Source organism: Cyprinodon tularosa, unplaced genomic scaffold (genome assembly GCF_016077235.1).
Source record: "Cyprinodon tularosa strain WSP-4 unplaced genomic scaffold, ASM1607723v1 ctg471, whole genome shotgun sequence".
In the NCBI taxonomy this organism is placed as follows: domain Eukaryota; kingdom Metazoa; phylum Chordata; class Actinopteri; order Cyprinodontiformes; family Cyprinodontidae; genus Cyprinodon; species Cyprinodon tularosa.
The window spans coordinates 196,502-268,590 of record NW_024039198.1 but is presented as its reverse complement, the minus strand read 5'-3'; the positions used below and the strand labels follow the sequence as shown (position 1 = coordinate 268,590).

The 72,089-nt window shown below is 37.8% G+C and overlaps 3 protein-coding genes across 5 annotated transcripts; all 3 read right to left on the bottom strand.

Annotated features, from left to right (window-relative positions):
• Nucleotides 1-36,345: 36,345 nt before the first annotated feature.
• ptger3 (prostaglandin E receptor 3 (subtype EP3)) lies at nt 36,346-41,575 on the bottom strand. The gene is made up of 2 exons (XM_038301695.1): nt 40,463-41,575; nt 36,346-37,837 (listed from the first exon to the last, which is right to left on the bottom strand). The coding sequence occupies exons 1-2, from the start codon at nt 41,270-41,272 to the stop codon at nt 37,505-37,507; spliced, it is 1,143 nt and encodes a 380-aa protein (XP_038157623.1). The 5' UTR covers nt 41,273-41,575; the 3' UTR covers nt 36,346-37,504.
• A 3,357-nt stretch (nt 41,576-44,932) lies between these two features.
• LOC119794222 (zinc finger Ran-binding domain-containing protein 2-like) lies at nt 44,933-52,511 on the bottom strand. Of its 2 annotated transcripts, XM_038301678.1 has the most exons (10): nt 52,348-52,438; nt 51,778-51,830; nt 51,596-51,704; nt 51,422-51,504; nt 49,694-49,770; nt 49,392-49,553; nt 49,165-49,316; nt 48,621-48,674; nt 45,491-45,640; nt 44,933-45,278 (listed from the first exon to the last, which is right to left on the bottom strand). In XM_038301678.1, exons 1-10 carry the CDS (start codon nt 52,401-52,403, stop codon nt 45,221-45,223), a joined length of 954 nt encoding a protein of 317 aa, XP_038157606.1. In that variant the 5' UTR covers nt 52,404-52,438; the 3' UTR covers nt 44,933-45,220. The 2 variants fall into 2 exon arrangements, with proteins under 2 accessions (XP_038157606.1, XP_038157605.1); XM_038301677.1 differs by lacking the exon at nt 44,933-45,278 and having other exon boundaries at nt 45,350-45,640; nt 52,348-52,511.
• Nucleotides 52,512-56,767: 4,256 nt separating this feature from the next.
• Nucleotides 56,768-67,971, bottom strand: zranb2 (zinc finger, RAN-binding domain containing 2). Of its 2 annotated transcripts, XM_038301676.1 has the most exons (10): nt 67,815-67,971; nt 67,246-67,298; nt 67,067-67,175; nt 66,893-66,975; nt 64,580-64,656; nt 64,277-64,435; nt 64,050-64,201; nt 63,498-63,557; nt 57,762-57,911; nt 56,768-57,551 (listed from the first exon to the last, which is right to left on the bottom strand). In XM_038301676.1, exons 1-10 carry the CDS (start codon nt 67,868-67,870, stop codon nt 57,494-57,496), a joined length of 957 nt encoding a protein of 318 aa, XP_038157604.1. In that variant the 5' UTR covers nt 67,871-67,971; the 3' UTR covers nt 56,768-57,493. The 2 variants fall into 2 exon arrangements, with proteins under 2 accessions (XP_038157604.1, XP_038157603.1); XM_038301675.1 differs by having other exon boundaries at nt 64,050-64,435.
• Between the last annotated feature and the right edge of the window lie 4,118 nt (nt 67,972-72,089).

Below are 72,089 nucleotides of genomic sequence, written 5' to 3'. Positions count from 1 at the left end.
AAAGGGGTAAAAAGTCTTATGTAAAGTACTTTGAGGAAACTGGTGTTGTTAATAAGCGCTATATAACTAAAATGTTTGACCTGTATTTTATTTGTTTTGTGTGCAGTTTCTTAAATAAAAGTTCTTCTGTAATAATTAACTTTTAAAGCACCTATATCTCATCTTTTCTTTTATAAAATGACCTTGAAAGATTTCTTAAACAAAACAATGAAAAGCAGTTGGGAGTCCAATGCTCCTCTTCTTGCTCTGCGCTCTGCTTGCAACTCACATACAATCAGATAACAGCCCTCCCCAACGCAAGTTGCTGGGCTTAATTTAAACCCCAGTGTGCCCCTGGGTGGAGCTAAAGGAAATTCACTACCCTGTGAAAACCGAGTTCATACCGAGCTTGGATCGGTTAACCGTGCAGAGCTTTGTTCCTTACGGCCGTTTACACATCATGCTAGCACAGTTCCTCATGTTAGAGACAATCAGTGTTAGAGACAATCTACAGTACTACTGCTCTCTAGAGGTAAACAAGCAAATCACCATGGCGGCACCAATAACATTCAGGAAGTTTGGTTATAATTGTGATATTTCACTGTTTGAAGAGAATCAGGCTAAAAAGGCAGCCTTTGATGAATTTACAGTACTTGTGAATACGACAAACGATAGTCTAATCAGGGCTTACAGATGCAGGAAACAACAACAGACGTTTAGGTTCATCACACTACTAAGCAGAATCAACACTGGAAATCATGTGGCAAGGTAGGGAAGCTAGTATTCAATAAAAAACAAATTGGTTTAAGCTATCCGTCTTAGAGCAATAGGTAAAAAATTTAATTCTGTTTTTATTAACTTGGTAGAGACACCCCCTTGTTTTCGGGGGCAGTGATCACATAAGCAGGTTTGGGGGGGTGGAAAAACAGCAAAACACTGATTCTATCCCTCCTGTTCCCTCTTACTCAAAATGACATACAGTGCTTTGCTGTTCTATATTATCAAATGTATAAAAAAACAACAAAACCAAAATAAAGTTTGTGTTTTGAATGTGGGAAAATATTTAAAATTTTTACTCATAACCAAGTGTTCCGTATTTAACTGCTTCGACAGCTTCTAAGGAACCTTGAATATGTAAGCATTAGCATTGATCCGTCCATTTTCAGGTGAACTCTTTATGTTTTGCTGAGTTATTTATAGCCGTGGGGCAATTTGTGTTAAATCAACCCCAGAACAATCTCCTGTGGGTTTATGGAAAAGAATTAACTTGAGTTGTTTTCATGGACAAAAATGGAGCTCTCTCTGAGCAGATAAACTTGCTAAAAAAAAAATCAACATGGTGGTACAATTTGTTTGTGGATTTGGCCACATTCATGCTGCAAATCTTACATAAGTGACACATTTGTCACTATAAACACACAACTCAGAGGGGGGAAATTAAAGCATGTGTCTTATAAGATTTAGACATATCCTTAAAAGTGAACTGTCAGCTAACCAGATCTGGCCAAGACAGTGGGGAGATATAAAATCTGAAAGATAGTATCTTCCAACCACAGAGATCATCATCATATCATCATCTTGGCACTTCAACTTGACAAAATATAACATGTATTTGTCCCTGCATTGAATGAAGTAATGTTCAACTAACTCATAATATTTAACATAACCCAATGGAGAATAAAGTGGTTTAATCAACTCAATTGTATTTAATTTAAGATCAGAAATGATTTTTGTCACACAGTCAACAAAGATAGAGCTGCCTGTGATCATGGATCTTGGCCTCAAGATAACTTATGGTTTCATCTGGACTTGGGCAACAGCTAAGTCAACTATTTTTTTTAGATGTAGAATTACCTACCATGCTGGCTCGTCCTCTGGCAAAAGTAGTCTGACAATTAAGGAAACTATCTTAGCAAGGACCAATTTTCATGAGCATCGCAAAGTAACCTAAAATACTTGAGTTGACTTGAAAGACCATCCTTGTAAGCTCAAGGCGGCCCTACAATGAACTCAAGAATTTTAGGTTACTTTGCAACTTACATAAAATATTTGTGTTACGTCAATTAAATATTACTAAATTATTCTGGAACCAATTACTTTAGGTACGTTGAATGGTAAGAGATTTTTTTCACCTCAAAGAGGGGATTGAATTTTTTTTTTGAGTGGTTCTACATTCTTCACCGTTTCAAAACATAATGATAGCTGATTTTAATCTGGGTTATCTGCTACAAAACATCAAAATACAGCTGCAGGAAAATAAACTGCATGTCCAATCTGCATGCATTGTTGGTTCTCATTTTTTTTAAATAAGGAGCCAAATTGTGACAGGCGTTAAGGATATCACTCCTACCTTTAGGCTTGTTCTTGATTTTGGGGGGTTTTAAGGGCTATTGCTTTAATTTCAGTGTCAAACTCCAGCAAAAAGAAACAATATGCATGCATTTCTAAGAAAACATCAGTTACCACTAAAATTCATTAACTTGCAAACCTGCTTTAAAAGAACATGCTACTGAGACTTGACAAGGATGGTTTTCTTCTGCTCAGACTGGATCAGAGTTGAAGGTAAACCTATTACATGTGAAAGAAGACTAAATTATGGGCCCAGGTAGATTGATTTATTATGCCGCATATAGAGCTAGCATTACAGAGAGACAACCTCCGGTTGATGCTGTGTTTTAAAGATGAGCAAAGCACAGAAGAGGAATTGGCTGCCTTATCAGGCCACTCATCTCTGGTGTAAGTGGAGTTCCTTATCACCCATCCCTTCATAATGCAACGCTTTTATAAACATCTAGCCACAACATGAAGTGGTTGGTGGTTATATATTATCTTTCAAAACAATATAATTTATACAGTATAAATCATGTTTTTCGACTCATTATTTTTTATTGTTGTCAGGCACTTTATCACCTGGTTCCAAAAAAGTTAAAAAACAATCCACTGGACTTTTCACTTCCACTCAAAGAAGCTTTTTCAAATAAAAAAATCAGTCAGAAATAGTGTTGAGTTCCAGGCTTTATACAGTTGCCAAACAAAGCCTTTGCTTGTTGGGCAACTGTAAAAAAAAACTAAAAAAAAAAAGACTAAAGACAAAAAAATCACTGTTATATTTCCCTTTTTTTGCTTCATCTATACATTGTCCTAATATTAGAAGCAGAAAAAGTTGTATGTAGGGTTGCCAACCAATCTTTATAATATGAAACAGAAGAAAAAGACAACAACAAAAAGTAAACAAATACAACAAAACAAAAATCAACAAGACAAAACAGTCAAAAGAGTGTCCGATTACTGGAGAACTGATAAAACAGGATAAATATATGAACACATCAAACCGTAGAGCATCATCCAATGCGAGACAAAGCGAACAACAGACATTTCTGGAGAAATTGTATCAAAAGATAATTGTATTTAGAATCTGTATCAACAAAGTCACCTGTAACCTACCTGTGATCTATGGAAGTCCTAAAAATGAGTACCCAATTTTTGGGTACTCTACCCACCTCTCAGGAGGGGCTTACTGATGCTGACTGCTCCAACTGCAGTTGCTCAGTGGACAGATTCTCCTCATCTCAACCAACTTTCCCCTGACCAGGCGACATAAATCAAACGTTATGCCACAGACGTTACGCTGTTGGCTGGGAAGGAGTACCGACATTTTAAAGGGGGACTGCCCACTAAAGTGGACCTGTTGTCCTCAGAATTGGCCCAACTGAAGGCCCTCCTCTAGTTCCTTCAGCTACCCCCCACTGAGCCACTGTATTTATTCAGAAACAGTGTGGGCTTTCTTATAATACTGAATGCTCTATAATTGTGTTTCTGTTATTTTTTGATTATTCACATCTGCTAGCTTTTTATTCTAAAAAATCTATAATATTACAGCAGCAAATTATCAAAGTTTTTCAAAAGCCTGTTTAAAAGCTCCAAATGAGGCTTCGGATCGTACAGCGACAATTGCGCTGTCATTGTTTTACAGGGCAGAATTTGCATTTGCTGAATCTTGTCTTTTAACTAGTGATGGATATACAGGAATACAGTCATACAAGTGTAAACTCCTCTCAGATAGAACAGGATGCAATATTTGGCAATTTCTATTTTTATTTTTTCATCTTTTTTTTTTTATTCAGTGTAACATGAACGCATAAATACGTCATTTTATTTGAGTGTTAAATTCTGTTTAAAGTAACAGATCATTAAAAATGTCTCCTGACATTTACTGGTTGATTTTCTTTATTCGGACCCCACTGATTTTTTATTAGTTACCCGTGGTTTAATGTTTCTAAATATATATTTCACGTCATGTGCTCCATCCAATGCAGATCATTGGTGCCATCCACAGCTAGTGAAAACTAGAGTAATTGGTTGTGTCGTATAACGCAAACACTCATTGGTTAGTTAAAGGAAATCATCAGAAGCAAGCAGGTGTTCTTCAAACTGTAAACGACAATTGTCTATGCCATGCTACAATGTTGCATTCAGAAAAACATTTCTAAATGTCTGAAAGGTTGGACAAGGTGAGAGCGTATCGGGAGATGGAGACAGAGACCAACAAGACCTCACTCATCCATGGCCCTATCTCAAATAATTTTTTTAAATAGTCGAAAAATTACTTTACTTTATACTTTTATACTTTAAGTAGATTTTGGAGCACATACTTTTTCACTCTTACTTGAGTAATAAGGTCAAGTTGATACTTCTACTTTTACCAGAGTGTTTTTAAGCTGCAGTATCTATACTTCTACTTAAGTAACAAATGTGTGTACTTTTGACACCACTGATAGTTACACAATGCTGAATAACATTTATTAAACTACCAACTAAAGATACTTTGCATTTCGTTTAGTTTTTTGTGATGCATCATGATGTTTGCTTTTATCATTATTAAACTGGAGTTGCTTGACAATTAGTCTGTACTAGCAGGAATAATGTTGCCATAGCAACAGATCAGAGCAATGCAACTGATACCAGGCCTTTTCCTGTTTTCTCTGAACAGCAGTATACGGTCACCGTAAACTGATTCCAGCAAAAATGCCTCTGACAAATAGAAGAGTACAAATTAAATCTTTCTTCCTAACCCAGGTGTAATCTAGTCATGTTGCCATGATGAGGTCTCTTGAGGTCTCTAGGGTTTCAAAGCTTTATTGATTAGCCACTAATGAAATAGTCACATGGAGCATTTCCACCCTTATCAGCTCTGGTGTTTTCTTATATAATCAGATGTGTGCACATTTACATTGCAAACAAACTATACATTTCGTCTTTAGAATTGCAGATTTGCATTGTTAGAACTGCAAAAAAGTTCTTAGTAAGTCTTGAGATTAAATATTAAATATTTGTGCTCATAGAATCAAGACTTTCTATAAAATAATCTTAAACAGGAAGGAAGGAAGGAAGGAAGGAAGGAAGGAAGGAAGGAAGGAAGGAAGGAAGGAAGGAAGGAAGGAAGGAAGGAAGGAAGGAAGGAAGGAAGGAAGGAAGGAAGGAAGGAAGGAAGGAAGGAAGGAAGGAAGGAAGAATGAATAGTGCTAGAATAAATACAATAGCTAGGTCAATGTGCTGTGATGTGAGCCCAAGCAATATTTATATTTATGACAAACATCCTCCTATTTAAATAAATAATATTTGTTTATTTTTTGCTCACAATTAATTCCGTCTAATTAGGACTTCTTCAAACTAACAGTGGTTTCAAATTTTGATAAACCTCTGATATTACCTCATGACAGCCGCTCCTCTCTTCATTTCGTAATGCAAGAAAATGCACCTAATTACAGCATTAAGCAATCAGAGTCATTCAATAATTACTTCTATACCATCTAATTAGCTTCCCTCATAAACAGGTTAACCTAACAATTGCCTTGGAAATCCTGCTGTTTTTTTATGACTGACTGTTGTCAGGGCTTGGACAAGAATATTAGTTGCTTGAGTAATTAGAAATTAAAAATGATGATAAAGTCAGATGTTGAAAAGCAAAGAAACAATCTTGCATCAGTAAAAATGTTAATAGGGTCTGATTTAGTAATTGCTTAGAGGAAAGTTGTGCATAGCTTTAAACATTAAATTTATGTTATTTTCTTTGTTGAAACTCTGTTGTTATGTGTGGTTGGATAATCAATAATATCCTCAGGGAAGAACCACAGATGATGAAACAAACCCAGTAGAGAGCAAACCCTCAGCTGCTAGTCATTGATATTCAGCGTACACAGACTTCTTAAAGCATTAAAGACATCTTCTCATTAAAAGTTATCCATTATGTTTAGCTCTGTCTTTTAAAAGTTAGCCTTTGTTGTCTTTCCTAAGTTAGTTTTCATCACCAGTTCCTTTTTGAAAGGGAATCCGTCTTCTTCATATTTACATTCTTAAGCACAAGCTTCATGTCCTGGTCTCTAAGTGTTATTAAATAATTAGAAACAGGGAGATCTGATGGGTTTGATTGCTGAAATGAAAAATAAAAAAAAAAGGATAATGAATTAGTGATTTTAATAGAGTGCAATTACATAGTGGGTGTTGGATGGATTTATGGCTTCATTAGTTTGTGTTAAGGCAACATATAAAATGGTATCTTATGGTAGTGACTCCCAACCAGGGGTGCAAATAGCCCTAGTGGTCTGCATTGCAAGGGTTGCATGAAAATATTGCATTTCTTGGGCAGTAAAATAAAATAGGGCTGGGATCTGTTTTGCTTTGTGAGGAACCAAATGAAAAATTAAGCAAGCTTTTATCAACCAAAAAGTTGACAAAATCTTCAGCTGTGTCACACATTAAAACCAAGCAGAGGAACAGACTGGATGTGGAGAACAGCCTGGTATCTACTGTTTTCCACACTGAGCTATTGGAGATCATCAAAGCATCTCAGGTGTCTTGATGAAAACAAAGTAAAAGTAATTAAGTCAAAATGACTATAATTTTTGTTCAGTATTTTTTCCCAGTTCATCAAATTTAAATCTGATTATATGGGATTTACTCGGAGGAGCTCCAGTTTTATAAATACAGGTTTATAATATGATTCTATTTTGTATTTATTTCTATTCCTTACTAATGTCCTGGCATATTTGAGATGAAAAGCATAAGGTGCCTAAGAATTACATGCTCAAATTGAAATATTAAGCAAGATAGTTTTTATTATATGATCAATTATTGTTTAGATAATCATCGATATATTTGACTGAGAGGGAAACTCATGGTAAGACAAAAGTGGTACACAAGTCCAAAAAGGTTGGGAAAGACAGTCTTATGGTACCAGCCACCAGAACAATATAACTGATCCTTTCAAACATATTTGATGTGGGGAGGGGCCTCTTTGGATTAATTCTGTTTTCCAGCATATCCATTAGGAAAGGATATACACAAAGAGAAATACATCAGTATTTGTGCTTTAGCTCCTTGTCTTCTACAGTGTTAGAAAGAAATAAAATGTGAGACGATTGTCCTAGCATCTTTGACACACCAAAAAATTAAAAGCATGTACCATTGCACCATATCCAATAGATCTAAGTTTTTTGTACATATTAAAATAAATGATTGAGGGGGAGCTGAAAGCTTCACTTCAGCATCTCATTCACAAAGCAAATAGCACTAATGAAAAGTAAATGCATTCATAAAGAAAAGCAATTGTGAGAAAGTTTTGGACATGCAGGATTTTGGGAGCCAATCGTTGATCATAAAATCAAATCCAAAAATTCTTCAACTTCTGTCTGATATACATTGACTTTGTATTATTAGTTATGAAATTATTTGTATTATTAGTTATGGAAATTATAGGAGATGGGAAAGTATTATGAATTTAGCACTGTTTTATTGTAGGAGTCAGCAGAGACAAGCTTTTTTTTAAATGAAAATGACCGGTGCTCGTGAACAATCAAACGAAATTCGTCCGATTTCTGAGCACTGGCGATTGACCAGTGCAAGTCTTGTAGTTTTTAACATTTTTGATTCAGATCATTCTCACCTCACAAACAAAACTCAAACTTTTGCCACAAATAAACAATGCACAACTCCTGAAATGCACCAATTTAATCAATGGCGGAAGAAAATATTTAAGATGTCATTTCTTAACCAGAATGGGTAAAAAACAAAAAATGGGTAAATTAACATATAAATGAAAGTTATTCATTAATTTGAGTGATACTCTGATAATGCATTGACTGAAAACTTCAGATTTTTATAGTCAACACTATGTTTTTATCAATAAATTATATTGACTAAAAGAAGACAAAAGGGTCACATAATCTGTCATGATTATTACTCCCCCTCCTGTGTACCAATAATGTAATGATTTAAAAAGAATCTTCATGACCTTTAAAAATTGCTTGGTTGTCAAATCTGTTCTCTAATTAAGTCTTTCTTGTGTATTCAGGCTAATTAAAAAAGTAATTTAAAAAATTTAAACATAGTTTTTAAAATCAGCTCCACAGAAGCTTTATTTAAGTTAATCCTCTTCCAGAGAAAATTATTGTGTTGTTTTTTTCCCTGTAAAGCGCCTTGATATGACACATGTTATAAGTTGGTGTTATATAAAAAAAAAATGTATTCAATTTAATTTTCATCTAAACAAACTACGAAATTACAATGCACTTAATGTCTACTGTCTCAATGTATTCTCATTATGAGTTCGTACGAAATTGTACGAAAAGTTATGCACCATAATTTCGTACGTTTTTGACGTTTTTTTCGTCGTATTTCGTCGTATTTTTACGTCTTGGCTCGAGACAAGATATCCTTGCGCATGCGCATCTTACACACCATTCAATAACTTAGAATTTAGCATACAATTAACCCTAACCCTGACCCTAACCCTAAGATACAAAACAGCAAACAACCTAGTGAGAGACATCAAGAAGTACTTATTGCACTGTTTTTCCCAGTTTTACGTCCGTCCACGTATCTGCTTTTTTCGTCTGTCTGGCTGCGCTTGCGCACTGATCTGTTTTTTCGAGGAAAAACGTCCAAAACGTACGAAATACTGTGCATAACTTTTCGTGGGATTTCATACGAACTGATAATGAGAATATGTTGACTGTCTCTACATTCTCATCCAGGAGGAGTGAATCCTGCAAACACAATGACTCAATGCAATCAGTTGGGTTTTCTTTAATAGAAAACTTTTAACAGGTCTGACTTGATTGAACTATGGCTGTAAAGTACCTTGGGAGGACTTGCGTCGTGAATTGGCACTATATAATTACACTGAATTGAATTTCAAACATTACAGAAAATGGCTCCTTGGTTTCTACTACATATTGCTTGCTGTGCAATCTCTCTGTAGGTGAAACAGCAGCTCCTCTCTGCCTCTAAATGACTTCAGATCCGGCCAAATCATACTGTGCAGTGATGGCAGGGTCTTTTGTTTTGTTTGACTGTTATTTACCATGTGGATTTTTTTTTTATGAAAACTAAATATGAGTGTACAGACACAATTAGTACTTAATTAGTATTTAGGCAAATCTACATACTTTCTGTGAAGCCAACAGAGCTGAAAACGTCTTACTGTGTTGCAAATACCAACATCTTACTATTGATGGTAACTAATGTTAGTGAGCAACAGTACTCGTCTTAGAAAATATAAAGCCATTTGTCCTGTTTGTAAACAAATTCTACAGAAAAAGGTGTGTTGATTTTTCCTAAATGTTCATGCAAGTATATTGATATATAATTCTCATTTTACCTAGTCTTTTGCATCAGACAAACAAACTCTGGTAAGTTCACGTTTTTGCGGATGCAAAAACTGGAAAAAAGAGGTTTTCTAAAAATGTATCACAGTATTTACCTGGTTCTTGTACCTCATGGCTTTTGCCATAACATTGGTTAACAGTCTTTGCACCAGATTTGGTAACAGCTACTGTAGTGTGAACCTAGAGCAACCAGAGAGATTTACAAGTTTGGAGATCATTTGGGGCAATTATCAGATAAGGAATCAGCTTTATTATTATTATTTTTTTATTCATCCATGTGTCATGCTTTCAACTTGTGTGAATTACTGCCTATTGTACTGTTAAGACAGCTTTGACAAAGGAAGTGGAAAAATTAAATAGGGATAAGTTAGGAACAATATAAATTCAGTATGAGTGAACTACTTTGGTCCTCTTAATTTTTCGTACTTTTGACAAGTTTTTGTAATGAACCTCACTGTCAACAGGTCCAAAAGAATTTACTACTAACGGTTACATTTGAGGTTTAACCCACTCATTGCCAGAGGAGTACAGCCAAGCAAATAAGTAACTGTTGACATTGGTGGATCCTGCATTATGTGGATAACCTTTTGACTCACCACGGTTGTTTACCTGACCTCAGGTCTTTCTATCCACACAATCTATCTCTCTTAGCATAATGGTCTGTGGAAGGAAACCATTGCCAAGCCATGATCAGCATGCTCCCGGAACATACCCACACAGTTGTAAAAGTGGAGGCGTTGACTTTTAATCAGGTACATTTCCATCATATTTACTTTTTTCTTGTAGCAGACACCTTTGTAGCTTTTTTTCTGGTGGCTTTCAACATATTTTTTTAAGAATGATGGTCATACATAGCGTGTTATTTGTTCATTTTCATATTTAAACTTTGTCTTTTAAAGTTAACTTTACTGCGGTAGGGATTACGTTATAGGAATTAACAATGCATCAAAATGAATGCATTCCCTAAAATAAATCTGTATGCTCAGAGTACTGATAAAACATAGAGATATTGGTGAATGAGATTTAAAGGTGATAGAATTACTGCACCCAAACTAAGCACATTTTCCTCTCTGCTGTCATCCCATAGTCCCTTTAATAGTGATGAGGACTATAGCATTTAAATCAGTACCCAAAGTAATATAAATATTAGAGAAAAAAATTTATTTAAGCATAGCTGTTTAAAAATAAAAATAAAATAAGAAACATCATTAAACATCTAAAAAGCATTCTAATCTCATCTAAGAAATGAATTTTGATATTGACATTATCTTGATACCATATTTATTATTTTCTGTTTTTCCTTTGAGGAAAAAATAAGAATTATTCTATTCTTTATTGAATTCTTAAAATATTATCAATCCTGTTGCCTTCTACATCAAGTGTATACAAACCTAAACTGTGATGAGTAAAGGAATGTTTAGACTTCTAATGGGCTCAGCAGAATTTATTGAATGCATGCCTTGCCTTACTCAGCGATAAAAGGGCAGCACAGTATAGGGAGTCAGGAGACAAGTGATTTCCATGATAAATGCCTTTAAGCTTCCAAGTTAGTCACAAGTGACACAGAGAGCGATGGATGGCATATTGAACTTCTTGCATCCCACCTCAGAGCTCCTCTTGAAAAAGTGTTTACACCTCGAGAGGTGTAAACACTCAACCTGGCAGCTGTACTATTGTTTCACAGAAATTTCCAGCAGAAATAAGTCTAATGCTTTTGAACGTTTTTACAAATGTTAATTTGATGCAAAAATGTTAGCTGTAATGATCCGTTTTGAAATGTTATTTTGATTGACAGCCAAATAGGTATTTCAGGCAGCTTTTCTAAAACATCCTGCTTTTTCCACGGGCTGCAGTGTGAGACAATGAGCAGCACTGTGAAGTTGCAGAGATTAGACTGTTGGATTAAATCTTTTTCTGCATGGGGTTTCTGTGTTTTGTCCACACCTGAGTGGCTTCTCTCTAGGTACTCTGAATGATCGGTCTGTGTCATGCTGAAAATGCTGGTTGGTGGTCTGCATGTCTGTTTTTATTTTTTGTGCCCCACAAAGCGCAGCCATCCACATGTGCTGCAGGTGGCCTAGTAACTCTAGACTGGATATGGAAGGGATTAATTCCATATTAAGGGAAGATACAAGTGGCTGCTTCCCATTTGAAAAAGAAAAGGAAGTAGCTGTGGGTTAAAAACAGGTCAAAAAGAAAGGTGAACACAACGAACGGAGCAGAACAACTAAGAGGGAAAATTAAATTTTTGTGTAGAATGCAGCCATACTTTATAAATTAATGGACATTTTCTATGATAGAGGACAAGTATTTTGCCACCACAATAGAAATACAAAGGGAAAAATGATTTTAGTGTGTATGTGCAGTGCCTCGGGTATATTTATTTTTATACTGGGATTGTGTTTTAACTCAGTTTATTATTAAAAAAAAATGCTCTAAGTTTGTCATTGTTACTTTTAATATTAGTATGCTTTGAGGCCATTGTCAGCTGTGGCCATGGAGGTAATGCAGAGGAAATGGACAATGCCAACATGGCATTGATGAGGAGAAGAAGGAGGGAGAGATGGGGAGGGACAAGAAGAGGAGGAGGGGAAGATTTTGAAAAGTGGAGCAGAAACCATTAAGAATCAGTGCCAAGTAAGAGTCAAATGTGCAGGACCAGGTTGGCAATATTGCCTTTGCAATGAGTTATATTTATCTCTAAAGATCTGAGGATTGAGGTGAAAAACCTGGACGTGCATTCACACAGTGGAAGTTTTGGATTGTAAAAATGGAAGTTTGGATTGTAAAAAACATTTCTCTCATACTGCATGGAAAGTATTGATTTCAAAGTTACAGTTCCATCTGTGCTTCTCATTTTATTAGAAAAAATACCTTTCAATTTTAAACGTTGAGACTGAACCTCCAACCCTTGTCTGCCTCTGGATGTGCATGCGTGTTCATGCATGGTTGTTTGTCTTGTATATCTCTGTGTTGCCCTGTAAAGGACCTTTCCACAAGGGTGTAACCCACTTTTGCCAAATGACTGCTGTAGATTGGCACCATCCTTTCTCCATCAATAATAGAGTAATATAGTTTAATGTAGAATTTAAAGTAGAAGTAAAATTAGGAATGGCTTTAAATGTTTCTTGGCAAAGTAAATATCCAAAAGGTTTTATCTTGCTTAAACTTCAATTGTTTTACTCTAAAACTCAGTGCAAACAATTGTCTTTAAAAGCCCTCTCTTTAGTAAGTGTTCATAAAATATGTGTAATCTAATCCCCTCATATGTAAATTCAGCGGTTCTGTGATAGCCTGAGAGGTAAGTGGATCATAGTAGTAAAAGAGTATGACACAGCTAAAACAAACTATGACAAGTCTATCATGTAAACCAATGTGAAGAGGTCAAAAAACAGAGAAGAAGGGTTAGGGTTGCAGCAACTGTAGACATCAATTACTCAGGTGAGAAAGCAAGTTATCTCTGCTTTTTGTTAATCCCTAAATCGGGGCGTTATGGATGAGTAAAGAGAGCATTTGTTGGAGCATGCTGTTGGTGTTCCTTTAATAAGAAGAGACAGGAAAGCTGGTCAGAAAATCGGTTTCCTGTTCAGCAGAGCAGTTTACAAGAAAACAGTTAGCGTCGTCTTTACTCAGCAGTAAACACACAATATGATTAGCATCATCAAAAGACACATTGCTTGCTCTGTCCCTAATCATGCCAGACCTGCAAACCTTTTTCCATGTCCATTTGGAAAGCTTGAGTTTCATCCAGTTTTGCAGCTCTGCAGTCAGGGGGTCTTTGTCTCAGTCTCACAGCAGGGGTCCCCTCAGTCTCACACCAGGGCATGCTCCTCATCCAGTTTGGCTCTGTAAGTTCTGAAACTCAAGAGAAATGTGTTGCAAAAGTTCTGTTTGCAGCAGTTTGGTTCTGAAGGGTTCGACTTATCCTCGATGGTTCTGGGGATCTGGTTCCCCTGGGGCCCGCATCTCCACTGTGAGCCACAGTGGGCCCCAGCTTTGAGCGCAGGAGCAGAAGGGACCAGGAGAGAGGTGCTGCAGCAGAAGAGCAAAAGAGTGAGGCAAAAGAGGCAGAATCCTGTGTGCTCTGTGGTTTTGTCTGTCCTTACAGAGGGGGTGGTTTTCACACCTCTGCTGGTTTCCATGTGACTGCTTGTGGCTGCTTTGGCTGAAAAAGGGGGCGCCGCTGAAGTCCCCCAGCTGTTATTCACCAAAGCTGCGTTTTCTTCTCTGGTCATCCTATCAGGATGAAATATGGACACTGCTTCCCAATGTCCAAAAAGTATGATCATTGCATATTGGCATAACATAAGCATATTTTCGTGGCAAGACAATTCAAAGTGTTGCACACGAGAAAAAAAAGGTAAAGAAACGTACGTTGCAGTGGCATAAACGCAGAACATAATGACCAAAAAGAATAAGAGAGAATCATTAACATAGCATGGTTTTATATATATATAAAAAAAGATAAGATGATTGAAAAGATGGAAGGAAATTTAGACTAGAACCTTAACTATTAATGTTGACAAGTGTCTGTATAAGAGTCTTGAATTTGATGTGTTTTCAGGCCACAGCCCAAGATTAAAGGCTTCTCCACATTCCGCTGCTGCAGGATTTTATTATCTTGAACTGTTTTCCATATGGAACCAGATATAGAATTTTAAGTAGTTGCATCTCCAGTATTGTACAGTTTGTCTTCTTTTCATTTTCTCTCTAGGCAACATGAAGATGTCCCAACTCATAGATGTAAAGACAATGTATTGCATATACCAGTACATATATATAAAAAATAACCAAATATTAAAGCTACAGTGTGTAATAATTACAGGGATATACAGTCAGAAATGTAATATATTATACATAACTATGTTATATCATCATCTACGAGCTCAGCCTCTTAACCTTAATATTTGCGTTGCCTTAAAATTCGTTATTTGTAATTACATAGGAGCGGGTCTCGCAGCCATGGAGGCAGACATCTTTGCGCTACGGCAGCACAGAGCCAACAAACTAGCGATTGTGAGATCGCCCATTACTAGGGTTGGGAATTGAAAAGATTTTCACGATTCCGATTCCCTTTTCGATTCTATGAAACGATTCGATTCTTTGTCGATTCTTTTTTCAATTCCAATTTGGGGGAAAAAGGAGAACAAACAGTTTGATTATCAGAATCAACTTTGTTTACTTAACTATTGCACAATCTTACAAACTCAACAAGATCAAGATGTCCACAGGAAATGTGAAACTGGAGTAACATCTGTGTTTAAATGAAAAATGAATACAAGAACAAACTTAATAACCAACAATGTCTAATAACAAATGATAAGATAATAACCTATTTTAAATAACAAAAAATACTAATTATAAAACAGTAGTAGGCAAAATTAACAGTTCTTTTGCAGAAAGATGAGCATATCTGCTTTTTCTGGAAGGATACAGGATCTTTCAGGGCTTATGGTGTCTCCAGCCGTGGAGAACACCCTCTCAGATGGGGTGGAGGAAGCCTGCACACAGAGGTAGTTTTCAGCCAGTCAGATAGCAAGGGCAGCGTATCTTGCTTGTTCCACCACCACAGTGTGGCACTATCCCTGCAGGGGATGGAGGGCAAGCTTTTATAGAGCTGGATTTCCTGATCTACCATCTGGGCTAAGGAAAGACGCGGCTTTGATTCACAAAGTGACCGCAGCTCGTTGTCTTCCTCCTCGAATAGTTCTTCCAACTTGCGTAACTTGCGTAAGTTGCGTAACTTACGTAAAAAACGTGACGTAAGTCGTGCTCCCCAGAGCCGGCGCTCTAGGCTCTGGTGCTGCGGGAATCGAAAAAAGAATCATTCAGTGAGCTGCCAAACGATACCATGGAATCGGAAAATACGGAACCGGTTCTTAACAGGAACCGGTTTTCGATTCCCATCCCTACCCATTACGCTCGAAAGTAACTACGGCAAGTTGAGAGAGATGAACTGAGACGGTACTGAACAATAGATGGCAGTATTATGCCTGAGAATACTATCTGTAAAATTATCTATGTCAACAAACCTCATCACTTGAGAAGATAGGTGATGCGGACGCCTTGGAAGACATTTTGTCCTGTAACGCTCGCCGTACTGTTGGGGGGGAGAAGCGGTGGGGGGGAGATGTTCATGTTGCTGCGGTCTGCAGTCTGGACGTTAGATGTCGCTGAAAATTACACACTGTAGCTTTAACTAACCAAAAATAAACAAACCCTACCTGTTAAACTGTGACTCCTGCTTTTTTCAGATCTAGTAGAAAGATAGTGCTGGTACATCAGAGTTTTTCTAAACACAAAATGTGTAGCATTATCTAGTCATTCAAACATTTTGTAGATAACTCATAGGTTCTGTTAGAGAAAATGGTACATGGGGCCTCAATAATTGAAGTTTCTCTGTAAACTGCTCTACACATCTGTAATGAAAGGAAAAAAAGAAGGATTCAGAAAGAGGTCAAATGTTTTAGACAATGTTGTTTATGAATATAGCAGGATTGTTACAGAAATTCTAAATTCCCTCATACACATATCCAATAATCTATTTGAATCTTGTACTTTGTGTTTATCTTCCTCTATGGGCTAAAACCTTTTTCATTCTCAGGTCTATTTCCTCTGCTTACCAATTGCTTTGCTACCTTTGGGAAATATTTCTTGCAAAAGGAATGACAGTGTTCCTTTAACTTTACTTTGGGGTTTGACAGTTCACTCCAGAGGGACCCTTTAAGCTTACAGAACAGATCTAGGAATACAGGTTCTATCCTCAAGTGGCAAAAGTGTGAGCAAGCGGAGCAGGACTAAATCAGTATCCAACGATCTTTGGAAAAGGCATTTGATTAGAGACATAAATTTAATGGGAGGCAGTGGCACCTCCAGAAATGTTTCACAGGGGTGAACAGATGGGGCCACTAAAAATCTTGGGGTGGCACACTGAAAATAAATGCCATAATTAGTGAGTTTGAATCTACTATTGTGGTTAACCTGCCTGTAGCAATCATAAAGAATTAAGTAAACAAGATTTTTGTGTGATTTTTTAACTAAACTAACTAATGCTACAACAATTTACCCTGGCAAGTGGGGTGGCCAGTGGCGCCACTGAGGGGAGGAAGCTACTATTTCTGCAACAGCCAGATTGGAGAGGCTGAACAGTTTTCATCTGAGAATAAAAATAGGCAATCTTGCTCGGAAATTGAAAACGTTTTCACTTAGAATTTTTTAGGAACTCTTTCCCCGTGAATTGCTTTGGGAAATTAAAAACTTCTACAGCAGTGTTTCTGAGCTTGCTGTTTCTAAAGTTTATACATAAAAATGTCACAGTAGGGGTGGAGGTTTGACAGGACCCAAATGCAGACAAAAGCTTGAGGTGGTTACTTGAATGTTTTAATGACAAAAGTTTAACAGAAGCAAAAATCAAAAAATTTAAATCCACAAAAATCTAAAAATGCTCAAAATCAAGAATACTCTCAACTAGAAGGGGACAAAGTAATGACGACAAACCAGCAATAAGTCACTGTACAGGAGGAGAATATATGGGAGAGAGAAACAAAGACCAGGCTAATTAGGAGATTGGGAGCAGGTGTGAACAGAGACAAGAACGGAGCTAGGGAAAAGGAGACTGACACCAAAGGGCAAACAGGAAATATCTAAGAACTCAAATATGATCAAAAATATCCAGAACACAAGAATAAAAAAAGACCAGACTGAAAAGTCAGAGATAAAACTAGAACAAAACCAAAACCATGACAAAAAAGGAAGGATATAGCCTTTAATAATTTGAAATGCACACCCAAGTTTAATGTTTCCAAAAAAAATTTTTTTTTTCTAAAGGAATAATTTTGTAAAAGGTAGCATACAGTTTGTGACTTTCAAAGTCTTAATTACTAAACTAACGTCTTATTACCACATCACCTAGATTGAATCCTAAATTATGTGATGTATTGTTTATATCTCTGTCTTTCTATCATAAGAGTATGTTTACTCCTGCGCCTCCTGAGTTTCTTCAAGTATCTGTAAAGGCAGTTGTTCAGTTCAACACTTTTGCCAGTCCATTGACCTCTAAAGTCCTGAAGCAGCAGCACTTAGAACAAAGAGAACTGCAGATTAGAGCACAGTTTCTGGATACCCTTCTGCAAGAAATAAATCTCTTCTTTAGAATATTTATTGCTCACATTAGTTCTGCCAAAGTAAAATTTTATGACCCCATAAAAAAAATAAAAAAATGAAATTGCTTTGCTAAAAACCTTTAGAAATTAAGCCATGGAAAAAAGCAGACATTGAAAAAAAATAAAGATTCTATATAGCATTTTAATTGAATATAGCAAATTCTGTATATGGTTGGAACTTTTCTCTAAGAGTTTCCTGTTTACATCATGGTTTTCATCCTTTGAATATTAAACAGTCTAGTCTAACAGACAGATCAGTTGGCAGCAAGCTTGATATTTTTTGTTTCAGAGGAAAGAAGGATAGAAGAAAAGCCTTGTTTTTATTTTTTATTGTAATGATCTAAATGCAGGAAATCATTGAGACTTAATAAATTCACAAAGAAAATATATTTAAAAAAATATATAGTGCTTTTGCAACAGTGAAATGGCAGTTCACTTCACTTTGATGACCAAGAACACCGCATTGTAAACATTAACCATGGTTATTGTTGTTTGTTAGTTTGTATGTATCAATAAATAAGAAATTTAAGACCTCAGAAGGTTATCTTTGTAAAAAGGTAGAAGGTTTATTTTTAACCTGAGCTATATGATATGGAACTCAGTAAAAAAAAAAAAATCAAAATAGGTTAAAAAAAAAGAGATAGAAGCACCTCAGCATACCTGCAATCAGCAGAAGCAGAAGAAAAACAATTTAAACTCTTCTACAGACTGACTGCAAATCAGGTTTAATGTTTGGATATGGTTGCATGTAATTTTCCCAAACCTTATTTTTATGCTTAATTTTATTGTTTAACTTGTATATTTTGTTTATTTTTGCTGTTTGGTTTGTTGTTTTGTTTTCTCTCTGCTCTTCCCTGTTTCCTGTCTCTTTCTCTCTCACTTTAATTATTATCTACTCTCCCTTTCTCATCTTCCTTTCCGTCTCTGTGTTTTTTTTACATATAAGTACCAAGTGGAACCTCATGGCAACAACCATAATGGTCTACTTGGGAAAGCAAATCTGTTGGGCTATTATCAAGCTCTGTGACAATGATTCCCACAGCTGTATTGCTAATACCAGCAGGGGTGGATTTAGGAAATTTGGGGCCCAAGGCAAAAACAGGCATGGGACCCTCTAATTTGAGAAGACAACACATAAAACCAACCCAGTATACAGATACAGAAATTTTAATAGAATAGCCATACATTATTTGTTCTATGTTTTGTCCCTCTCTTCTTGTCCTCTTTCTTGTTGATTTCCTCTCTAAGTTTTATACTCAGCTGACTTTTCATGCTGTCTCAAAAGGAAGGAAAGATTTGTTTCCATTCACTAAGCTCACTAAGCTAATTGCTAATTCTGGTGTTTCCAAAAAGGCTACAGCAAAAGTAAATAACACAGTCCTTTTTTTCACAGTAGACAAGGATTGTTCAGAATATCTTTTCTCCATTTTTCATTTGTATGAAATCATTCATATCATCTTATCATTCATATCATCACAGCAGACAGGATAGAGGAGAGCAGGAGCATGGACTGATCTAATGTGGTGGATGCTGAAGGGGGTGAGTTATGGTCGCTGAGACACACTAAATATTATTTTTTTTTTTCAAAACATAACTAATGTGCCCAAATAAGGAATAGTTGTATTAAGTATACATGTAAAGAGAGTAACTTGGGTAGGGTGACCAAACGTCCGTATTTCCCGGGACATATCCGTATTTCACGTCCTGTCCCGGTTTTTTTTAGAAAGTGAGGAAATGTCCTGATTTTCAAAATTACCTTAATTAGACCATTAAATTTACAGGCACTAGAGCACTGCGCATGACGCTGCGTGTGACGTAATCCCTGAGCCGCGTCAGTGCGGGCAGCCCTGTTCTTAATCAGAATATAGATAGCGTGGCTGTCAGTACGCCAACAACATGCAAAAGCGCAAATGTATGTTTACCGACGATTTACAAAAGAGTTTCCCCGCTTTCAGACCGGGTCGAGACAAATGGGAGGCCTTGTGCACAGTGTGCAAAACAGGCACATATGTCTCGGTGTCCAATGGAGGTGCAAGGAATCTGAAAAGCCACCTGGACACCGAAAGTAAAGATAGTCTATTGATATGTTTGTTCGTTTTTGGTACATTTTTAATAATTTTTGCTACACAAGAGGTATTTTTTGTTAATTAGCTCATTTGTTAATTTATTTTTTCCAATAGCCTACAGAACAGACATTAGTTTGTTCATTGCTTAGGCTGAGTATCATCTGTTATTGGGAGTCGAGAGTTATTGTTAACTTTTATTGTTAAGTGAGGGATGTTTAGATGAGACAATATTTCTTTCATTGTGCTATTCATTCATTACAGGAATTGTTAAGCATTTTTAATAAATACATTTTGAATAAAAATTATCATTTGTTATTGGAGTTATTGCTGTTGACTTTTACTGAAAGTCAACAGTGATGCATGCAGCGACATGGAGAGAAGAAAAACTCCCTTTTAGCAGGAAGAAGCCTCCAGCAGAACCAGGCTCAGTGTGAGTGGCCATCTGGCGAGGCCGACAAGGGTTCAAGGAGACAGAAGCAGAGATACAAAATTCAGCAGACCTAAAAAAGGTAAGTGTTAACTAGCTCAACAGGCGGCCCCATCCAGGAAAGATACAGCCACGCAGACGAGCTCCAAACCAATTCTCTTGTTAGAGGATGAAGGGGAGCACATACAGTTAGTCACAGTAGAAGAAACAGCACTACACTGAAAAGCAGGCCAAGCTCCAACATCTATTAACGAAGGTGTTGATGGCAGCAGCACAGCTGATATTTCAATCCAGAATGGTGTCACAGCCAAACAGGAACAGACCAGATGAAGCTGCTATGATGAGAAAAAGCAGAGACATAGTTAACAGTGGAACTTTAATAAACGCAGAATGGGATAATAGAGATAGAATGTAAAATGAGGAAGACTATTTTGGAGGAAGTATAAGAAAGGTAGAACCACAATACAGTAAAAGTATTCTCCCCCACCTGATCAGGCTGTTAATGCTGTACCTCCACCTAATTCTCTACTCACCCAGTGACTAAGCAATCATCACTCTGTTTTAAACTTTAAGCTAAAAGTTTAAAAACTAAATAGAAAAAGGTGCAGTGAATTCAATTTGAAACAATGCTGGGGGTCTGTATACCTCATTGTCAAATTAAAAATGTTCATATTCTTCCTCTCTTTTTTTCATATTAAATATTTCAAAGATATAGCATAACTTATTGTGGAGAAGGTACAAAGGATAGTGTATTGATAGTAAATGATCTAGATAATTTCGTTTAATGATAATTATTATGAATGGAAGACCTAAGAGCCCTAACTTGATAAAGAACTCATTTGTCAGGTTCAACTGATCTATTGCATTATTAAATTTATCCAGGAATAGGATGCCATGCTTTGATGGAAGGGTGATATAACATCATCAGTTTAGTTTCTAATCTCATCTAAGTTAACAACTGATCTAACAGAAAAATCAAAGAAAAACTTTTTCCACCAGAAAAAGTTAATTTAGAGCTAATTTTCTAAATGTACTGATTTGGTGGTGATGTAGCGGAGGCTGAATGGAATGCATCTGTAGTCTCAGTAATATATTTTCCTACCCATGATACAATTCCATTAAAGGGAAACCAAAAGCCTTTCCCCATGATTCCCAGGTGGACAGAAGAAAAGTGTTGGGAAGCTTAAAAAAACAGATATCAAGCTTATGGGAAATTAAGGGAGTTTCCAGTGTTGTATGAAGCATTAAAGCTTATACCTAAGAAGCTGCAGAAAAAAAAGCAATTGTGATACATGCCCTTGAGACGCTTATCAAAAAATTTTTGTAAAAAATGTGTAATATGTCTGAAATATGAAGAACTTCTATATCTGTTTTGGTAGCCAGCAAAGACAAGTTAGCTCTGGCAAACAAAAAAAAATCTGACATTCTTTTAAGCTGTTTAGTTTTATATATATATATATGGGCACAGAATTTTGATAAGAGCTAATTTAGAGAATAATGGAAATTACATTCATACATTTAAAAGAATCTGTTTTCTTATGAACTCCTATAAGCCACCTTATTCATTCCCCTTTACAAGTTGTGATTTTCCTGAGGGGGTTTAATACATCTTTTACTACTTTTTCTACATCTCTAGGCATTGCTTTATGGAATGTAGTCCTTTTAAAAGAAGATTTTTTTTCATTTAGAGCTCATTATAATGGAGCATAATTGTGGGAAACTGGAGAGAAAACGGCACTGTGCATGTTCTTCAGGTATCCTACTTAATCTGGAACAAAATAGGTTTATTGCTCTTCCAAAAGAAGAGCAGCATATTTTTCTTCATTGATAAAGGAGAACAACAATAATCCTTGATATCTTTTTAATAAAGTGGCCAAACTTACACAGAGCAGCTCTGGTGAACCAACTATCCCCTTGCTATTAGCAGCAGTGACTTTATTCTTTATAAATAAGATTGATTCTATGATAAATAAGGTGACATTATTCTATGAATGACTAATTCCTACCTAGAATAAGAAGCAGCCTTGGAGGTAGCTATTGAAGCTGATCTGTCTTTGGAATATTTTAATTGAGCTAATCGTTTTGAGCTATTAGAATTATTTTCATCATCTATGTCTTTAAATCGTACGTTAGATCCAGTTCCAGCCAAGTTATTAAAGGAAGTATTCCTTCTTATTTCCATCTCAGTTTTGTCACGATTTGGTGGTGTTGGTTAGAGGACCCAAATGCAGAGACGAGTTGGTTGAGATGAATTGGGTGATTTAATAGGTAAACAGGCTTTGAGGCGGGAGTCAAAAATCCAACAAAAATATCTTAAGAACCAGAATCTAGGAGACATCAGGGAAAAAGCAAACACTAAGAACCAGGAAGAGACAAGGAAGGACGACAGAGAACTGACCAGAGGTTTGATGAGATGTAAGACGAGGATCCAGCAAACAAGAACTGAAGAGGGAGGGCTTTTAAAGGGGACAGAGACAAAGAGAGAGCTGACGAGGAAATTGGCAACAGGTGCTGTCAGGACAGAGAAAACAGCAAGGGAGGACAGAGCAGAAAACAGAGCTAGGGATAGAGGACACAAGAGGGCAGCAGAGGACAACAAATGGAAAACCTGGAGGACAGGAACTAACAAGAAAACAACAAAATAATAATTAGACACTAAAACGAGGAGCAAAGTAAGACTGAATATCCTAAATAAACATAACAAAACCAAGACTGTGACATGTTTTATATTTGATTGATATATCCCTATGAAGATAATATGGCTTTTAAGATAGCTGTAATTAAACATTTAATGTTCTCTCAATCCAAATGTCTTTATCCATTATAGACCTACATCTAATATACCTTCTAAATCTAAAGTTCTTGGATAAAAAAGTTACTAAGCGAGTGTGTAAGCACACCGTAATTACCTTTTATGAATAGCTTCAGTAAGGTTTTAGAACTCATCATTGTACTGAAATTGCTGGAGAAGGGTCTGTGACTGTGGATGGGGTTTTAAGAGGAAGCTATGACTGGATTGGATGTCTCTGTAAAGTGTTTTTAGATGACATGCATTGTAAATTGGTGCAATATACATGAAATGAATTTAACTGAAATTGTCTAAATCGAGAAAATTTGAGTACTATTACCACTAAAAAAAGGAAACTATTTGTTCTAGAGCAAACAATACTCAAAAAAAATATGGCATGTCCAATAGGTACTAAAAACACTGTAGATCACGGTACAGAACAGAGGACCCAGTATTCGAGGAAAGACAGAAAGTGGGATAATTAAAAAGCGTTTATTTAGAACATGGATGGTCTGAGTAGCAGCGGCTAGGGTGTCTATCTCAGGAAACTGTAAAAGGTAACAGGTTGGTGACCACATAAATCTAATGGTGGATGATATGAATACGTGAGTTACTAACCTGGTTTAACTGTTCAGCCTGTGTTCTGAGAATGAGGTAGGATGAGGTTGGGCTGCAAACAAGATGCAGCAGGCACCACCCAGAGTGTCCCAGATGCGGCAAGTCCCAGAGAACAGAGAACTAGTAGTAGTCCAAAGCCAGGTCAGGCAAACATATCAGAACAGGAATATTTAGATGTCCAGGAGTCCAAAGACAGTTCTCACCACTGAGGACAGACAGGAACAGGCAGGATCAGAGGCTGAGAGGCAGAACAGGTCAGGATCATGTAATCAGAAACACTCAGGTACACGTAAAACCCTCTCTTCACTGGCAAGAGAGAATGTGAATAATCTGCACTAATAACTGGATGCAAGCACCTTCAATAGAGGCAGGGACAGGCGGATCAGATGAGCAGTGATTAGAAACTGGGCAGAATTAGACAGTTGAATGGAATGAATAATTAAGCCTCTCTTAAGTACCAAGATCATGACGGAAGATAGTATCGTGTTAGAACGGATTAGAAGTTTATTGAGTACTATTTGAGGAGATGAACAAAACTGATAGTGAATTTTTAAAATTTGATACACCTCCTTTCAGTATTATATGTCATTTAACTTGGTCTTACAGACTTGGGGTGTGAGATTACATTTCTTGAGACAGGTTTTTGAGATGTGTCAAATGGTATAAGACAGGGAGATCAGTTATGGAGTTGCTGATGGATCAAAATTAATTATGGTCTTTCTAAATATGCCAAAAGCAGAGCTAAATAAGCAGGAGCATTGAGAATATTAATAATGGGGAGTTTAATTACAAATATTACACAGTTAAGTATATGAAAACAAAGATAGACCACGAGACAGAAAGAATAATACTATTTAGCAAAAAGGCTAAACACAGAAATTCAATGATACATGATGAGCTACAGATCAAAGTTCGCCTACCTCAGGGAAGTGTCTTCAATCTTAATTTAAACATCATAATCATAAATCATTATTTGAAAAAAACTTCTTTGGTCATTTTTTTTGTGGATCATGGGTCGTTTTTGAAAAGGAAAAAGGTATTATGTTTATGAATAAAAAGTTAAAGAGGATATTTACTGTAATTCAAGGAAAATCTCTGCTCCCAAATCTAGATTTATGCATTTTAGCTTAAAAGGAAAAGCAGAGGAAGTAATATAAAAGAAAACCACTACACTCAAGAAGGGAAAAAAGCCTCTCGGAGCTGGGCTAAGGATCGACTGCTGTTATATTGTTTATTTTTGCTGGAAAAAGAGATTATAATTGTGCTTTATCATGATAAGATTGATAAGGTTCTTAGTTTTGCTAAATCAAACATTCTTTTTATCCCTGTTGGTTCCATGACAGTATCAATAACCATTAATATATTAAAAATAAATTAGCACATTTGCACTATGTAATGTAACCGCCATAATGATGTAGACTATTTGATACGTTTTATTTTCAGAACAGTTTTTGTTTTTGTGATTTTTCTGATTGCACACAGTGATGGATGTATAGCTGAAAACACTGTGACTTTTATTATTACAATAAATCCACAAAATACTTGATTCAATTTTAAGAGGTCCATATCACCCATCACTAAGCTTAGCTCTGCTGTGACACTAAGTACGTAACCCTTTCACCTGGCTTCAGTCAGCTGTGTAGATAAGAGTCACTAATGTAGTTGCTGAGCTGTTGAGGCAGTGGGCTGCTTTGGTCCCAGCAGCAGAACAGACTGATAGCTGTCATCTATCGTAGGCCACTCACAGTAGTTACAGTGTGCTAAATGCGACCCTACCACCGGTTCACCCAGTGTTCCCAGTCTTATATTGTCTCTTTGTATAAGCAGCAGAAGGCTCCAGAGTTGCATTAAATTGTGTCATTTAATGCAAAGTGGTAGATTTGCATTTGTGCATGAGCCTCTTCCATATGTCCAATGTTGACATATCAAGTGCACCAATAAGATGAAAGCTGATTGGTTGGGCTGCATGATTTTAGTTGTGCACAGTTCAGTTTGACAGGAGTGATGGAAAAGAATTAAGACTTTAACACATTGAATTTATGACTTTAAGACTTTTTAAGACCATTGGAAACCTTTGCCATAATCATCTCAAGGTTATATGTGAACTTGTTGCTAGTAGCTACATCTTTTTTATACTACACTTTTACAGCTTTCTAGGAATATACATGATTAGCACTCTGTTAATGAATATGTAAATGAAGTGAGATCCTGGTACTCCAAACATTTAATGGTATGGCAACAAGAATAATGGAGCAGTCACTTAAACCTGTTCTAGTGTCTGAATTATTTATCTTGAAAACTGAAAGAGGAAGTATTTCCTTCCCAGATGTTGGGATCCTCAGGCTTGCCCACCAGAGGGCGCCGAGGATCCTCTTCTGCTCTCTTTGTTTTTCCCTTAGGGTTGGAGTTACTGTGGGGATCTGGAGATTACCCTCTGTCTCCAGCAGGATAAGCTGTGGGTCTTCTGGAGCTGGAACCTTCCTGTACACCTGTTCCCAATCCTCTCATTAGAAGACCTCTCCTTTATAAGCTCCTGCCTGACCTTGATTCCACGCCGCAGTGTTGATCTTAGTTGGTTAGCTTCCTGAGCCTCTGTTACAGATGAATCTTTGTTATCTCTCGTGTGAGATCAGATTCTAATTCTTCCTTGTCTCTGCCTCACAGTAATCCTGTCTCTTCGTGAAAGCTCTGGATGAGCTTAACCTCCTGTCTCTTCGTGAAAGCTCTGGATGAGCTAAACCCCCTGTCTCCTCGTGAAAGCTCTGGATGAGCTTAACCCCCTGTCTCCTCGTGAAAGCTCTGGATGAGCTTAACCACCTGTCTCCTCGTGAAAGCTCTGGATGAGCTTAACCTCCTGTTTCCTTGTGAAGCTCTGGAAGAACTGTCTCTCTGGCGACCTCTCTCTGGCCTGCAGCTCTGGGAGAGTTGCATCATAGGAAGCCAGTCCCAAGCCAGACGCTCTAGGAAAGCTAACCTGCTAATCTGCCCTGGTGAGCCAACCCAAGAATTCTACGTGGATGCTACCTGACGACTCCCCTGTGGAGTTTCCCTAAGAGGTTCCCATGTGGATTTCCCCTGTTGTTTCCCTGCAGTGAGCTGGAAGCTCAAATCCAGCCTTCTCCCTTTCCCCGCACGGACCCCAGCGAATCAGTCCCCTGCCTGAACTGTGATTCATGTGCTTGTGCCTTTAATAAACTCTTTGGACTTTTTCCTGAGTCTCCGTGTGTGTTCTGCATCTTGTGCTTACTCTCTGTGACACCCATCATGACAGAACACTGCGGCCAAACACAAAGCCCAGCAGATCACCTCCGTCGTTGGATTGAGAAACAGGACGCTCAGACACTTGATCACTCGCAACCCGTCCATGAGTTATTGTTAAAACAAACATTCGCTAGCCACTTCTACAATGATAACGCCACGTCAGCGGCTCGTCCTGCCCCGAAAACTCTTCCGCTTCCTGGTTCTCCGGTGGTGACGTCATCTCCTAGTCAAGATGATACCCTTCCTTTCTGGTCTGAACTCTACCCGTCGTTTTCGTCACCTGGTCCATCTCTGCCTGAGAGATTTTCAGGTAACCCACGTAAGCTCAAGGGATTTTTATTTCAGTGTCAGTTATTTTTTGGTTTTCATACTTCTAGTTTTCCTACTGATCTGGATAAGATTGCTTTTGTTGTTTCATTTTTGTCTGGTGAAGCCCTTGAATGGGCGGAGTCAAGTTTTCCGCTAAAAACTAGAAAGAGTTGTACATATCAGAGTTTCATCCGGGAGTTTGAAAAAGCCTTTTGTAGGGTCACTATGTGTTCAGTTTCTGGTGAGCTTCTGAATATTAAACAGGGTAATAGGTCCGTAGCCGAGTTTTCTATGGAGTTCCAGGTTAGAGCAACCGTTTCCGGGTGGAACGAGTCTGCGCTCAAGTCCGCTTTTCTCATGGCTTTAAACAGTTCCATCAGAAAGGACCTTTCTTTTTACGTCGAGCCAGCTACCCTAGAGGACCTCATTGAATTAGCCATTGGATTAGACTTCGCTTCACACACCAGTTTTAGTTCCTCTCCGCGCCGGGTTAGTCTCAGTTCACATATTCTAGACCATCATTTAACTCCATCCGTTAAAAGACTCCAGATTGGCCCACCTATTTCACGTCAGACTGTTAGAGTTCCCCGCCAGCCTGATCATACTCCTGCACCCGTCACCGTGGAATCTAGACCTGTCCCCTCACCCGTTTACCGTGATCCCTACATCCATGAGGATAACCTTTGGGAGTTTTTCTATGGGGATAGAGAGGATATCTACCCTTTCGTGCCACCACATTCAGCTCCCCTCCAGCCTGAACCAGTTAGTTTTGGGCCAGACCCCATGCCTGACTCTTTAGCCTTAGATCCTGTTATTCACTCCGGTATTCATATTTTTCAACCGGTTAATTCATCGCCAGATTCAATCAATAAACCGGCTAGCCTAGCTCCTAAAACCCCTCGGCGTAGGAAACGGCGTCGCCCTAAGCCAGCTCTGTGCCGTCCAGAGACCCCTGAGCCTGCCCTGTGCCGTCCAGAGACCCCTGAGCCTGCCCTGTGCCGTCCAGAGACTCCTGAGCCTGCCCTGTGCCGTCCAGAGACCCCTGAGCATTCACTGAAGAGGGCTTCAGAAAGTGGTATTGGTGATGGTATGCCTCCAGGAGTCCCTCAGCAAAGGCCACAAGTCGCCAAGAGCTCTCTACAGACACCTCACGCCTCCTCAGAGACTGAACTTGAGCCTCCATGGTCGTTCCCTCCAGTTCCAGAGATGGAACCACAGTCGGTGGTCCCACCTGCTCCTGAGGCTGAACCACAGTCGGTGGTGTTTCCTGTCCCTGAGGTGGAGCCACAGTGGGTGACCTCCCCAGTTCCTGTGGCGGATCCTCAGTCAGAGGGTCCGCATGTTCCTGCGTTGGAGCCACTGTCGGCGGGCTCCCCTGTTCCTGATCGGGAGCCGCAATCGGCGGGCTCCCCTGTTCCTGATCGGGAGCCGCAATCGGCGGGCTCCCCTGTTCCTGATCGGGAGCCGCAATCGGCGGGCTCCCCTGCTCCAGAGCCTCCTCCAGAGCCGCAGTCGGCGGCCTCTTCAGAGCCTCCTCCAGAGCCGCAGTCGGCAGCCTCTCCAGAGCCTCTTCCAGAGCCGCAGTTGGCGGCCTCTTCAGAGCCTCCTCCAGAGCCGCAGTCGGCGGCCTCTCCAGAGCCTCCTCCAGAGCCGCAGTCGGCGGCCTCTTCAGAGCCTCCTCCAGAGCCGCACTCGATGGTCTCCCCAGAGCCTCCTCCAGAGCCGCAGTCGGCGGCCTCTCCAGAGCCTCCTCCAGAGCCGCAGTCGGCGGCCTCTTCAGAGCCTCCTTCAGAGCCGCACTCGATGGTCTCCCCAGAGCCTCCACCAGAGCCGCAGTCGGCGGCCTCCTCAGAGCCTCCTCCTGAGCCGCAGTCGGCGGTTGCTACAGAGCCTGAGCTGCAGAGGAGGGGACGGGGTACCCCGTGGGGGTTCCTGCTGAAGTTTGGGCATCTTCCTTCTGAGAAGGTTCTTCGCCTTCAGCCCCGCGGCAGACCTCCAGAGCGTCAGCTTCGCCTTCGGCCTCGCGGCAGACCTCCTGAGCGTCAGCTTCACCTCCGGCCCCGTGGTGGACCGCCTGAGCGTCAGCTTCGCCTCCGGTCCCGCGGCAGACCCCCGGAGCATCATCTTCATCACCGACCCCCTGAGCGTCAGCTTCACCTCCGGCCCCGTGGTGGACCCCCAGAGTGTCAGCGTCGCCCCCGACCCCGCTGCCGGCCACCTAAGACTTTGCTCCGTTGCCGGATCGTAGGCCGGCCTCCTGAACCTCAACCGTGCCTCCGGCCCGGCGGTGGTCTCCCTAAGACGCTGCTCCGCATTCATCTCAATGGTCGGCCTCCTGAGCAGCTTCTACGCTTCCACTGCCGGCCCCACGGCAGGTCACCTGAGACTGTGTCCTGCAGCCGGCCCCACGGCAGGCCACCTGAGACTGTGTCCTGCAGCCGGTCCCACGGCAGGCCACCTGAGACTGTGTCCTGCAACCGGCCCCACGGCAGGCCACCTGACACCGTGTCCTGCTGCCGGCCCCACGGCAGACCACCTGAGACTGTGTCCTGCTGCCGGTCCCTCGGCCGGCCTCCTGAGACTCTGTCCCGCTGCCAGTCCCTTGGCCGGTCATCTGAGACTCAGTCCCGCTGCCGGCCCCTCGGCTGGCCACCAGAGACTTTGCCCAAGAAAGTTTTTCGGTTTTCATTTGTTTTCGTCCACCATAAGTGGATCGTTTTTTGTTCTGGACTCTGGTTTTGTTTTCTGCCCTCCTGGCCTGTTTCCACCTTCGCCCACCCTGGGTGGGTTGTTCTTTGTTTGTTGGACCTTTTTTTCTGTTGGTTCTGGCCCTCCTCGCCCTAGTGCCCCCTCCCCCCGCCCTGGGTGGGTTGGTTTTGTTTATTTTTGTTGGATTTTTTCTGGGGGCGTCTGGAATCCGCCCTTGGGGGGGGGTGGGGGGGGGTGGGGGGGGGGGGGGGGGGGGGGGGGGGGGGGGGGCTCTGTTGGATCCTCTGGCTTGCCCACCAGAGGGCGCCGAGGATCCTCTTCTGCTCTCTTTGTTTTTCCCTTAGGGTTGGAGTTACTGTGGGGATCTGGAGATTACCCTCTGTCTCCAGCAGGATGCGCTGTGGGTCTTCTGGAGCTGGAACCTTCCTGTACACCTGTTCCTAATCCTCTCATTAGAAGACCTCTCCTTTATAAGCTCCTGCCTGACCTTGATTCCACGCCGCAGTGTTGATCTTAGTTGGTTAGCTTCCTGAGCCTCTGTTACAGATGAATCTTTGTTATCTCTCGTGTGAGATCAGATTCTAATTCTTCCTTGTCTCTACCTCACAGGAATCCTGTCTCTTCGTGAAAGTTCTGGATGAGCTTAACCCCCTGTCTCCTCGTGAAAGCTCTGGATGAGCTTAACCACCTGTCTCCTCGTGAAAGCTCTGGATGAGCTTAACCTCCTGTTTCCTTGTGAAGCTCTGGAAGAACTGTCTCTGGCCTGCAGCTCTGGGAGAGTTGCATCATAGGAAGCCAGTCCCAAGCCAGACGCTCTAGGAAAGCTAACCTGCTAATCTGCCCTGGTGAGCCAACCCAAGAATTCTACGTGGATGCTACCTGATGACTCCCCTGTGGAGCTTCCCTAAGAGGTCCCCATGTGGATTTCCCCTGTTGTTTCCCTGCAGTGAGCTGGAAGCTCAAATCCAGCCTTCTCCCTTTCCCCGCACGGACCCCAGCGAATCAGTCCCCTGCCTGAACTGTGATCCATGTGCTTGTGCCTTTAATAAACTCTTTGGACTTTTTCCCGAGTCTCCGTGTGTGTTCTGCATCTTGGGCTTACTCTCTGTGACACCCATCATGACACCAGACTAAATGACAGTTTTCTTATAGAACAAACAAAATGAATTTACTTTTTCAGGGCAGCAAGAGTGGAGGTTTAACCTTTCGCATAATATAAGATAAGATTGGAGTGCAGCAATAAAAGGAAATTCATGTAGACAAACCATCTGGGAACAGTGTTTAAATTTATATTGATCTTTTTATTCATCCATTAGAAACACAATGCATAAACAACAAGAAGCCTGTGCATGGTTTTACAATGGCCAGCAGCAAAATACATTCACAATGCTGAATATATTTAGAAGCAGATAATGACATCAGATTCATTTGATAATCAGTATAGCAAAGAAAACACAAAAGGTATAGGGAGGTATCTTTTACCTTTTACTTTGTGAAAGAACTTGTTAATTATTCCTTTATTGATTTAAGTTTTTTTGTTTATTATATTTTAAAGGCATTTGTACTTCAGTATAATAAAGTATTAGTATTATATTTTTGCCTTGTTATTCCAGTTAGTCAGAGTGGGATTAAGTTTAATTATGTTCATCGGTAAGACTGCATTTGCACAGTTTATAGTATGTTTCTGCAACCTCCTGCTTATTTCTTCCAAAACATTCTCTAGTTGTAAACAATGTTGACACTACTGACAATGGTCCTTATTTACCATAATAATAATAATAATATGAAATTAACTGTAGTAGCAACTCAGACAGCAAGAAAAACAAAAAACCTCTTTTCTTTTAGTTTAATCACAACGCAACTTAGAGTCACAAAATAAACAAAGCATTGTTGCATATGAACTGATACAGAACACATACATTAGACAGCAATCAGGACAGGTAGGGATATCTGTTTTCATTTCAATGAGGAGTTACATAAGCCTTTTGGAGATGATGAACAAGTTTACAGCATTGTTCAGCTCAGAGCTTAAGAAACAAAAAAAGAAACAACAGTACTCTGAGCAGGCAGCCCTTATCTAAAAAAACTGATTCTTGGGAATTTATAGACCTTTGTTCAGCGAGATTCATAGGCAAAGGCATCATGCGAACAAAAAGATAAGATGTACATCTCAGGCATTTAGTTTAAGGTGAACAAACTTGTTTCTCTGAGCAAGTAAAATCCAGATTTGCTCTTTAAAATAAAACTAAAGAACACTTTCTTGTCGGTTCAAGCTAACAGTCGTCTTACATGTCTATGTATTATGGTTGCTTATTTATCCACGTTTTAAAATCCATTTCATAAATAACATTACCATAGTAAGTTCAAACACGTATGATACAAGAAAAGTAAAGCAAACCCTGAACATTTCTTCACTGGTTCAGTTCAAAAGTAAAAGCTGTCATTAGAGGTATAATGGAGGATTTTCGAGAATTATTGAAAACCCTGTACCCGCACCCAAGAGGGAACGTCTATTAAACATGTGCGAGAGCATGCACAAGGCCATTTCTCACGCTCTGTTTAAAAGTTGCTGTTTGCGTCGCTCATACAAGCTTACTTTCCAAAAGAAGATTTGCAGTTTTTCCACTTTCTCAGACTCGAGCACGTAGGACGGCCTTACTTAAACATATCACCAGAAAGATTGACAATTAGGAAGACAACTTATATTGATGATCCACCTGGATAAAGATTATCCTCCAGTATAACTACAGGATCTTTAGACATAAAACTAATTCACAGATGGGGAATTTATCTCTATAGCACTGATCCAGCTGGTATTCTGTGTGTTAATGTTTTTAAACAACAGCAACAGAGTCTTTAAGCTGTACTTCCTTAAAGAACAGACATTCTCTCCTAATCTAAAAAAAAATCTCAAGACACCAAGATGCATTTGTGCCTCAGACAAGCTAACCAGCATTTCTGGTTTTGGTGTGCCACATAAAGTAATTATGTAACTGCACTCTGCCAGCTGAATATGGTGCAAAATGGATGTGTTTGAATCCCCTAAGGAAGTGAAGCACTCAACAAAAGTCAACATTGTTTCATCAAGCATCCACTCAAACATGTTTACTCTTTATGATTATTACTATTCTCTTAATGCCCCTATTCCCGTTTCCTGTTTATTTTCTCTTTTTTTGATGTATGCTGGATGCATAAATCAAACAGTGAGAAGTTGAGGGAGAATTTTGAGAAATATCCTCTTATATGTATTGCTTTTGATGCATTTTGCTTTGTGTTTATTAGGATCAAGGTGCAGAATTCACACTTTCTTGTTGCATCAAGGATTAACTACCCTTCTGGAAGAAGATTTTAAATCTCTGTGAGTGCCTGTTAATGGTCAGGTAAGCTGGAATAATCTAACTGCAGATCGTTGCATCAGTCTTACAGACTCAAGTATCAGGTATGCTGAGGTGACTAAATCACATCAGTGCAGACAGCATGGCGGTGTGTGAGATTGAGGAACCAATTCTACGGGGTCAAAGCTGTGTCAATTCTCTACCAGTAGCGCATGTAGAGTACATATGATTTATGGAAACTGTGAAGCGCCTACAGCTGTTTTTATTTGGCTTAAATGTTTTTTGGCAACCTGCTTTGTTTCAAATCTGCTATGTTGTATGCAAAGCAGTTATTAGCATTATTTTCTTGTGTTAATGTGTCTTCTTATTTCATTGACATAATGCAGATAGGCTGCAGTGTGAGACAAAATAAATGATGAGCATAAAGTGTAATAAGTGTATTTATGGTACTAACCTAAAAAAGGATAAACATAAACATTGATCGCCATTGAGTGGAACTCTACATATTCTCATCTGATATTACCCTTGGGTGGACCTTGGATCAAATGTTCATACATAATTCATGACTATATGTGGTGCAGTACAACAGGAAATTGCCCACAGTAAATATTGAATTGTATTTAACTACATCCATCTAGTATAGGTTTTCCTTTAATTGATTCCAATCCTTACACTTTTCTTGGTTTTGATGTTTTTGTGTCAGAGCTTCCACTGTGATATGCAGGGTTAGGGTCCTTTAAGAAAATCCCTCAAACTATAAGAAACTGCAAATGACTGCAAGCATTACATTCATTAGTTTCCAGTGTGATTTGATTCAGCTGTATCCTGAAGTGAAAAACACGATTATATTCATTGTTTAAAACGTTAAAGCACAAAGATTCCAGTCGAAGCTCCAGTTAACTGCTGCAGAAGGCGGACATTTGCTAAAGATTAATGTTGCTAATGTAGAGCCACACACTCAATTAGTTTTCTGATTAATTCAGGTGGAAACTACTTACAGAAAAGTGAAAGCCACTTAGAAACAATAAAAATGAATCCGTGTTTACAAATGTTTTTTTTTTTCTGTTTTTATTAATTTAGATTTAAATTATGTAATTTAATCTAGAGTGATAATATCTATCACACTGTATTCACTGATAAAACTTTTTGATTCCTTTAACCTCTGAGTTTTTCCTCATCTAAGAGGTCTTAGACAACATAGCATTTACAACTAGCACAAGATAAATACAGATCTGCTCTGTTTTTCTCAGCAAATGAGCAGTTCCTTGGAAACAGAAAAAAAACCCTCATCTTTCACATCCCATTCAGAGATAACGATTTCCGATAGGGTCATAATCACTGAGCATGGGTGTCTTCTCACAGTTAAAAGGCAAAGCCCAAACCAGGCATGGATGATGGTGCACATTAGCCCTAATATGATTGGTCGATTGGAGACAAAGATGTGGGTAAACTGACCGACAACCCAAAGGATAATATGACAACAGGTATGTCCAAAGATGATCCTTCTTTTACCAGGCATAATGACATTATCTTCAGCTTTCCTCATGCTACCTTTACCTAAATATCATAACAAAAAAATAGGTAAAACAGGTCAATTTTCAAACATGACCATTTTTATGTTGACATTAGGGTTGTTTCCATTGATTCCTTCCGAGCCCTGTGAAAAAATGCACTTTGTGTTTCGAAGGCTGCAAATAAACAAATCTGTTTAACAGAAACATTGCGGTTTAACGAAATAAACCCTGCTGATTTTAAGAGAGAATGCAGTACACTAAAACACACTCAAAAATACAAACATCTTGTTTAACATAAACATAAAATACAATATAACGTATCACGCATATTTTCTTCTTTTTTCTCCAAACACCTTTGTCAGTTGACCTTCTACATAATAAGTTACAGGAAAAGTCTAAAAAGACTAAAAGCATTGTAATAATAAATATAGCCAAAGGTTTAAAACAGTTCCTTCATTTCAGTTAAAACTCCAAAGCTCTGTAAAGCTTAATATACTGTATAATCTGTAATCTAATGTATTTGTGAAATTCAAGTAGATCCAATTCGGGATTTTTAAGTTGGGTTCCATTCTACTAAAAAGCTGTAAATACCTTACCAGCAGTACCTATTTTGCCTATCAATTTTGTATCAATTCAGCTTTCTTAGATTTTTTAGATTTATACTGAAGTTACCAGCAAGCTAAGGGCTCTAAAACACAACAAAATGGGATTCCAACAACAACAACAGTTTTTAGTTTTGTTTCTGTAAGTCATTAGATCCCAAACTATATCTAAACATCTACATCTATATTTTGATGAGATATTAGTGAATACTGATAATTAGATAATCAAGAAATATAACATACTGTTTAAATGACAGGGGTAAAAATCATTTTTGGCTTGAATATATCTAATCTATAAGGCAGGGGCTCATAAGGGTGATCAGGTCCCTTTCTTTTAAAATTTAAAGATCATTGGGGGGCTAGATGGGCCAAGAATACAACCTCAGCAACGTTTTCAAAAGAATCATAGTTTTTTATAGAGAAGCTATTTTACTGAATGTTAAACGTGTTTCTAGTGCTTGGTTATTCATGCAGAAACTGATATCACCAAACAAACACTAACTTATTACACAAATACTTTGCTTATTCTGTTTGTTTTTCACAGAAAAAAAATACTGCAAGTGCAACTCCTCCAAGTTATTTTTTTTTATGTATTTATGGTGTAATTTTTGTGGTTTATAAATGACCATCAAATGCAAACTTGACCGTGGTTTAAAAGGTATGTAGAATAAGGTTTGCATAAACAGCTATAAATGCATTGGGACTAATGTTGCTTTAATATGTTTAGAGTTTAATTCATTTTTGGGCATTGGCCATGTCTGAGCAAGCTGTTAACTTTACTTGCAAACCCAAACAGAGTTGTACTCAACATACTACTATTAAAGCAAGAACTTAAAGGTATAGTGGAGGATTTTCCTGAATTTTTGCGAAGACCTGCCTTCTCTTAAAAAAAAATGCACATGCACAACCCTGTACTTTCTCTCGAGAGGGAACGTCTATTAAACATGTGCGAGAGCATGCATGAGCCCATTTCTTCTCATGCACGCTCTGTTTAAAGGTTGCTTTTTGCTTCACTCATACAAACTTGCTTTCCAAAATAAAATTTGCTATTTCTCCTCTAGGTTAGACTCACCACCGGTAAGTAAAAATGGGGACGAGCACATAGGACTGCCTTACGTAAAGATATCACCAGAATGATTCACAATTTAGAGTACCACTTATTTTATTGATTCCACCACTATACCTTTAATTTAAAAATCTAAACTAAAAACTGTAACTTGATGTTACAGTAACTCCTTGATTAAACTAAAGTAGAGCTAATAAGTAGATAGGAATCAGCAACAGTTCCATAAAGGTGATTTTGTGCCATGACATCATAATGCTAGTCAGCTTGCTCCTTCACAAGTCATTAATTTATGACTAATTAGTTTTGTGGTCTTTTAAATAAATACAGCAGAGAATTCATTGTATTGTCAGAAAGAAGCCTGTCAAAAACACTTCACATTTCTTAGTGCTAGCTGGTGGTCAAGAATTGTGATGTGAATGGTAAAAGTTAGTAACAAGTACAACCCAGCAGGTAGCATCATCAGCACAAAATTGTACAGACACTAATAAATACATTTATTTAATATTTCACTCTAGTTTATATCATATATGTTCTTTAAATAATCACGGTTTGTTTTTTTTTAAGCAAGATGCCTACGTCTCACAGGAGAGAAAGCAGCATATCTAAGCAATTTTCCCATATTTTTCTTCATTAAAAAAATACATTCAATAGTCTTCTTGAATCAATCCATGGCTTCACAAGATAAATGAGCTGTCAGTTAGAAGTAATCCTCGTTCAGATATTGCATCTGTCACAAGCTTATATGAACTCTGGCCAAGTAAGAGCTCTGGCCGAGTTAACGATATGGCGGTCATGCATCCACATGCTTGTTTGGTACTCTTCAACAAAATGGGTTTTAAACGAAGCAGATTCTAATACCTGTACTGGTGGCTCAGCTGTATCCCATGTCAATAAGTCCTTGTGTAAAAAAGTATCCATTCACTTGCTTTCTTTTTTACTCCCATAGTTCTGAAAGCATTTTTACCTGTAGTCCATCGGTAAGAAATTGCTGACAAATGCCGACTTAGCTGCTTGGTGATTTACAAATGCTGTTGCCATCTTGATTGTGTTTGTTTTTGTTGAGGGCATCCATTGCTGTCTGTGTTTCCTTCTGATCTTCCATGGAGCAATTGGAGACGGCATTAGCCATAATGCAGAACTTTCGCAGGAGGATCTCCCTCAGGAGCAAATAGACCCATGGGTCCAGGATTTGGTTGAGGGAGGCCAAACGTATCGCGGGTAGAAAGAAGTCACAGTCTAGATTTGTAACTTTGTTCTGGATGTTGCTTGTTTTTTTGTATGCTGAATTACATTCTTCTGAGGATACTTGGCTGTAAATCATCCTCAGCAACATTCCCTAAGAGGACATAATGACACATTTTAGTATATAAAAAGGGAACAGATGGGGGGAATTGCTGTTTGGCTAAGGGGAAACCATGTACGTAATGTATAACTTGAATCTTTTTTAACTGATACCTAAAAGTACAAAAGGTTTAAAACTTTTACAGACAGTGAACCCTTTTTTTCCTCAAAGCACAATGGCTTTTATCATTATCCTTGATATGGCTGACAATGCATGACCTTATAACAGAGCATGAAACAGGAATCCTAAGTGGATTAATATTTAATATTAAATTTAATATGAAATGTAATGACTTTATAATTAGACAAAGTAAAAAAAAAAAAAAAAAAGTAAAAAAAAAAGATGATAAAAGTACTTAAAACACAACAAACAGATATGTGGAAAAAAGTAGTGCTAAAGTAGCATTACCCTTTACATATGTTATTTTATGGCCACAAAACAGTGCAAAATTATAAAGTTGATGAAAAATTTAACACTTTCTTTCCCTGACAAATAAAAAAAAGAAGTGGGTTATGCATATTTATTCAGCCCTCCTGAGTCACCTATTAAAAACTGATTTAATAAGCAATTTTAACCCCTTGAGTTTCGTCTAGTATGTCTCTAGTGAACAGCACTCTTCAAGTTGCTTCTTTGAGTCGTTTTATTAAATTGAAATGCTTTGATCTAAACTGCTCAATTCTGGCCCCACCTTTTCGTTTAAACTCTGTTCTGCTAGAACGTGAAGCTCTATAGTATTTAGCTTTATACATCTTCAGATTTGATGTGATCTTTCACTGTTGAAGAAAGCTACCTCTACACCATGACTTTACCACCAGGATGTTTCAATTAATAAACTCAGACAATAGTAGTTTTATTAGTTGGCAACTGTGACATAGCCTTATTTATTTAGGATAACAGATTGAACTTTGCTCACTGAGATGTTCAGTGCAGTAGAATTTTTGAACTACCTGACTGATTTAAACCTCTTTGGAACGTTCTCCCCTTACCTGCCTTGTTTTTCTTTATTATTATGCAGTTTGTTATTTAATGTTCCCTTAACAAAATTGCACTAACACTTAGATTAAACTAAACTTAGGTATAGTTGTTATTCAGCCACACTTAGGTATAGTTGTTATTCAGCCACACTGGATTTTATTTAAGGGCATCAGAATAGAAGAGGCTAAATACAAACAACCAACACATTTCACATTTTTACTAGTGAACAATTTTGGGATGCTTACATTCTATGTGATTATGCTGATTATTTGCAAATCTTTAACATAAATTCCTGAAAGCTTGTACTGAAATGTCTGTTTGCACTATAAAAAAGATGTCCAAATGCCAAATATTTTGCAAATCGATGAATCTGTCGATTATTTATTTGATTAATTGATTAGCAATCGGATAGCCAAAGGTTCCTTAAAGAAGATTTTTTAGGAAATTAAAGGGGAACAAATTTTTTTTTTTTTTTACATTGGGCTGATTTAGGTTACATCCGAGTAACGTCTTCCTATGGGCAACAAGTTGAAAGAACAAACTAAACTGTTCGTAATTTATGGATTATGGTACGCCAGCATTCATAACATGTAGGTGAATCACTGTCCCCCAGACATCCACGGTTATATTTTTTATATTTCTATTTTTTAAAACAAAGCAGAGCGTGTATGACTTCATCTGAACGCGCCGGCTACCATTCATTTATCCTGTCCGCTGAACTGCTGCTAGTTTTACGCACATGCCTGGAAGATGTCTAGTGCTACTACCACAGAGGATCTCTCTCAATATGGAATTGAATGATTCAGATTAGCTAGCCGAATGAATAGAAGGGGTAGAGCGTAGCCGCCTGTGGCCCGGGCTTCCTGGCACGACTCCAGTCCGGCGCGCAGATGATCTCATACACACTCTGCTCTGTTTTAAAAATATATAAATATAAAAAGTATAACCGCGGATGTCTGGGGTCAGTGATTCACCTACATGTTATGAATGCTGGCGTACCATAAATGATAAATTATGAACAGTTAAGTTTCTGCCTTCAACTCGTTGCCCATAGGAAGACATTACTCGGATGTAACCTAACGGAATATCTTCAGAACAGCTTCAAATGACACAAAACTCATATGGGTGAGTAGAACATGATGTAATAACGTAAAATCAAGGACCCAATGTAAAAAAAATTGTGTTCCACTTTAAACCAGGTGAACCCAAAACGCTTACTTGAGGAATTCTGGGTAGAGCATATTGACAGACGAATTATTACTGTTTTTTCATGAATCTTAAATGCAAAATGTTTTATTTTTTTACAATCTTGGTATAATTGCTGCTCTAATTGAGTCGCTCTTTCAGCTAAAGGCATATTTTAGAGTCTCTATATTCCAGTAAACAATGAATCGATAACTGAATTAGTTGACAATTATTTCAATAATCGATTAATCCGATTAGTTGTCTACCAATAATCTGCTTTTTTAAACAAATAACAGTTTTTTTTTTTTTATTTAAACTGCCCTTTAATGACTGTGCTTTATAGGTCTATTGGGTAAAACAAATGAAAAACTCAAACTGTCCTACAGAATAATTGTGAAAAGTCGTGAAAAAAATAAATAATTAATTTAATAGAGAAGCATAGTCACATGAGATACATACCAATAGAGGAGACCAGCAAATAATCTGAACGCACATGATTCCTAATAGCTGGATGACTGTCTCTGTAGTAAGACGCTCCCAGTGCTTGGAAGATTGGGAAGCACCAGTCTTTGTTTTACATCGGATGATCAAGCCGCGGATAGTCATCACATTGCAGCAGAGCGTCACAAGTAGAGAGGAAACCCCAAGAAAAGCGAACGTGTAGGCAAAGAAGCCATTGCCAGGAGCCTCACTCTTGCCTGTCCTGATGAAGCACCAGGTGCCCGGCCACTGCTCCGTGTATTCTCCGATCCCCGCGACGGGCAACAAAGCAAAGAGGAACCCAGCACACCATATGGCAACCAGGGACTGCTTAGTGATACTTGTCTTCATGTGATTAGAGTACCAGTGAGGGTTTGTTATCGCCATGGCCCTTTCCGTGGCCATGGCGCTTGCCAAAAACAGAGCGCAGAGCCCGAAAGTTGTCATGCAGACGCCGAAGTATGCGCACAGGTTCCCGGAGGTGTCGATCATAGACAGCCTCTGATCAGCCAGGTAGACTGAGATCACTACCGGACTGGTCAAAAGCTGCCCGAACAGATCCGTCAAAGCCAGAGATCCGATAAAAAGTAAGAAAGATTTTTTCCTTCGGTTTTCCTTTTTCCCGTAAGATGTGTAGACCAGGATAAGAGCTAAAGAGTTGCCAACGACGCCAGTGACCATCATTGTTATTGGAAATCCTACAGAAACTACATTCCCACAGTTCGGGATGGAAAGGTTGCTGCACCCAGTATCTCTGGCGGTCATTTTCGTGGCTTCCGGAATGTCCATGGTAATTATTTAGGGATGAATAATCTTAAATTGTGCGGATATCCAGTCTGAATCCTCGCAGCATCTTCCTGCGCTCCCAGCTCCTCTCTGAGCGCGGTGCGTAAAGGCGCATGGAGGCTGCGAGCTGGAGGCGGGACTACTTTCCATCAAGGACAAGCAGGGAGCTGACACTATCAACAAATAGAAATTAATAACTCAAGTCCTCATTTTGGCTTTCTGGTGAAGCTGGGCTCTCAAGAAACATGATTACAGAGAAATTAAAAACAGTTGGAAAATTTGGGATTAATATGCCTACCTGCTATTTAACCATTTCTCGGGAACTCGGTGAAATACTTTGGAAATGCAAATTTCAAGCCAAAAGTGTTATTGCAATCCAGGACAAGACCTTATTGCCTTTATAATACTAAAAATATATGGATATTTTGATGGCAAAGAATAATGTCAACTTGCCCCAATATTTTACTAACAAAAAAAAAACCAAAACACTCAGAGTGAAAGAAACACAATTTTTTTGGGTACAACATAACCTTAGAGGCATCAATGCTGATACTGACACATCTTTTAGTTTATAAACCTGAATATAATCGTTTACTAGGCTTATTAATTTTTTTACTTTACTTTTCAACTTTTCAATTAGCTTTTTACCTTTTCTTTTCTTGACGGAACTTTTTTCCCCCCAACTTAATTTACAGTAGACAATATATAATTCAAGGGCTCATCTAATTGGTCAAATGCCATAATAAGATGTAAAGCCATATTTGCTGAATATAGATTTTGTGCTTCTAGACCTCACTAAGGGATGGGGGGACTACATTTCTAATGGGGTATGCAAGGGATCAAAACCAGTAACTTGCCCTTTAAAGGGTTAAATGAAATATAAATTTAAAAAAAATACACCCCCCCATAGCTTTAATGCAAAAATAGGATAGATTTCAAATTGCTATTGTTTTATGTTAGTTTCATAATTATTTCTCCCATGGCGATGAAAATAAAAAAAAAACGTTTTTTTTTTTTTAGAATTCAATAGCAAAAAGTTTATGAAACGTAGGCTACATGCGTTTTTTTTTCCATCAATGCATGTTTTCAGCATGGCTTGGAGGTGATCAGCATGTGATCTTTTTAAAGCAAGCTCTTTAAGTGCTTTATTTTGTTTTTCTACTAGATGGCTGCACTGCCCTTGAAGAAATGGGAAAAAAAACAAACCTCAGCAGATAACAGAGCTCTTAAAGTCATCACTGACTGGAACATTCACCTTGGAGCTCAAGCAGCTTGTTATCTACCCTTTTCCTCCAGGCCCAGGGACACAAAATCTTTCAAATGATTTGCAGAATATACTTTAATCTGAAAAGATTGGACAACAATCCAGTCATCCCTCATTTAGCCCTTTTGATAAGAGTAGCAGTTCTTAAAGGTCTAACTCCAAACTTGTGAATATCCACCAAAGTTATGACATTTGTTGAACCATCTCAATGTTGTTTTTTCTAAACTTTACATTGATGTGCTTAAATAAACTTTCTATAAACTAACTGAACAATGCTTACTTATTTAGTCGGATAATTGAGTTTTCTTAATGGTTGTGCAGACATTGTCAGCAGATGTTAATTTTTCAAGTTTGACTACTCCAATATCAAGAAACCAACATTTTGAGATTTCAAAATATTAGATGCATTCATTTCTAGTATAACATTTTCAAATATTTCCTAACTGAAAAGCAAGTATATAATTATTTTTATTGTATAATTTTTATTTTATCTAAGGGGTCATCTATCTGTAGACATTGCTTTAAAAAAAAGGAGAAACCTGCCACCTGTTGATCATAAAGGGACCTACAACCATAAACCAACAAGAGTGGTCTTTCCACTGTTGATTAACTCTGATGAATATCTTAAAAAAAGTAACATTAAAATGTAGCCAATGTTACATAAAATAGATCACTTCATAAAGATAGCTTTCCATCCCTTTGATTTCCTAAAAGGGAGAGCACACTGAAAAGTAAATTGTCTCACCAAAGACATTAAAAAGAAAGTTATCAAATGTAGTTTCTCAGGGGGTGCTTTCTAAATTATTGTCTTTGCCAAATATTTGATTTTTAATCAGAGGCTTTGGAGTTGTATTTTCAAATATGAAAATTGCTAGATTACTGTTGATATTCAGCAAAGTCTAATATATGAAAACATTTGCCCGCAAAATCTAGATGACCTGTAATCACTCCCAAAATATTTTATGCATTCAACCCAGTATATTAACAGGAATCCTTGTCATAACCACATATTAATAGATAAATGTAAAGGTATGGGTTCATAAGTCCTGACGATATTTCTCCAAAAGCACAAAATACACCAAGATGTCATCAAATAAATACTATTACCATTAAGCAAGGCTGACAAGTTTTTATTTACATTTGTACATTTTAGTCATTTTACTTCTAAAAAGACTTTGATGTCACATATTAATCACAATTTTTAGCAGTTTGTGCTATTCTGAACTGGAGCAGAAAACTTAGTTGGTTACCAGAGAGATAAAAGGAAGAAAAATCAGTGGGAATATCTTCTTTTTTTTTTTTTACAAGTCAGAATGACCCACAACTGAATGTAGGGAAAACTTACACTCAAACTAAACCCCAGAAAAGAAACTTTTTCAATTAAAACAATATCAAAAAGTATACTTACCTTCACCCCCCAAAATAAAACAAAAAAACAAATCATAGCTACATTTCAGCTACCCAAATTTGATGGTAACGTAAAACAAAAGAATGCTCCAGTTCTACAAATGACCAGGGCTAAATACTCATGGAGATCTTGGGCAAAAAATAAGGTTTAAAAGGGAAATCCATCCTTAAATGTAAATTACTTTTCCCCATTAGGACCAAACTATTTTTATTTGACATCTAAAGATACAAACACTCCATGTTTTTTTTTTTTTTTTTTCCATTTTAAAGGGAGCACATACTGTGGGGCAAAAAAGTATTTAGTCAGCCACCAATAGTGCAAGTTCTCCCACTTAAAAATATGAGAGAGGCCGGTAATTTTCATCATAGATATACCTCAACTATGAGAGACGAAATGAGAAAAAAAAATCCAGAAAATCACATTGTCTGATTTTTAAAGAATTTATTTGCAAAATATGGTGGAAAAAATAAGTATTTGGTCAGTTACAAACAAGCAAGATTCCTGGCTCTCAAAGACCTGCAACTTCTTCTGTAAGAGGCTCCTCTGTCCTCCAATCGTTACCTTCATTAATGGCACCTGTTTGAACCCGTTATCAGTATAAAAGACACCTGTCCACAACCTCAAACAGTCACACTCTAAACTCCACCATGGCCAAAACTAGAGAGCTGTCAAAGGACACCCGAAACAGAATTATAGAGTGGCCTAGCCAGTCTCCAGATCTCAAGGGAGTTGAAAGTCCGTGTTGCCCAGCGACAGCCCCAGAACATCACTGCTCTAGAGGAGATCTGCATGGAGGAATGGGCCAAAATACCAGCAACAGTGTGTGAAAACCTTGTGAAGACTTACAGAAAACATTTGATCTCTGTCATTGTCAACAAAGGGTATATAACAAAGTATTAAGATGAACTTTTGTTATTGACCAAATACTTATTTTCCACCATATTTTGCAAATAAATTCTTTAAAAATCAGACAATGTGATTTTCTGGATTTTTTTTTTCTCATTTTGTCTCTCATAGTTGAGGTTTATCTATGATGAAAATTACCGGCCTCTCTCATCTTTTTAAGTGGGAGAACTTGCACTATTGGTGGCTGACTAAATACTTTTTTGCCCCACTGTAGGTAATGACAGGATGATTTCATCTTGCCTGCTTTTCTTGATTAGAAGTAAGACTTAAGAGGTTACGACAATGAAGAGCATACTGAAGGTGTATGGTTCTGTGCTTGCAACAAGACATGCACTTCCACTAAACTTTACTGGTTTATGAAGCTGTAAGAAAGCTATTTCTTTTTAGAACTGGAGCCAGAGTGGGACGATCCAGACGAATGGCCACTGCGTCTGAAATCACACAAACATCATGGGAAGAACAACAAGGTCAGCAGAGTCAGCCTTTGGTAATTTATGTATACTTCAAACAAATAAAATTAAATAAAAATCATCACACAATGGAAAAAAATGGGCATACATTTGTAAATCTGATCTCCGATAAGCGATCCTTTAGAGGTCTAATTATAATTAGTGCCACTGTGGTATTCCACAGAAACCCAAACCTTTCGGACGAATGTGATCTAGAGCGTCTTCGTTTTCTTCCTCCAGATGAAGACCTGGAGCGACTGCGCTTCCGTGTCCTCTCGGGTGAGGAGGATGGCGTGCGGGACCTCTTGTGGGGAGAGGAGCCCTTCCCAGACCTGGAGCTCGATCTTTTGGAGGAATACACCAAGCACTATGGTCAGTACAACTGAAACAGGCTCTCACAAGTGGGACTATTTATCAGACTTCTCTGCTTCAAGAGCACATATAGTGCATTTATCCCAACTATACTCTTCATGCTTTGTTACAACCACAAACTTCCAGGTATTTTTTATTGTAATTTTAGGCAGCAGCCCGACACTAAGTCAGTCCCTTGTAAAAGGGGGAACCCTGACTTTGTAAAAAAAAAAAAAAAAAAAACAAAAAAAACAACGCAGTGGCACATGCAGTATGTTTAGGATTCCTGTTTTAATTGATGTGCCACCTTTCAATCAATCCAGGCACGTCAGTGATCCCTTTTTGTACTGAAATTAAAATTTCTTCCCCTGAAGGAGCGATCTACAACAACCGGTCAGAATTCTGCATAATAGACATGGGAATCTTGCTTATTAAAAAAAAAAACTCTTCTAAAAGGCTAACATTTGCCAACGCAGACATGTTTACCCCAGAGTATTTAGAGGGTGAAGCACACAATTCTATTTCTACAACCAAATAGCAGTAAATGATGGACAAAAAGCCTGTGGCAGACCTCATGAGGAGCCAAACAACAACAATAAAAAGGAGATAACAGTTCATCTTTTCAAAGGTCACTGACGCATCTTTTGTTTTATGTCATGATTACATTGTTTGCTAATGTTTAGCATGGAAATGGCGTGCTATTCCTAAAGTAAAAAGACAGTAACCTGTATCCAAGGTACAGCGGCATGGGCTACAGGTATTCATTTACAGTCTTAATATATTTGTGATCAGGCTCGGGCTGGGAAAGATTTTTGGCTCTGGCATTTTTCCATCTAAACCAACCCACCCCCTGAAAAAAATAAAAAAAAATAAAAGCACAGTCCAACACGTGCATCTCAAATGTGAGACACAATACGAATACACATTGTGGATTAACCGATCTATCTTCAAGCATCACACGACAACAATCACCAAGACTTCCTTCTATAATGCGGTTTTACTGGCTTTGGTTATTAACACGAACGCGACAGTGACTGGTGCTCCGTAAAGTCCACACTCACCACATCAGCAGAGTTGCCAGATGTCACCGACTCACGTTTTCCAGCCCCAAATTGTTCATAAACCGCCTGGAAATACGAAATCTCACCCAATTTGAACCAAAGTCTATTGATCTCTTAGGCCATAAATCATAAATTTAAAAGAAAATTTTTTTACCCATAGACGTCCCATCCAAAACGGCCAGACTGGGAAACATAGATGCAACACCCCATCATGCACCGCAACATATTTTTACAAAATATTCAAAAATAAATTAGCCAATTATGAAGGGAACATTGTAGTTTGGTTCAAAAGAAAGCATTTTAGCTTTAGTATAATTCAGTTTGTTGCAGGGATTTTACATTTTAAAGAAACAGTATTTTACATTTTGAAGAAATTGAAAATTACACCTTATGCCAACCGTCACAAGGGTGTGCATGACAAGGAAGGGCTATATATATATATATATATATATACACATACACTATATCTATCTATCTATATATATATAGATATATATCTATATATATAGAGAGATATCTATGTATAGATAAAGATATATATAGATATATATCTATCACAGATTACCATTCCAAGCCTGTTTGTGATAACGTTTCAGATTTTCACCCTCTCATTTATCTAGCTCAACATTCACTGATCTGCTCTTACAATTTCAGAAGACATCTGACACAACTTAACCAAGAGCCAGCCTGACCGCGTCCCCTCTTAATCTTCCTATGCCTATGGAAAGCATGGCTTCAATGTTGCTTAGTCTGATGCTGCCATGAAACTTTTTAAATATATTTCGCTTAAGGTTTAATGATCCTGCAAAAAGGCTTATTAAATGCCTTAGGTAATGTTGGGGTTCTCTACGTCTCTGCTAAAACTTTTCTACACCTTTACACTTCAGATCTTTGCTTGTGGAGTCATCTTGCAGCTGGCATTAAGACAAACATATGCCGCACTCTCAAATCTGCATGTTTTCCTACAGGATCCATCCAAAAAAAAAAAAAAAAAAACAGTAAAAGAAAAAAAATCAACTTGAAACAGACCCTTTTCCTCCACCTGATAAGAGCAACCCTACAGCATCATGCCTACATAGCTACAGTCTGTTAACGATGGAAATATTTCTGTAGTTTCCTTTAATGCATATGTTCAGCTTTTTCAAAAGAAAAAAAAAAATAAAAATAATATGCTGTAAACTATATATTGAAAGATTCAATTCCATCAGTTTGATGAACTCCATTTAATATTGAAAACATTTGGAATGGCATGAAAGTAGAAAACAAGTGCAGGCACTATTAAAAAGTTTTCTGTTTGTTGAAACATCTGAACAGCATAGATCATATTGGGTCTACCTCGCAAAGATCTATGACTTTGTGCTGGCCCATAACAAAATAATCCCAGTAAAACATTTACGTTTATGGTTGTAACATGACATGGCGAAAAGTTTAGAAGGTGTGAATATTTTGGCAATGCACTGCAACTGTAAAATAAGCAGTGCTGTTGATTACCAGATGCCTTTTTGCTCACTGACTACAAGCTAATTAGTAACTAGACATCACTCTTGAGAGGTTTGATAAACAGCCCACATGTTGATATGGACATTTGGGCCAAAGGAGACATAAATACAACAAAACTAACCAAACCAGATAACATTTCAATAAAAAGTTAATCTCTTCTCACTTTTTTCAACTTTTGATCCTTTGTCTATTTTGTATCTTGTTGACAATTTAAAATAATTTAGTAGTCCTTTAAAATGTTTATTTGTCATGTACCTGGCATTTGTGATTCTGACATATATCATACATCAGCTGAGAGAAGAAAGTGAAATCTTATAAAACTTCTCTTTGGTAGTAAGGCTGTTCTGGAATATTCTAACCACACATACGCTCTCTCTCTCTAAAGGGAGAGAGTGCATGTCACCTCATTCACCTGGAGCGAGATCTCGAACGAGATCCAAATCTGGAAGAACTTCTAGAACGGGACCTGAAAGACAGACAAAGCAAAAAAACCTTTCCAATATTTTTTAAACTTAGAAGATAATATAGGACTTTATTGATGTGACAACAGAGAAATTCAATTGTTACATCAGCTCTAGTAAAAGGTGAAAAAATACAATACTTCAATATTTAATGCAACTTAATCCTATTTAAAGTAAAGTACTATAGAGAGAAAGAAAGCTACCTCATAAATTATTAATTCAACATGAATTGTGAATATAAATCTACAGAAAGCCCTTGAACTGATAAAAAAATCATTTTTCTGAGTCACACACATTTGGAAGTGGCTACTAATAGAGAGCTGCCTACACACACTGTTTGTTGCTAATGGGAAGGGGATGAAAATAAAAAGGGAGAAACAACATATTATAATTTAAAGGACATCGTTTGATGCTGTTCATTTATTCAAATCAAAAGGTAGGTTGAGCTGATACAGACATTTTGCCTGGAGTTACCCTTGACCTGTACCCTTTTACCTGGACCTCGACCGAGAGCTGGAGCTAGAAGAGCGCGAGGAAGAGCGTGAAGAGCCAGATTGGCTGCCGCTCTTCTTGGCTGGCTTTTCGTCCTCATCACTGGCAATGAGATCATACTTTGACAGATCCCCATCTTCATCATCCTCATCGTCCTGCAAATACATGATTTTAATATCGGCCATTTCTGCCTACAAGAAGTTATTAGAACTTCTAATCAACGGGCTTACATCAAGCTTGTATTTAGACAGGTCACCATCTTCTTCATCGTCATCTTCCTCCTCTTCTTCCTCCTCCTCCGGATCATCTTTTGGTACTTCTTTCTTTTCAGGTTCTTTTGCTGAACTTGAGCTGTTGCTCTTTCCACGATATTTTTTCTTTTTTCGACCAAACTGCAGGATAAGGAAATAAAATCCTCTTAAGAAAAATCCCTCACAAAATCCAATTTATCTAATTCAAAATAGGACTAATAAGAAAAAATATATATTTAAAAAAATGACATGATAATCTCCAAGTTTAAGCTAGAACTCACCTCATCATATTCCCCATCAGATTCCTCCCGTTCTATGTATTCCACATTTTCCCTTTCATTGAAACCTCCACCATAACCTGTCAATAAATAGAGAGATTAATTAATCTTAGCCCACAATATGCAACCCTGCTAGAGTATTCTCACATTTGTCACATTACAGCAATAGTCTTTAATGCAAGTTGCAGGTTCTGTAAAACAAAATGAGCTCAAAGTAGAAGGAAACGACCAAAGATTTGATATATTTGGAACAGGACTTTAATCATACACATCATTTTGGGTAATCCTCGCCTATTTTGCATACCCAAATGGAAAAGCAAATAACTTAGGAACTGTAAGCCCAACACCCTCTGGTTTTGGTGACAGAACACAGACCAAGCTGCATCAGTTCAAACATGACTCAAAGTTGTTGTTTTTTATTCTCAGAAATGATATGTCTTTCTTGAACAGCAGTAATTTAAGACATTGTTGAGAAAAGGTAGATCTCATTGTATTAAATGTGTTCTACATCATGTCAACCACAAATGCAGAAACTTTCAGACCTCTAGCTATAACAGTTCCAGAGCTGTGGGGTTTTGAGCTTTTGGTGTCAGCTTGGAGCGGCAATGGCTCCACCCACTGGTGTCTGTGTTTCTCTCTAACATAAACCTTTAATGCGGTACCCCTTTAAATATTCTACACACATTTAGGCTTGTTCGAAAGCTTATTTCATTGGCTACAAAGCCCAAGACCCCAGATGGTCTGATCCAATAACAACAGAGATTAAAATGTCAATCATATCTTGCGTCACTGGCTGACAGGAAGTGAATCGGAGGTGAGACTTTGGAGACTATATCTCGCTCAAATCATTTTATAAAAATATGCAGACACTGGTGTGAAGAAGGCGATGTAAAGAACCATACCAAACATCGCGGGATAACAACTGAGGAAATTAGTATTAGAAGTAAATATTAGCAAGATGCTGAGAATAAGCTATGACCACCTTTCTGATGTCAACAACCGGGCGTTAGCGGCAATTTTCTCATCATGGAATATTCTTATTACTAATATGCTGGATTACTTTTTATCTATGGACCCTTATGGACGAATGGAGTATAAACAATTGAAGATTGGATTTATAAAACGGCTTCTGGATGCCTTCAAAGGTATGTAGCTGTGGCTGCTTTGTTTGTTTACATTTTGACATACTGCTATATCTGTTTTAATCGTACTTTGGTGTGTCCATAAAATGATCTTAGTGGTTGAATTGTGGAGAATCTAAGCTTTCCAATGATGTCTAACATGTCTATATAGGTAAAAATTTTACCAGTGGAATTTTATGCATTGTGAGTTATTACCCCACTTAACACCACTTAGAGATTAAAACTGACATTTCCGTAGGTTCCTCATCAATTCAGGCTGCACAAAAGGCTTCACTGCAAAGAGCTAGAATTCACTTGGATGTGCAAGTCTAACAGAAACCCTACAGTAAAGCAAAATTTTGCTCTACAAAGTGAAGTGATGGGAGATTGGGATGTGCGCCAACCATCTAATGAGAGAAAAAGCTTGAAAACCATGTATCCCTTTCCTTCCACTTCAAATCAATTAGCTTCATTGTTTTTATCCATTACGTGAAATCTCAGATTAAATAACTTATTGCTGTAATATGACAAAAAAAAAAGAGAAACTCTAGCGGGTATGAGTATATTGGTATATATAAAGCTAATCCTGAACTAAAAAATGCATCCGAACCTGTTCTTTCTTCAAGCTTGGTATACTTTGGAGTGTTGCACATGTTGCACTCTGAACGCCTTGCCCAGTTCACATTGCCACATCTTTAGTCAAAATGGGGAAAAATAAACACAAGTTAAACACAATAATATTAACATGCACTTTGAAAACAAACGGTTCAAATTACGCTCATACGTTTTGCACTGCCAATCATTTTTACTGAAGAGGCCTTTGCTCTTCTCAGCAAGAGTTTTCCCAATTTCTGTTCCTCCTGCTTTCATCATCTTGGCCTCTGTGGTTTTATCTGTTGACACAAAAACACCAACTTCATTAAATAGCAGCAACAACATCATTATTATAGCTGATCGAAGCGTTACCTCTTCCACATCTGTTGCAGCTTGTTCTTCTTGCGAAGTTTACATTACCACACCTGGAAAAAATATATTTATATAGTAAATTCGCCACTCAATGCACAGGATCGTGCAGATTAAGCTAGCAGCCTTAGTTTAGAAACACCACCAAAGGGCTTGGCTCTGACATCTGCACCCGTCGATCACATTTATACCGAGTTCGCTGGAAACATGACACTCTGAACACGCATCCAAACTATCAACAATGTGAGCAACCCCCACAACAGTGCGTGAATAAGCTTATAGCCACGCAAGCTAACAACAGCTAATATGCTAATTTGATAGCTTGAGATGGGCACTTTTATTGTAAAACAAATCTTTCCCCCTTATTCAAACGTCCAACTAATCTATAAGTCTATCATATGTCAAGTTTACATGATGATTGAATAAACAAAATAACGATTGTTTTATTTGTTAGCATAAGCTACATGCTAGTAGGCCTCAGGCTAACTCGAGTCACACTGAGACAGAAATGAACAATTCCTGGTAAATTAGAGCCTCTATGTTGTTCATTTGTAATTTTAACGCCAGGCTTACTTTTTATCGGGACAAATCCAGTCCCCGTCGCTGACTCGAAAACTCTTTCCTGACATTTTTGTGCCTTTTGACTCAATCACAGTGAACAGAATTCACGTTCACGCGGCGCAGTAAGAGCTGCACAGCGGCTAGTCGAGTCAACGCCTCCCTCCACTGCTGCCTTCACATCCTCTCCCGGAAATTGTACATCTCTACACTTTTCCTTCTTCTTCTTCTTCTTCTTAAATGCAATTAAATTGTTTGAGTTAATTGAAGATTTTCAGTTGGTAGTCCCCACTGATTAATTAATTAATTTTTATTTATTTTATTTTATTTTATAATTTGTTCCAGCCTGTGTATTTAATTGTATTTTTCAAAAGCAGGAGTTGTGATATTTCTTCTTGTATTGAAATATTTGTTATTGACTTGTTATTTGAGATTGTTATTGTTTTCTTATATATTCAATAAAAATAAAAAAAAACTTCTTCTTCTTCTATTTTTAATGGCGGTTGGCAAACAACTTATAGGTGCATTACCGCCACCTTCCAGAATGGAGTATGGATCAGACAAACTATATTCTCCCTAAAATACCCGTTCTTCTTAGAAAATTAAAAATACTCCCAAAAACTACATCCCCAGATGACCTTTGAAACAATTCCCTTATATCTAGTTTATTTTTATTCCTGCCTAACTCTCTACGCAACATCTCTCTTTCCTGAGTATATGTATTACATTCTATTTTTTTATTCTATTACATTTTCTTAATTCTCCAACCTTTTTTTGAATACTATAATAACATCTAGCATTCCCTCCTTTATCCCACTGTTCTTGCCATTTCTTCTTGAAATACATTTTTATAATATTCTGTAACTCATTTTTACTAATGTTAATGTTTAAATCAACATCCTTTTTAACAGCACTCTTAGCAAAACTGTCAGCTAACTCATTACCGATAACACCAATGTGAGCAGGAATCCAGACTAATTTAACAACAGAACCACCATTTTTAATCCTGAAAATTGAGTGAAAAATATCCAATATAATATCTTGTCTTGATTCTGAATTACTTTCTAGAATACTTATTAATGCACTACTTGAATTTGAACAAATTAAAACCTCCCTTTCTTTTGTTTCCTTAATCCATTCTAAAGCCATTAAGATAGCCAATAATTCACCTGTATACACTGCCAATTTATCTGTTATTCTTTTATTCCTCATAATATTTAAATCTGGGATTACAAAGGCTATACCTACTTTATCATTTAATGTTTAAGAAGCATCTGTATAAATTTGTATATACTCTGAATATTATTTTTTAATATAATTTTCCACCTCCTTTTTATTTAACTGTCTCCCTTTTCTCAATAAGTTTAAATCAACATCAGCCTGTCCAAAGATCCATGATGGAATAGCAGGAATAACAACCACTGGACTGATTACAAAGTTATCTATACCTACATTTTTTACTTTATTCATAATTGTCCATTCAAAACTATTATTTTTTTCTTTTCTTTTTCTTGACATGGTTGCAGTGTAACATACGGAGGATGATTTTCTTTATATCCTTTAATATTTACCCAGTAATTTATGGCTAGTTGTTCTCTCCTAAGCTCCAGTGGCATCTCACCCATCTCCACTTGTAGAGCGGAAATCGGGGTAGTTTTCATTGCTCCACAACACTCTTAATGCCTGATATTGTATTCTATCTATTTTCTTTAATAAAGTACTTGAAGCTGAATTGTATACTATACAAACATAATCAAAATTTGATCTAATTAGTCCATTATATACTGTTTTTAATGCTTTTCTATCTGCTCCCCAATCGTTTCCTCTCAAACATCTCATTATATTTAAAATTATTTTTACTTTTTTCAACTATTTTATCTATATGTATCTTCCATGTAAGTTTTTTATCAAACCAGATGCCCAAATACTTAATTTGATTTATCCTTTCTATAACATCCCCATATAATTTGAGATTTGCATTATTGTTTAATTTCCTATGTGTAAAAGCAACACATTTAGATTTAGATGTTGAGAACCTAAAACCTCAATCTACATTCTGTAATGCTTCTTGTAGTTTTCTATTTACAAACTCTATATTTTTCCCCCTCTTCCAAATAATACCATCATCTGCAAACAATGAGATACCAAAGGATTTATCTATACTACTACAAATATCATTAATCATTATACTAAATAGAATAGGACTTATTATACAACCTTGGGGAGTACCATTTTCAACCATTTTGAACTTATTACCCCACCTATTTTGACTCTACTTTTTTCAGTTAAAAAACTTTTTATCCATCTATATATTTTACCTCTTATACCTATTTGTTTTATTTTAATCAATAGCCCTTCTTTCCATAACATATCATAAGCCTTTTCCACATCCAGAAATACTGCTAACACACTCTCCTTATTTACCTGAGCCCGTCTAATTTCATGTTCCAGACATAATGCAGGATCTATGTACTTCTGCCTTTTCTAAATCCAAATTGATAAGATTTAATCTTTTCTTTAGATTCTAAAAAATAAATAAATCCAATATTTACCATTTTTTCCATGACTTTACCCATACATGATGTTAGAGCTACTGGCCTGTAACTTTCAGCTAAATTAGGATCTTTACCAGGTTTGCAAATGGGTATAATGATGGCTTCTTTCCATATATCAGGTAATATCCCTTCCTCCCACACCTTATTATATAATTCTAATATTTCTTTACTCACATCACTAAGATTTTTTTAACATACTATAACTAATTTGATCTTTCCCAGGAGTAGATTTACTAGAATTCGTCAATGCTTTATTTAATTCTAACAAGGAAAACTTCATGTTAATAGAATCCTCACAATCTTCTTCATCATTGACCAATGCAATATTTCTCTTCAATGTCATTTCACGCCCTCTTTTTTCTTTTTATTCTTTTTAGAGAAAAGAATGAATACCGAGGTTTTCAAAACTGTTTATTTAAAAAAAAGTTAAAGTGAACAAAGACTACACTCACAAGAATCCAGAATGGAATAAAGGTTCCAACCACCGGGAGCAGGAACAAATAAAATCAAATGTAATGATAGAAACCTTAGTCAGTTAAATAACCTGCTGCTGTCATTCTGCAAATCTTTAATGTTGCTCCTATTTTCAAATATCCATTCCTGTAAAAATGTCCATAGCTGCATATTGGTTATTAATTCTCCAGTTTTATATTGTTAAAGCAATTTACAGAATTGTATTTCTTATATTTTAACTCTTCCCTATTATGTTATTCTTATACATTTTTCTAAGGTCCACATTTGTGTGACCATTTTCAATAATCTTTCTGCTGCTGTAAATTTGCCCATTGTGGGACAATAAAGGGATTTTCTATTCTATTCTATAAAAGGGTTAAAAATATATCAGTAAATCTAAACAATGTATGTACAAAATATATCTGCAAAATCTCTAATATTCAACAACAAAAAACATTTAACTAAGCATATTGTGCAAAACAGCAATAACAAATTAAACTCCTATCAGATTTATAGTTCCCACTCTGCAGATATATTAGAATCTGTCCTTAAATTACAGCCAAACCCATTTACACAGTAACAGATTAAAACCTTTAGATAAACCAAACATTACCGCCACATATCTGACTCAATAACCATTAAAACAACTATTTTCATTAATCTCAGACGGAACTATTCAGACTTGTATTATTTTTATTGTATAATTTTTATTCCGTTATCTGAGGGAGCATCTATCTGTTAACCTGACAACAGCCAGATGCATGTGAGTGGAGCTAGGCGGAGCGAGACATGCATCTGGCTGTTGTCAGGTTATCTATCTGTAGGCATTGCTTTAAAAAAAAAAAGGAGAAACCTGCCACCTGTTGATCATAAAGGGACCTACAACCATAAACCAACTAGAGTGGTCTTTCCACTGGTGATTAACTCTGATGAATATCTTAAAAAAGTAACATTAAAATGTAGCCAATGTTACATAAAACAGATCACTTCATAAAGATGGCTTTCCAACCCTTTGATTTCCTAAAAGGGAGAGCACACTGAAAAGTAAATTGTCTCACCAAAGACATTAAAAAGAAAGTTATCAAATGTAGTTTCTCAGGGGGTGCTTTCTAAATTATTGTCTTTGCCAAATATTTGATTTTTAATCAGAGGCTTTGGAGTTGTATTTTCAAATATGAAAATTGCTAGATTTCTGTTGATATTCAGCAAAGTCTAATATATGAAAACATTTGCCCGCAAAATCTAGATGACCTGTAATCACTCCCAAAATATTTTATGCATTCAACCCAGTATATTAACAGGAATCCTTGTCATAACCACATATTAATAGATAAATGTAAAGGTATGGGTTCATAAGTCCTAACGATATTTCTCCAAAAGCACAAAATACACCAAGATGTCATCAAATAAATACTATTACCATTAAGCAAGGCTGACAAGTTTTTATTTACATTTGTACATTTTAGTCATTTTACTTCTAAAAAGACTTTGATGTCACATATTAATCACAATTTTTAGCAGTTTGTGCTATTCTGAACTGGAGCAGAAAACTTAGTTGGTTACCAGAGAGATAAAAGGAAGAAAAATCAGTGGGAATATCTTCTTTTTTTTTTTTTACAACTCAGAATGACCCACAACTGAATGTAGGGAAAACTTACACTCAAACTAAACACCAGAAAAGAAACTTTTTCAATTAAAACAATATCAAAAAGTATACTTACCTTCACCCCCCAAAATAAAACAAAAAAACAAATCATAGCTACATTTCAGCTACCCAAGTTTGATGGTAACGTAAAACAAAAGAATGCTCCAGTTCTACAAATGACCAGGGCTAAATACTCATGGAGATCTTGGGCAAAAAATAAGGTTTAAAAGGGAAATCCATCCTTAAATGTAAATTACTTTTCCCCATTAGGACCAAACTATTTTTATTTGACATCTAAAGATACAAACACTCCAGTTGTTGTTTTTTTCATTTTAAAGGGAGCACATAGGTAATGACAGGATGATTTCATCTTGCCTGCTTTTCTTGATTAGAAGTAAGACTTAAGAGGTTACGACAATGAAGAGCATACTGAAGGTGTATGGTTTTGTGTTTGCAACAAGACATGCACTTCCACTAAACTTTACTGGTTTATGAAGCTGTAAGAAAGCTATTTCTTTTTAGAACTGGAGCCAGAGTGGGACGATCCAGATGAATGGCCACTGCGTCTGAAATCACACAAACATCATGGGAAGAACAACAAGGTCAGCAGAGTCAGCCTTTGGTAATTTATGTATACTTAAAACAAAAAAAAAAAAAAAAATCATCACACAATGGCAAAAAATGGGCATACATTTGTAAATCTGATCTCCGATAAGCGATCCTTTAGAGGTCTAATTATAATTAGTGCCACTGTGGTATTCCACAGAAACCCAAACCTTTCGGACGAATGTGATCTAGAGCGTCTTCGTTTTCTTCCTCCAGATGAAGACCTGGAGCGACTGCGCTTCCGCGTCCTCTCGGGTGAGGAGGATGGCGTGCGGGACCTCTTGTGGGGAGAGGAGCCCTTCCCAGACCTGGAGCTCGATCTTTTGGAGGAATACACCAAGCACTATGGTCAGTACAACTGAAACAGGCTCTCACAAGTGGGACTATTTGTCAGACTTCTCTGCTTCAAGAGCACATATAGTACTTTAAAACTGCATTTATCCCAACTATACTCTTCATGCTTTGTTACAACCACAAACTTCCAGGTATTTTTCACTTTAGGCAGCAGCCCGACACAAAGTCAGTCCCTTGTAAAAGGGGAACCCTGACTTTGTAAAAAAAAAACAACGCAGTGGCACAGGCAGTATGTTTAGGATTCCTGTTTTAATTGATGTGCCACCTTTCAATCAATCCAGGCACGTTAGTGATCCTTTTTTGTACTGAAATTAAAATGTCTTCCTCTGCAGGAGCAATCTACAACAACCGGTCAGAATTCTGCATAATAGACATGGGAATCTTGCTTATAAAAAAAAAAACCTCTTATAAAACGCTAAAATTTGCCAACGCAGACATGTTTACCCCAGAGTATTTAGAGGGTGAAGCACACAATTCTATTTCTACAACCAAATAGCAGTAAATGATGGACAAAAAGCCTGCAGCAGATCTCATGAGGAGCCAAACAACTACAATAAAAAGGAGATAACAGTTGTTCATCTTTTCAAAGGTCACTGACGCATCTTTTGTTTTATGTCATGATTACATTGTTTGCTAATGTTTAGCATGGAAATGGCGTGCTATTCCTAAAGTAAAAAGACAGTAACCTGTATCCAAGGTACAGCGGCATGGGCTACAGGTATTCATTTACAGTCTTATTATATTTGTGATCAGGCTCGGGCGGGGAACGATTTTTGGCTCTGGCGTTTTTCCATCTAAACCAACCCACCCCCAGAAAAAAAAAAAAGAAGCACAGTCCAACACGTGCGTCTCAAATTTGAAACACAATACGAATACACATTGTGGATTAACCGATCTATCTTCAAGCATCACACGACAACAATCACCAAGACTTCCTTCTATAATGCAGTTTTACTGGCTTTGGTTATTAACACGAACGCGACAGTGACTGGTGCTGCGTAAAGTCCACACTCACCACATCAGCAGAGTTGCCAGATGTCACCGACTCACGTTTTCCAGCCCCAAATTGTTCATAAACCGCCTGGAAATACGAAATCTCACCCAATTTGAACCAAAGTCTATTGATCTCTTAGGCCATAAATCATAAATTTAAAAGAAATATTTTTTACCCATAGACGTCCCATCCAAAACGGCCAGACTGGGAAACATACACTATATTGCCAAAAGTATTTGCTCACCCATCCAAATTATTGGAATCAGGTGTTCCAATCACTTCCATGGCCACAGGTGTATAAATTCAAGCACCTAGGCATGCAGACTGTTTTTACAAACATTTGTGAAAGAATGGGTCGCTCTCAGGAGCTCAGTGAATTCCAGCGTGGAACTGTGATAGGATGCCACCTGTGCAACAAATCCAGTCGTGAAATTTCCTCGCTCCTAAATATTCCACAGTCAACTGTCAGCTGTATTATAAGAAAATGGAAGTGTTTGGGAACGACAGCAACTCAGCCACGAAGTGGTAGGCCACGTAAACTGACGGAGCGGGGTCAGCGGATGCTGACGCGCATAGTGCGAAGAGGTCGCCAACTTTCTGCAGAGTCAATCACTACAGACCTCCAAACTTCATGTGGCCTTCAGATTAGCTCAAGAACAGTGCGCAGAGAGCTTCATGGAATGGGTTTCCATGGTCGAGCAGCTGCATCCAAGCCATACATCACCAAGTGCAATGCAAAGCGTCGGATGCGGTGGTGTAAAGCACGCCGCCACTGGACTCTAGAGCAGTGGAGACGCGTTCTCTGGAGTGACGAATCGCGCTTCTCCATCTGGCAATCTGATGGACGGGTCTGGGTTTGGCGGTTGCCAGGAGAACGGTACTTGTCTGACTGCATTGTGCCAAGTGTAAAGTTTGGTGGAGGGGGGATTATGGTGTGGGGTTGTTTTTCAGGAGCTGGGCTTGGCCCCTTAGTTCCAGTGAAAGGAACTCTGAATGCTTCAGCATACCAAGACATTTTGGACAATTCCATGCTCCCAACTTTGTGGGAACAGTTTGGAGCTGGCCCCTTCCTCTTCCAACATGACTGTGCACCAGTGCACAAAGCAAGGTCCATAAAGACATGGATGACAGAGTCTGGTGTGGATGAACTTGACTGGCCTGCACAGAGTCCTGACCTCAACCCGATAGAACACCTTTGGGATGAATTAGAGCGGAGACTGAGAGCCAGGCCTTCTCGTCCAACATCAGTGTGCGACCTCACAAATGCGCTTCTGGAAGAATGGTCAAAAATTCCCATAAACACACTCCTAAACCTTGTGGACAGCCTTCCCAGAAGAGTTGAAGCTGTTCTAGCTGCAAAGGGTGGACCGACGTCATATTGAACCCTATGGATTAGGAACGGGATGTCACTTAAGCTCATATGTGAGTCAAGGCAGGTGAGCAAATACTTTTGGCAATATAGTGTAGATGCAACACCCCATCATGCACCGCAACATATTTTTACAAAATATTCAAACATAAATTTGCCAATTATGAAGGGAACATTGTAGTTTGGTTCAAAAGAAAGCATTTTAGCTTTATTATAATTTAGTTTGTTGCAGTGATTTTACAGTTTAAAGAAACAGGATTTTACATTTTGAAGAAATATAAAATTACACCTTATGCCAACCGTCACAAGGGTGTGCATGACAAGGAAGGGCTATATATATATATTTATATATATATATATATTACACACATCATTTTAATAGTTAACATTGTATTACTTCTTGAGCTCCTTCAGTTATTTACTGTCACAGGAAGGTGCTGTGGCTGGAGAGTAAGTATTGGGGTCAGTATGATTTAAGGAGGGCCGGCCCTTGCATGATGATATTAGGACCGGCACATTGGGCAAATGCCCGGTATCACAGATAACCATTCCAAGCCTGTTTGTGATAACGTTTCAGATTTTCACCCTCACATTTATCTAGCTACAACATTCACTGACCTGCTCTTACAATTTCAGAAGACATCTGACACAACTTAACCAAGAGCCAGCCTGACCGCGTCCCCTCTTAATCTTCCTATGCCTATGGAAAGCATGGCTTCAATGTTGCTTAATCTGATGCTGCCATGAAACTTTTTAAATATATTTCGCTCAAGGTTTAATGATCCCGCAAAAAGGCTTATTAAATGCCTTAGGTAATGTTGGGGTTCTCTACGTCTCTACAGTAGGGCTGCAACAACGAATCGATAAAATCGACTTTTAAAAGCGTTTGCAATGAATTTCGTCATCGATTAGTTGTGTCGCGCGATTAATGCGTCATCCGCCGCCGTTGTCATTGCCATGGGGCGCCTCCCCCATCCCAACCCCGTTCTCCCGCAGGAGTCCCTCTCAGCGCTGCAGTCAGATCCGCAGGATGTTACCCTCAGCGTCCAGACTGCAAATGAAGCGTGCATGCGCCGGGATTGACGGCGCAAATTGATCACAATAATTAAAATAGCCTGCGCTTTGTAAAGCAAAAAAAGTCGTAACATGCAACTTTTTAAAAAACAAATTAATATGTCACGGAAGCACCACTGTTATGACGCAGCACCTGAAAAGAAAACACGTTGGAGCCTTCGATGTCAGTGAAGAGAGCTGATCAGCAGGATGAGTAACCATGTTTGTTTCATTTTAAAGTGGGGAAACGTAGAGTTAGTTTCTCAGGTAGCTCATCTGATGCTTTCCTTACTGTGTTAGTAGGTTACAGACAGTGATAAGGTTGGATACTTATTTTACTTTAAATTTCATTTGAATTAGCTTAAGCAGCATTTATATTATCTTTATAAATAAATTAACTTGCAAATTATGAGGGCAAGGCTTTTAAAGTTTAAATCTTCTGGCAAAGATAAAGTAAAGAAGATCCTGCAATTTATGGAAGTAAAGCAGAATAAAATCCAGCAAGATCAGTAATATGTCAATTAATTATCTGCCACATTCCCATGTAAATATCTGTCTATGGAGGATGTGTTTTTTAGCACCCCTAGTTCTCTCATTTTTATTCCAAATACAATTTATAATTTGAATCACAGGGCTATTTTTATCTCTATGGTTCAGTATTTTCTCAAGCAGCAACTTTAACTGCTATACTTTCCTGTCTTAAAAGGCAGAACTCTTCTAGTCTAAAAAAAAAATTAATTTGTTGAAATGGGGGGACCTATTGTTTGAACCCCTTAGGGGCTTTTAAAAACAAAAATGTATTTTTTTGTGCTTTATGAAACAAAGTACCCTATATTTTGTGGATGTACAGCTACATTTCTCATGTAAGTTTGCGTAGTTTTAACACAAACATTTATTTTTCATATTGCAGCAGTACAGTTAATGAGCAACCTGTACTTGTGTGCTTGTTTGTTCTGTCTAAAATGTTTATTTTGGAATAAAGAGTTTAATATAAAAAATATTTTTTGTTCGATTCATCGATTAATCGAAAAAATAATCGGCCGATTCATCGATTTTTAAAATAATCGTTAGTTGCAGCCCTACTCTACACCTTTACTTTTCAGATCTTTGCTTGTGGAGTCATCTTGCAGCTGGCATTAAGACAAACATATGCCGCACTCTCAAATCTGCATGTTTTCCTACAGGATCCATCCAAAAAAAAAAAAAAAAACCAGTAAAAGAAAAAAATCAACTTGAAACAGACCCTTTTCCTCCACCTGATAAGAGCAACCCTACAGCATCATGCCTACATAGCTACAGTCTGTTAACGATGGAAATATTTCTGTAGTATTCTGTAGTTTCCTTTAATGCATATTTTCAGCTTTTTCAAAAGAAAAAAATAAATAAAAATAATATGCTGTAAACTATATATTAAAAGATTCAATTCCATCAGTTTGATGAACTCCATTTAATATTGAAAACATTTGGAATGGCATGAAAGTAGAAAACAAGTGCAGGCACTATTAAAAAGTTTTCTGTTTGTCGAAACATCTGAACAGCATAGATCATATTGGGTCTACCTCGCAAAGATCTATGACTTTGCGCTGGCCCATAACAAAATAATCTCAGTAAAACATTTACGTTTATGGTTGTAACATGACATGGCGAAAAGTTTAGAAGGTGTGAATATTTTGGCAATGCACTGCAACTGTAAAATAAGCAGTGCTGTTGATTACCAGATGCCTTTTTGCTCACTGATTACAAGCTAATTAGTAACTAGACATCACTCTTGAGAGGTTTGATAAACAGCCCACATGTTGATATGGACATTTGGGCCAAAGGAGACATAAATACAACAAAACTAACCAAACCAGATAACATTTCAATAAAAAGTTAATCTCTTCTCACTTTTTTCAACTTTCGATCCTTTGTTTATTTTGTATCTTTTTGACAATTTAAAATAATTTAGTAGTCCTTTAAAATGTTTATTTGTCGTGTACCTGGCATTTGTGATTCTGACATATATCATACATCAGCTGAGAGAACAAAGTGAAATCTTATAAAACTTCTCTTTGGTAGTAAGGCTGTTCTGGAATATTCTAACCACACATACGCTCTCTCTCTCTAAAGGGAGAGAGTGCATGTCACCTCATTCACCTGGAGCGAGATCTCGAACGAGATCCAGATCTGGAACTGGAAGAACTTCTAGAACGGGACCTGAAAGACAGACAAAGCAAAAAAACCTTTCCAATATTTTTTAAACTTAGAAGATAATATAGGACTTTATTGATGTCACAACAAAGAAATTCAATTGTTACATCAGCTCTAGTAAAAGGTGAAAAAATACAGCAATACTTCAATATTTAATGCAACTTAATCCTATTTAAAGTAAAGTACTATAGAGAAAAAGAAAGCTACCTCATGAATTGTTAATTCAACATGAATTGTGAATATAAATCTACAGAAAGCCCTTGAACTGATAAAAAATAATTTTTCTGAGTCACACACATTTGGAAGTGGCTACTAATAGAGAGCTGCCTACACACACTCTTTGTTGCTGATGGGAAGGGGATGAAAATAAAAAGGGAGAAACAACAGATTATCATTTAAAGGACATCGTTTGATGCTGTTCATTTATTCAAATCAAAAGGTAGGTTGAGCTGATACTGACATTTTGCCTGGAGTTACCCTTGACCTGTACCCTTTTACCTGGACCTCGACCGAGAGCTGGAGCTAGAAGAGCGCGAGGAAGAGCGTGAAGAGCCAGATTGGCTGCCGCTCTTCTTGGCTGGCTTTTCGTCCTCATCACTGGCAATGAGATCATACTTTGACAGATCCCCATCTTCATCATCCTCATCGTCCTGCAAATACATGATTTTAATAACGGCTATTTCTGCATACAAGAAGTTATTAGAACTTCTAATCAACGGGCTTACATCAAGCTTGTATTTAGACAGGTCACCATCTTCGTCATCATCTTCCTCCTCTTCTTCCTCCTCCTCCGGATCATCTTTTGGTACTTCTTTCTTTTCAGGTTCTTTTGCTGAACTTGAGCTGTTGCTCTTTCCACGATATTTTTTCTTTTTTCGACCAAACTGCAGGATAAGGAAATAAAATCCTCTTAAGAAAAATCCATCACCAAATCCAATTTATCTAATTCAAAAATAGGACTAATAAGAAAAAAATATATATAAAAAAAAAAATGACATGATAATCTCCAAGTTTAAGCTAGAACTCACCTCATCATATTCCCCATCAGATTCCTCCCGTTCTATGTATTCCACATTTTCCCTTTCATTGAAACCTCCACCATAACCTGTCAATAAATAGAGAGATTAATTAATCTTAGCCCACAATATGCAACCCTGCTAGAGTATTCTCACATTTGTCACATTACAGCAATAGTCTTTAATGCAAGTTGGAGGCTCTGTAAAACAAAATGAGCTCAAAGTAGAAGGAAACGACCAAAGATTTGATATATTTGGAACAGGACTTTAATCATACACATCATTTTGGGTAATCCTCGCCTATTTTGCATACCCAAATGGAAAAGCAAATAACTTAGGAACTGTAAGCCCAACATCCTCTGGTTTTGGTGACAGAACACAGACCAAGCTGCATCAGTTCAAACATGACTCAAAGTTGTTTTTTTTTATTCTCAGAAATGATATGTGTTTCTAACCTGACAACAGCCAGATGCATGTCTCGCTCCGCCTAGCTCCACTCACATACATCTGGGAACCCGCTCATTGAAAGTGATTTCCCCAACCGAATTTATGGTCTGTCCAATCAGGACATAGGGCGGGTGTGTCCTGGAGTGGAGAAGCGACCGTGAGATTCCAACATCAATGGCGGCTCGCATTGAGGAAGCAAGCGTTAGCATTGATGCTGCTATTTCTTCTGTGTTGTCCAATCTATCTGATATTGTTTCATTAAAAGAACATCAGAGAACGGCTTTGAAGGCTTTTGTTGGTGGAAACGATGTTTTCGCCCTTCTCCCGACCGGATTTGGCAAGAGCTTGATCTACCAAATGGCTCCTCCTCTCACAGCGTCACGGGTTAGCTTCGGTGTGAGTGGTTGAAATAGCGCGTCAATAAAGATGACAGACAAGTGGCTTATCCAATCATATGCAAGGAGTTTTGATAAGGCCCAGCCTTCAGTAAAGGCAATTCCTATGGCGGGTTCCCAGATGTATGTGAGTGGAGCTAGGCGGAGCTAGACATGCATCTGGCTGTTGTCAGGTTAATGTCTTTCTTGAACAGCAGTAATTTAAGACATTGTTGAGAAAAGGTAGATCTCATTGTATTAAATGTGTTCTACATCATGTCAACCACAAATGCAGAAGATTTCAGACCTCTAGCTATAACAGTTCCAGAGCTGTGGGGTTTTGAGCTTTTGGTGTCAGCTTGGAGCGGCAATGGCTCCACCCACTGGTGTCTGTGTTTCTCTCTAACATAAACCTTTGATGCGGTACCCCTTTAAATATTCTACACACATTTAGGCTTGTTCGAAAGCTTATTTCATTGGCTACAAAGCCCAAGACCCCAGATGGTCTTATCAAATAACAACAGAGATTAAAATGTCAATCATATCCTGCGTCACTGGCTGACAGGAAGTGAATCGGAGGTGAGACTTTGGAGACTATATCTCGCTCAAATCATTTTATAAAAATATGCAGACACTGGTGTGAAGAAGGCGATGTAAAGAACCATACCAAACATCGCGGGATAACAACTGAGGAAATTAGTATTAGAAGTAAATATTAGCAAGATGCTGAGAATAAGCTATGACCACCTTTCTGATGTCAACAACCGTGCGTTAGTGGCAATTTTCTCATCATGGAATATTTTTTTATTACTAATATGCTGGATTACTTTTTATCTATGGACCCTTATGGACGAATGGAGTATAAACAATTGAAGATTGGATTTATAAAACGGCTTCTGGATGCCTTCAAAGGTATGTAGCTGTGGCTGCTTTGTTTGTTTACATTTTGACATATTGCTATATCTGTTTTAATCGTACTTTGGTGCTCGCTGTGTCCATAAAATGATCTTAGTGGTTGAATTGTGGAGAATCTAAGCTTTCCAATGATGTCTAACATGTCTATATTGGTAAAAATGTTACCATTGGAATTTTATGCATTGTGAGTTATTACCCCACTTAACACCACTTTGAGAGATTAAACTGACATTTCCGTAGGTTCCTCATCGATTCAGGCTGCACAAAAGGCTTCACTGCAAAGAGCTAGAATTCACTTGGATGTGCAAGTCTAACAGAAACCCTACAGTAAAGCAAAATTTTGCTCTACAAAGTGATGTGATGGGAGATTGGGATGTGCGTCGACCATCTCATGAGAGAAAAAGCTTGAAAACCATGTATCCCTTTCCCTCCACTTCAAATCAATTAGCTTCATTGTTTTTATCCATTACGTGAAATCTCAGATTAAATAACTTATTGCTGTAATATGACAAAAAAAAGAGAAACTCTAGCGGGTATGAGTATATTGGTATATATAAAGCTAATCCTGAACTAAAAAATGCATCCGAACCTGTTCTTTCTTCAAGCTTGGTATACTTTGGAGTGTTGCACATGTTGCACTCTGAACGCCTTGCCCAGTTCACATTGCCACATCTTTAGTCAAAATGGGGAAAAATAAACACAAGTTAAACACAATAATATTAACATGCACTTTGAAAACAAACGGTTCAAATTACGCTCATACGTTTTGCACTGCCAATCATTTGCACTGAAGAGGCCTCTGCTCTTCTCAGCAAGAGTTTTCCCAATTTCTGTTCCTCCTGCTTTCATCATCTTGGCCTCTGTGGTTTTTTCTGTTGACACAAAAACACCAACTTCATTAAATAGCAACAACATCGTTATTATAGCTGATCGAAGCGTTACCTCTTCCACATCTGTTGCAGCTTGTTCTTCTTGCGAAGTTTACATTACCACACCTGGAAAAAATATATTTATATAGTAAATTCGCCACTCAATGCACAGGATCGTGCAGATTAAGCTAGCAGCCTTAGCTTAGAAACACCACCAAAGGGCTTGGCTCTGACATCTGCACCCGTCGATCACATTTAAACCGAGTTCGCTGGAAACATGACACTCTGAACACGCATGCAAACTATCAACATGTGAGCAACCCCCACAACAGTGCGTGAATAAGCTTATAGCCACGCAAGCTAACAACAGCTAATATGCTAATTTGATAGCTCGAGATGGGCACTTTTATTGTACAACAAATCTTTCCCCCTTATTCAAACGTCCAACTAATCTATAAGTCTATCATATGTCAAGTTTACATGATGATTGAATAAACAAAATAACGATTGTTTTATTTGTTAGCATAAGCTACATGCTAGTAGGCCTCAGGCTAACTCAAGTCACGCTGAGACAGAAATGAATAATTCCTGGTAAATTAGAGCCTCTATGTTGTTCATTTGTAATTTTAACGCCAGTCTTACTTTTTATCGGGACAAATCCAGTCCCCGTCGCTGACTCGAAAACTCTTTCCTGACATTTTTGTGCCTTTTGACTCAATCACAGTGAACAGAATTGACGTTCACGCGGAGCAGTAAGAGCTGCACAGCGGCTAGTCGAGTCAACGCCTCCCTCCACTGCTGCCTTCACGTCCTCTCCCGGAAATTGTACATCCCTACACTTTTGCTAAAGTTGTTGCAACTTTAAAAAAAATAAAAAACAATTTCACGTCTTTGTAAAGTCTGAATCATTCATACCAGTTTGTGAATGTAGATGATCATCCTTGATCCTGTCTATACTGAAGAAATTGAAAAAAACTTCTAATCGTGTAACATTTCTGAAAACATGTGACTGTTACAGTCCCAAAACGATCGATGGTTTAAACATTTTACCACAGTGGCTTCATTTTGGCCTTATTCTTTGTTCAGTTATATATTACATGCTCCACTCTGTCCTTAATCAGTAAACTTAAGATATTTATATAAAACACGTTAATCAAATCTAACATTTTTATTATCATTTCTAACCAGGAAATTTCTCATGTTAACATTTGTTTTATCAAACACGGACAAGCCATGTTATAAGTGGCTATATTATAATTGTGTAGGTTTTTCAGAACTTTTAGATGGTCAATTACAGAGTTATTAAGCTTGAAAATAAAGCAGTGAGTCACCAGGTTACAGTAGCGCCTTTTGATAATCTTTTTCTAGTCATGAATTATAATATTTTAGACCCTTGCGTGTGTTAAAATGTTATAACTATACTTTATGTTTTTTTTTCTCCAGTTTTTATGCATCATAAAATATTTTTGCTATACCAGTGATGGCCGTTAGATGGCGATCGACACCAACACAAAAACAGTCTTTCACACAGAGCCCTTCCTGGTTTGGCTTTGACTGTTTAATAAAAATGAATTGTTCATCCTTATCAAGCAAGTGTAAAGGTTATGGTGAAAAAAAAAGTTACATCAAATAGATTTTTCTGTCTTTGTGTGTACATGTGCACTTGTCTAATCAGCATATGTAATTATTCAATAGATGTAAACTCTTCTGATCTTTTTTCCAAATGAAGAGGGGATTATTTCAATTCAATTCAGTTTATTTATATAGCGCCAATTCACAACACATGTCATATCAAGGTACTTTACAGTTCACCAGATTATACAGTCAAATTGATTCAGCTTTCTATCTAAGGAAAACCAGTTGATTGCATTGACTCATTAAATCAAATGCAATCCCTCACACTAAGCATACTTGATGCGACAGTGGAGAGCAAAAACTCCCTTTTAACAGGAAGAAACCTCCAGCAGAACCAGGCAAAGTGTGAGCGGCCATCTGCAGAGGTCGACTGGGGTTCAAGGAGACAGAAGCAGAGATACAAAAAGCAGTTTTGAAAGGCGGCCCCGTCCAGGAAACACACAGCCAGGCGGACAAGCTCCAAGTCAACTCTCATGTCAGAGGATGAAGAGAGCACATCCAGCCAGTCACAGTCAGAGAAACAGGACTACACTGGAAAACAGGCCGTTCTCCAACATCTATAAACAAGGGTGTTTATGGCAGCAGCACAGCTGATAATTATTTCAGTTTATGCAGAACACTATTATTTATTCTTCTGGCACTAAGACTTCAATATATGTCATTTGACTTGAGGGACAGAAATTCTAAATGTGTACTTATAAAAAATAAGTGTATGCCAATTTATTGCTGAGCGCTTTTTTTTTCCTTGACTGTTTCTTTAGTAGTCCTGATAGTTTAACAATGGTGACACCTAGAATAATCCAAAACCAAAATTGCCCTGTTGATGGATGATTAGTGATATTCAAGTCACTTGTTGTAGCTAATCTTTACATGTTATTACTTTTCAAGCAAAGTATTGACTGTGTTTAGTTGGTTTTCAGTATTTCCTTGATTATATCTGTCAAATAAAGATAAGCTTAAAGCATTGAGCATGGAGGAAAGACCTTGTGTGGTTGTCAAATGGTGCCCATGAAAATCACTGATAAGAAGTTCAGCCTCTTGGAAAGCAGATGATATACATCTATGCTTTGTACTTTCATAGCACATACTAAGGTAAATAAAATACATTATTGTCATCCCCAAGATGGAAAGATGGAATCACTGATCATGACTTTGCTGCATATCAGAGTAGTTACCAAGCAGAGAGTTGCAGATCATATGGTACAGAATGAGAAATGTGGCCAATAGAGGTGAAAGAAGGGCTAGAGTTGTTACTATCTGTCAGAAGATAACATTTAAGAACTGCTAGAGTTTAGATCTCAAGCTGTTTCAAAACCATTTTCGTCTACCCTCTCGGTCCAAGATCAAAGACCCTGGGAGGTTACTGTCACAGCTGGTGTATGACCCTGATGCCTTGCCAGCAGCCATTTTAATATTTAAGTTTGGTTTGTTTTTTCTTTAGGTTGCTTTCTTTTGCTCTCAGTTTCTTTTACTCATTTTAACTACGGGTGGGATAAAACTGCTAAGGTCCATCCCTCAAGATTTGGACGAGATAGGTTTATTTGATTTAGTACTTTAGAGATGAACTAAATATGATTTATTTTAATCATACATGCATTTTTTAATCAGTATATATCTGGTTAGGGAGACATGTAAATGATTCATGAATTCCACCTACATTTATTAGGACTAAGGGCCAGCAGAGATAAGCTTCCAGGGGTGAGAGAGGCATGTTCTTTTTTTCTTTCCAATCTTGGTGAAAAGGAAATTATTCTTAGACCTTTATCAGTATGATTCACAATACAAACAAGGAGCCAATGAATTTCATATTTTGAAATGCCACAGTGCTGGTTCGAGATGAGTGTGTATGTTTCTTTTTAATATTTAATATGGATTATAAATAACAGGTGATAAAAAGCTAGATAACCAACATAGCAACCCAGTGATTATCATGGGGTTTACTGAGGCTTGCAAAAGCATTTTAAAACTGTCATTTTTTCATAAGCCTTGATGCTGCTTCCACATGCTTCAATGTGTTTGATTAGAATCTTATGTGATAGACTGATACTAAGTTGTTTATAATTATGGCTAATTCTCTTAAGTCAGTTGTGTGCTGAAACTCTGCTGCTTGAATTACTACTACAAGTTATAATGGGGTATTTCTTTATTTTTCTCAACCAGAGATATACAGTATGTATGCCTTTTTCTTTCCAAAACAGGTCATTATGAATCAGATTGCATTGAGAATAGCCAAAAACATACATTTTATAACTTGCCACAAATTCCAATTTTCTCGAGTTTAGATTTAAAGAGACATTATGTAAATTTTTACTTAAAATATCTTTAAAATTGCAATTTTATCAGACCCTTTATGGCTAAAATATTGTTTTATGAGTAGAGTGACACCTCAGTAGTTCAGCGCTGATGCATTTATAACTCAGAACTTTAGGTTGGAAGTTCTTGCGCTGTTTGTCAAGCGTCCATGTTAATGGGTATGCATAGCAAACATTGAAAGCATTATATTCAAGATGTATTTTGTGGATACTCAAAAAGCGACCTGCATCCAACTCAACTCAGACCCCAACAAAAACTCCACCTAAGGTGAAAAAAAGCCTGGTTAAGTATAAGGACAAGCTACAAGAACATGAAGAGTGTTGCAGTTCAGGTGGCAGTATCTTTAGAAAACTCAACAAACCCTTTTTGAATGTGCTTTGATCTAAACCAGAATTTTAAAACTCCAGTCCTCAAGTCCTATGTACTGCACCCTCTACATGTATCTGTGTTTTAATACTCCTGAGTCCAATAATCAGAGCAAATATTTGCAAAGATCCTCAGAGAGCTCCTACATTGCCCTAATTTTTCCTCCCAAGAAGTGCTAATGATTCAGATATTTGTTGAGAGTCACTTAAAACAAGACAGTAGCAGATCTTTTTGTCATAGTTGCGAGTGGTTGATCACATTACTAGGTGTGTGATTTTCCAATACCGTTTTGGTACTAATTTTGACTCCATTAACTGTATACCTTACGAATTGAGGAAAGACAAAATATTTGATGAAACATAGTTAAAAATGATAAAAAATTAAGAGGGACATAAATCACTAGCTGCAACGTTTGCTCTGCACACATAAAATTAAAAGCAGTTAATCATGTTAAATCTAATGCTGTGTATACTGGATCAGCATCATGCATCCGATATCAGATCCTGCTAAGTAGTCAATGTTGGAGCCGATATACAGTAGGATCAGAGTATTCTATAAGTGCATATTGTCAACATAGCTTAAGATTTGCGACTTATGGGCACA

Coding starts and splice junctions, on each gene's coding strand:
- LOC119794222 (XM_038301677.1), bottom strand. CDS start 52,403: ATGTCAGGAAAGAGTTTTCGAGTCAGCGACGGGGACTGGATTTGTCCC. Junction 51,831..52,347: donor TGGATTTGTCCCGATAAAAA/GTAAGCCTGGCG, acceptor TATTTTTTCCAG/GTGTGGTAATGTAAACTTCG. Junction 49,554..49,693: donor CTGATGGGGAATATGATGAG/GTGAGTTCTAGC, acceptor CTTATCCTGCAG/TTTGGTCGAAAAAAGAAAAA.
- ptger3 (XM_038301695.1), bottom strand. CDS start 41,272: ATGGACATTCCGGAAGCCACGAAAATGACCGCCAGAGATACTGGGTGC. Junction 37,838..40,462: donor TTTGCTGGTCTCCTCTATTG/GTATGTATCTCA, acceptor ATGTCCTCTTAG/GGAATGTTGCTGAGGATGAT.
- zranb2 (XM_038301675.1), bottom strand. CDS start 67,870: ATGTCAGGAAAGAGTTTTCGAGTCAGCGACGGGGACTGGATTTGTCCC. Junction 67,299..67,814: donor TGGATTTGTCCCGATAAAAA/GTAAGACTGGCG, acceptor TATTTTTTCCAG/GTGTGGTAATGTAAACTTCG. Junction 64,657..66,892: donor CAAGCTTGAAGAAAGAACAG/GTTCGGATGCAT, acceptor ATTTATTGACAG/GTTATGGTGGAGGTTTCAAT.